General features: G+C 37.8%; 1 protein-coding gene across 4 annotated transcripts; it reads right to left on the minus strand.

Annotated features, from left to right (window-relative positions):
* Positions 1–23,287: 23,287 nt before the first annotated feature.
* LOC122038509 (pre-mRNA-processing factor 19-like) lies at positions 23,288–48,528 on the minus strand. Of its 4 annotated transcripts, XM_042598289.1 has the most exons (18): positions 48,368–48,528; positions 48,173–48,258; positions 47,924–47,995; positions 45,530–45,592; positions 41,675–41,761; positions 32,826–32,949; positions 32,628–32,746; positions 32,294–32,410; positions 31,741–31,836; positions 31,593–31,652; positions 26,335–26,409; positions 25,266–25,370; positions 25,007–25,123; positions 24,844–24,921; positions 24,663–24,759; positions 24,245–24,296; positions 23,983–24,053; positions 23,288–23,895 (listed from the first exon to the last, which is right to left on the minus strand). In XM_042598289.1, exons 1-18 carry the CDS (start codon positions 48,378–48,380, stop codon positions 23,771–23,773), a joined length of 1,557 nt encoding a protein of 518 aa, XP_042454223.1. In that variant the 5' UTR covers positions 48,381–48,528; the 3' UTR covers positions 23,288–23,770. The 4 variants fall into 4 exon arrangements, with proteins under 4 accessions (XP_042454223.1, XP_042454224.1, XP_042454227.1 ...); XM_042598290.1 differs by lacking the exons at positions 41,675–41,761; positions 45,530–45,592; positions 47,924–47,995; positions 48,173–48,258; positions 48,368–48,528 and adding exons at positions 36,582–36,688; positions 38,905–39,412; positions 39,552–39,950; XM_042598293.1 differs by lacking the exons at positions 41,675–41,761; positions 45,530–45,592; positions 47,924–47,995; positions 48,173–48,258; positions 48,368–48,528 and adding an exon at positions 39,552–39,950.
* Positions 48,529–72,089: the final 23,561 nt, after the last annotated feature.

Consider the following 72,089-nt stretch of genomic DNA (forward strand, 5'->3'; position numbering starts at 1 on the left):
GTAACAATCGCCCGATTAAGGATATTATTGGTGCAATTCTCCTCTGGTTAAGGTTTGACTAATTTGATGTGAAGAAGAGTCAAGTAGGTCAAAGTTGACCATATACTTGATTGAGAAAGTCCTAACTGGAGGTTAGGCAAGGGAAAATCCTGGTGAGTGAAGCCAGATGAAAGACCTAGTGAGTGAAGCTAGGCAGTTGGGAAATCCTAGTGAGTGAAGTTAGGTGAAAGTCCTGATGAGTGAAGCCAGACAGTGGAAAAATCCTAGTGAGTGAAACTAGGTGAAAGTCTTGGTGAGTGAAGTCCGCCTGATGGAAAGTCCTGGTGAGTGAAGTCAGACAGATGGAAATCCTAGTGAGTGAAGCTAGGTATATGGAAAGTCCTGGTGAGTGAAGTCAGACAGGTGAAAGTCCTGGTGAGTGAAGCCAAGCAGATGAAAAGTCCTAGTGAGTGAAGCTAGATATATGGAAAGTCCTGGTGAGTGAAGCCAGACAGGTGAACATCCTGGTGAGTGAAGCCAAGCAGATGAAAAGTTCTAGTGAGTGAAGCTAGGTAGATGGAAAGACCTGGTGAGTAAAGCCAGGCATGTGGAAATCCAGGCGAGTCAAGGTTGACCAGACACATGGTGTTGGTAAGTCTAAGTAGGTCAAAAGAGTAACCAGATACTTGGTACAAGGAAATCCAGATGGGTCAAGGGTGACCGAACATCTGGTGGAAGGAAGTCCAAGTGGGTCATGGAGGACCGGACACTTGGCACGAGATGGTAAGTCCAAGTGGGTCAAGGTTGACCGGTCACTTGACACGAGGAGAAAAGTTCAAGTGGGTCAAAGGAGTGACCGGACACTTGGTGAAGAAGTCCTAACAGGTCAAGATTGACCAGATGCTAGGCATGAGGAGTTCCAACAGGTCACGGTTGACTGGATGTTGGATTTGAGAACCATTGAGCTTGAGTTAAGCAAGTCAGGGGTGGTCAATCGATCAGCCGATCGATTGAACGAAGGCCAATCGATTAGCCGATCGATTAGGAGAGTGATGTGATTGACAACAACCCAATCGATCGGCCGATCGATTGGGAGCCTGAATCGCGAGCATAGAAGCATCCCCAATCGATCGATCAAATTTTCACGCAACACGAGGAAAACTGAATCGATCGGGCGATCGATTCAAGCCTTTTCCAGCAAAACACAGAGGCGCTCTGAATCGATCATCTGATCGATTCAAGCCTCCCCAATCGATTGGTCAATCGATTGGGATATGATCGTTACGAAAGAAGTGCACAGTTAAAGCCGTGGTAAGCCTCCTTCGTTCGAATCTCTCCACTTCTTCTCTCACAATTCTCTCAGGTGATCTCGCAGTTCTTGAAGCTTCTTGGAGCAAAGTGTTGATGCACTTCCAAGGTCAAGAGGCATTCCACACAAGAAGAAGAAGCTAGCTAGGGTTTTATTAGTGTAAATCTTGTAAGATTTTCTTTGTATTCGCTTTTTCTTTTCTTCTCGTTGTATTAAGAGTTTGTACAAGGCTTCTCCACCTTCAATAGTTATCGAGAAGGAGTGTTTTTCTTAGTGGAGAGCGTGTCGTATATGGATCTTTGGATTAGTCACCTCTTCTTAAGATGGATACCAAGTAAATCCTTGTGTTAGGTTTGTGAGTCTTGTTTCAAGTTTATTTCGTTGTAAATCAACAACACCGAAGAAAGCAAATGAAGCGCGATGAGTTATTCACCCCCTCTAGCTACAAATCGACCCTAACAAGTAGTATCAGAGTAAGGTCGCTCTTCATCGGAATTGTCACCGGAAAGGGCAACGAGCTAGAGGGAGAAGAAGTTGAAGCAAGTTCAACAAAATCAAAAAATTTTCAAAAGAGATCAACTTCAAATGGAATTTCGAGATGGACTTGGATTCGACACGAGGGTGTTGTTAGGACCCTTGGCTGCCGGTTAGAGGAGAGGTGAATAACCCCTGCACAAATTAAACAAATACCTTTCTCAGGCTTATAACTTAAAATAAAACACTTGCATAGATAAAATAAGAAATAAGTTGAAAAGACAAAGACACAGAGAATTTTACTTGATTACAATGGGGGGGGTTGTTAATCCAAGGAATAAAGTCGTGTTAATTTCTCCTTCAGATGGAGAAGCCTCTTTACAACAATAAAGCACAGAAAGACGAAGCTAAAACAGACAAAGAAGCGTGTACAAATGTTGCTTGAATAATTCTTCTTATTTTTAGTTTCTGGGAGCAGGGCTACTTATATAACCTTGCTCGAGGCGCCTGGAAGGGTTCCAGATGTCTGGAGTGTGATAGAACTCTATCCCCAATGTAACGGTCAAAGGCCACGTCGAAACTGATAAAACTTGGGTTCCGGGCACCCCGGACTGCTTCGGGCGCCCGGAATGGTTCCAAGTGCCCGGAATGGTTCCGGGCGCCCTGAAGGGGAAAGTCAACATTTTGTTGACTTTCTCTCTAGGCCTCCAGCTTCGGCTCTGCTTGCTTCGGTCCGGGTCTTCAGCTCCGGCTTTGTTTGCTTGGGTGATTTCAACTATCCGAAATATGGCTCACTCGAACCCAACTTCCGGCCTTATCGGAAACGCCGTGCGCCTCCTTCTCATCCGTCCACATACTCTTCTGCAGCACCTCATCCCTCAGACGCACCGAGCTCGTCGGCTCTCTCTCATGCCATCCTTCTCGCTAGCTACGTCTTTTGCTTGACATCCTGTGCTCCTAAGTTTCTGCACACTTTGACACAGGGTAAACATAACAGGACCTAACTTAACTTGTTTGATTACAATAAAACTACCTTGGGGTACCAATAAGTTCCTCTACCATTCACATCAATGAGTTTCGATTCTTGAAAATCAAGGATCAAAAATTTTCTTATGATGAACATAGAGCAATGGTTTCTCTAATTGAAGGCTTTAAAGCTCCAAGAGATTCAAAAGGCAAAATTCTCAAGAAAAGTAAATGGAGCCAAGAGCAAATCTAAAGATGTGAAGCCAATGATAAAGTGACCAAGCGATTGGTTAATCTATTGTCTAGCAACAACTTGAAGCAAATGGGAGAATTTGAAGATGTCAAGGAGCTATGAAGCAAATTGGCTAAACTTCATGAGGTCCCCTCCACTGCACCAAACTAAGAAGAATCCAAAGAGGGCAAATCATTGGATCAAGAAGATGAGGACTCCGAGGTTGAGAGGTGCTCAACATCGGAAGAAGAAGAAGAAGCTTCATCCTCAACGGAGTGCAACAAGAAGAGCAAAGAGGGTGCATACTCTTTGTTCAATATGCAAGAGGATGAAGATGAAGAGGCCTCCACTTTTAGGATTAAGGGGAAGCACCCTTCATTGACATCAGACCAAGAAGAAGAAGAGGCTTCCACCTCCGGGTCAAATGAAGAAGAAGAAAATGGTGTCACCTCCAAAAGTCAAGAAAATTTAAATGGAGGATCATGTGTCATCCCTACAAGCAAAGAAGGTATAATTATTTCAATTTTAAATAATAAAAAATCACATTATATGCTTTGAGTGTAGGAAAAAAGGGCACTACAAGAATAAGTGTCCTAAATTGGTCAGGAAGAAGGGTCAAGTGGCACTCAAGGCGAAGGAGAAGGCCAAGAAGGTCGGCCTCATAACAAAGAAGAGCAAGGAATACATCGTGTGTTTCTTGTGCAATCAAAGAGGACATTACCAGAGTCAATGTCCTAAGGGGAAGAAACCGGCTAAAGCCAAAGGAGGAAGCTCAACTCAAGGGGGAGCTCTCAAGAGTAAACCCAAGGTATCATTTATTAAGTCTATTCTTTTAAGTGATAAAAAGCATGTTAGGTCTAGTTTATATCATTTTAATGCAATTTATCATGAAAATAAGAAGCATAATAGAATTAAGGAAAATCATGTAGCTTATCATGTTAAGACTACCACACCTAAGATTAGAAAGGTAGATAACAAATTAGGCAATAACTCTAAGGACTTTAGATATAAGTCTAAAAATAAAAATGCTCAAGGGAAAAATAAAAAAATCCAAATCTAAGGATTTAAGGATTGAAAACCAAACCTTGAGGTCAAGGCTTGATAAATTAGAGAGGTCCCTAAAGAAAATGGAAAATATCCTTAGGGGGTTAAACAAGCATTACCTAGGTCTAGGAACACAAAAACCATCAAATGAACGTAGAGGTTTGGGATACAAACCTAAGGCTAAGAAGGATGTGACTTCATATCATAGGGTTCTATATAGTTATGGAACCAATCATAGGTCTAAGGGTCAAGTCAAAAATACAAGGGAAGTTATCCCTAGAAGTATTTTTGCCAAGACCAATGTGATTAAGACTTCTAAGAAGTCAAAGAAAATCACCAAGAAGGTCACAAGGGAAGCTATCCCTAGAGTTGACCTAAGTGAGCCAAGTGTCACTAAGACTTCTAAGCAGCCAAGGAAGGTCACTAAGAAGGTATCTAGGAAAGTCATCCCTAGTAAATACCTAGAGCATCTAAGAAGCACCAATAGGTTTTGGGTTCCTAGGAGCATATTCTCTACACCCTAGATGGGTTTAGAGAGTGTCAACTCTAAATGGGTAAGGGTGGTTAACCCAACCTTGATAAAGTTGATATTTGGAGGCATTTTCAAGGTTTGTGTTAACCTTTGAAAATAAAGGGCAGCCCGGTGGACGAAGCTCCCGCTATGCGGGGTCCCATGGAATGATCAATTGTACACAACCTTAACCTTTGAAAATGAAAAGGATTATTTGATTATTCTTTGGAAGAATAAAATGTGTCAAAATTTGAAGAATTATATTTAATTTAAATTGACACAAATGAGGAAAACTAAAAGAAATGCCAAGTTGGGAGTTTGATATTTTCTTATGAAAATGGGGTAACCTAGGATGATTTCATTTAGTTTAGTTAAGAATTAAGGATACTTAGATAAATTATCTAGGTGTATTTTATTTATGTAAATTTTTCATGATTGTTTGTCCATCATATGTCATGACATCATATTTTACATTCATGCTTATTATGAAAAATAAATAAATATATCATGTCATGTCGTACATACATCATGTATCTATAGTATGTTTTCTTTTGAAAATTACTTATTTTGATGTATGACATAAAATCATCATTCATTAGTTTTAAATTCCTTATAATTAAGGATAATGGTATTTACTAACAAGTGACATCGTAGGTGGATATTCATAAATTAAAATGTCTAGATAGATATACATGATCCCTAGTTTAGGATAAAATCAAAATCTACATCTAACAAAGACTATAAGGTGACTTGTATATATTTTAGTGCACATTAGATACAAGTGAGATGTTAGAATGATGAACAAAAATCAAGATGTTGATTTAGAGCATCTAGTTGAGTTTTAGTTTCATCAAAACACATAGTTATGTGTACTCCAATAATTGGGAAAGCTAATATACAAGTCATGTGCATTGAGCCCAAAGAACATGGTTGGAAATTGGTTTTGAAAATGATTTCAAAATATTTTTGGAAAACCTTGGTGAAAGCTATCTTTTGATAGTAATCACTATTGTATAGTTAGACATAAACTTGGAAGAAACATTGAAGTTTTTATAAGTTTCTAATTTTGTGTAAATCTTTGAAAATAAAATATATTTTCTTAGAAAACTATTTTTCCATAATAGTATATGCCTTAAATAATGTCTACAAGAATTTTTATGAATTTTTTTAAATTTTATAGAATTTTTAGGGAATTTATGAATTTTGGCTGAAAGTTGATTTCAAAAATTCAGAAACTCAATCGATCAGCCGATCGATTGGGAAGCTTCAATCGATTAGACGATCGATTGGGAAGAGTTCCTTCGCAAGAAGAGTCTCGTTGAATCGATCAGCCGTCCTCAAGGCCATGGTGTCGCGGTAGGACATCCAGGTTGTCACCTAGGTACCCGCAGTTCGAACCCCAGCTACGGTATATTTGTAGGAATTTTTCCTTCAAATGGGGGGGGGGGGGCGTAATCAAAGGATGCTGGGCTTCTAGGCTGGCCGCCGCGTGTACTTTCCGATTTACCCTGGTGGTCGGTGGGAAACTTCCGTGGGACCGGGCTAGTCACCCCCAAGGATAGTCAATGAGGCTAACTGGGATTATCATTTTTTTCATTGAATCGATCAACCGATCGATTCATTCATGGCTGGATCGATCAGTGAATTGATTCAAAGGAATTTTCTGTGAACAGAAGCTCGCGGAATCGATCACTGGATCGATTGAAACAGTTTTAATTGATTGAGCCCCAACCCCAATCGATTGAAAAGGCTAATTTTGGTTGGAGAAGTCTGATTTCAGCACTTTAAGTCATTCTTAGTCTCATTAACCATTTCTAACCCCTTGGAATATATTTATATACATTTAAGGGTGATATTCTTGTTGAAACAAGAATGGTTTGGTTAAAAGTAGACTAAGTTGAAGTTGAGGTTGAGGTTTGCATTCAAATATTGATATTTGAACCTCAAAACTTCAAGTTTTGGGCTTCCTAAAGGTTTAGGGATTCCAAGTCATTGTTGGTTGAATGACAGAAGTTTGGAGCATGTCTTTAGGGAGAGTCACTTTTTAAGAACATGAAAATTATTTTTCAAAACCATGGAAGGTGGTTTACCTTCTTTAGAGAAAATGCTCTAGGATGAGCATTGTGAAATGGTTTAATGCTCAAGGGTGAGCATGAGATACAATGAAGGGTATGGTACCTTCATTGTAGTGTTGTGACTAACATGTGAGGTTGTGAATAACGTATGCGTAACTCTTTAGGGGGAGAGTTTTGATGTGTGCCAAAGGGGGAGAATGTAGGGTTTAAGTTAGACCTTCATTATCCAAAAGAGGAGTTTACCCTCTTGGAAAGGGAGAGAATGAAGGAAATCCTCATTCAAGCTTTGGCATGAAGGGAAGTTGAGGATATAAGATTAGTCTAACTTAAAAGTATTGTCAAACATCAAAAAGGAGGAGATTGTTGGTGAAATATCCCCTGGGTTAAGGTTGACCAGGTTGACTAAGCTTGAGTTGGCTCAAACTTGAGTTTTGATGTTTGGTTTTGATGTTTGACAATATATGAAGATTACAGGAACAATCGTCCGATTGGGGATATTGTTGGTGCAATTCCCCTCTGGTCAAGGTTTGACCAGTTTGATGTGAAGAAAAATCAAGTATGTCAAAGTTGACTGAATACTTGACTGGGAAAGTCCTAATTGGAGATTAGAAAAGGGGAAATCCTGGTGAGTGAAGCCAGGTAAAAGACCTAGTGAGTGAAGTTAGGCAGTTGGAAAATCCTAGCGAGTGAAGCCAGGTGAAAGTCCTAGTGAGTGAAGCCAGACAGATGGAAAGTCCTGGTGAGTGAAACTAGGCAGATGAAAAGTCCTAGTGAGTGAAGCTAGGCAAATGGAAAGTCCTAGTGAGTGAAGTCAGGCAGGTGAAAGTCCTGGTGAGTAAAGTCAGCCAGATGGAAAGTCCTAGTCAGTGAAGCTAGGTAGATGGAAAGACCTGATGAGTGAAGCCAGACACGTGAAAATCTAGGTGGGTTAAGGTTGACCGGACACCTAGTGTTAGGAAGTCTAATTAAGTCAAAGGAGTGACCGGATACTTAGCACAAGGAAATCTAGATGGATCAAGGGTGACCAGACATCTGGGGGAAGGAAGTCCAAGTGAGTCATGGAGGATTGGACACTTGGCACGAGACGATAAGTCCAAGTGGGTTAAGATTGACCGGTCACTTGGCACGAGGAGAAAAGTCTAAGTGGGTCAAAGGAGTGACCGGGCACTTGGTGAAGTAGTCCTAGCAGGTCAAGATTGACCAGATGCTAGGCATGATAAGTTCTAACATGTCACGATTGGCCGGATATTGGATTTGAGAACCCTTGAGCTTGAGTTAAGAAAGTCAAGGGTGGTCAATCAATCAGCTGATCGATTGAATCGAAGCCCAATCGATCAGTCGATCGATTGGGAGAGTGCTGCAATAGACAACAACCCAACCGATCAGTCGATCGATTGGGAGCCTGAATCGCGGGCATAGAAGCATCCCCAATCGATCAACCGATAGATTGGGCACCGCCAATCGATCAGTCGATCGATTAGGGATGGAATTCTTGCGCGACGCAAGGAAGACTGAATTGATCGGGTGATCAATTCAGGCCTTTTCCAACAAAGTACAGAGACGCTCTGAATCGATCACCCTATCGATTCAAGTCTCCCCAATCAATTGGGATATGACCGTTGTGAAGGAAGTGCACAATTAAGCCATGGTGAGTCTCCTTCGTTCGGATCTCTCCCCTTCTTCTCTCACGTGATCTCGCCAATTCTTGAAGTTTCTTGGAGCAAAGTGTTGCTGTACTTTCAAGGTCAAGAGGCGTTCCACACAAGAAGAAGAAGCTAGCTAGGGTTTTATTTGTATAAATCTTGTAAGATTTTCTTTGTATTCGCTACTTCTTTTCTTCTTGTTATATTGAGAGTTTGTGCAAGGCTTCTCCGCCTTTGGTAGTTACCGAGAAAGAGTGTTTTTCTTAGTGGAGAGCATGTCATGTGTGGATCCTTGGATTAATCACCTCTTCTTGAGGTGAATACCAAGTAAATCCTTATGTTAACGTTGTGAGTCTTATTTCAAATTTATTCCGCTACAAATCAACATCGAAGCAAGCAAACAAAGTGCGACGAGCTATTCATCCCTCCCCCCTCTAGCTACAAATCGACTCTAACAACGTTGGCAAGGAAAGTCCTAACTATGGTTAGACAAGCAAAATCCAAGTGGATCAAGGAGGATGACATATTGGCAAAGAAAAGCCCTAACTATGGTTAGGCAAAGAAAAGTTTAAGTGGGTCAAGAAGGGCTACACATTGGCAAGGTAAAGTCCTAACTATGGTTAGGCAAGAGAAAAATCCAAGTGGATCAAGGAGGCCCACATTTGGTGATCGAAAGTCCAACGGAAAGTTGACAAAATCCAAGTGGGTCAAAAGGTTGACCGGACACTTGGTGAAGAAGTTCAAATAGGTCACGATTGACTAGAGGTTGGGCAAGGAAACCCTAAACTTAGGTTAAACAAGTTAGGGTTGGGAAATTGATCAAGTGATCGATTGAGTGATGCACCAATCGATTAGTGGATCGATTGAACGCATTTCTCTGTGACGCGCAGAAGTGTTCCCAATCAATTGGGTGATCGAGCTTGAGTGGATTCGAGCTTGAGTTTTGAAGTTTGGACAATATATTGTTGGATAATATGTGAGAAAGATCAAGAAGGACCGATACTTGACTGGTAAAATCATAACTGGAGGTTAGGAAAGACAAGTCCTAACTCGAGGGTTAGGTAAAGGGAAAGTTCAAGTGGCTCAGCGAGGACTGCACGTTGGCAAGGAAAGTTCAAGTGGGTCAAGGAGGATCGCACATTGGCAAGGAAAGTCCTAACTACAGTTAGGCAAAGGAAAGTCCAAGTGGGTCAAGGGGGCCACACATTGGCAAGGTAAATTCTTAACTGTGGTTAGGTAAAGGGAAGTCCAAGTGGGTCAAGGAGGACCGTACATTGGCAAGGAAAGTCCTAACTACGAGGCAAACAAAGTCTATGTGGATCAAGGAAGATTGCACGCTGACAAAGGAAAACCTCAACTGCGGTTAAGCAAAGGGAAGTCCAAGTGGGTCAACGTTGGCAAAGTAAAGTCCTAACTACGATTAGACAAGAGAAAAATCCAAGAGGATCAAGGAGGTCTGCATTTGGTGATCAAAAATCTAATGAAAAGTTGACAAAGTCTAAGTGGGTCAAAAGGTTAACCAGACACTTGGTGGAGAAGTCCAAATAGGTTACGATTGATCAGAGGTTGGGCAAGGGAACCATAGACTTGGGTTAAGAAAGTTAGGGCTAGGAAATTGATCAAGTGATCTATTAAGTGATGCGCCAATTGAACAGTGGATTGATTGAGCGCATGTCTTCGTGATGCACAAAAACGTTTTTAATCGATCGAGTGATTGATTGGGCTAGGCCAATCAATCAGGTGATCAATTAGGTTTATCATCTTCGTGACAAACAAAGAGTGGTTGGATCGATTGGTTGATCGATTTAAGCCCCAAAATCGATTGATTAATCGATTGAGAGCTATTTTTTCAAGAAACATAGTAGCTATACCGCGAAAATGGTGAATAGATTAGGAAGGTGTCCAATCGATTACAAGGATTCTCGTGAGAGAATAGAGGCAATCTGGATCGATTGAGTGATCGATCTAGAAGTGTTTAATCAATCAGGTGATCGATTGTGAGAAAGGAAAAAAGAGCCGTTGCGACGTTTGGACGGCTGGATGCACTCAGATCTGATGTGGCAATTGATTGGGGATAAGATCAATTGATAAGGAGTTCTAATCCGCGGGATATAAAGACGACGACAAAGATTTAAAGCATCTCTCCTCCGCTCATCATCGCCAGTTCTTGGAAGATTTTTGTGTGAAGTGTTGCTGCATTTCTTAGTCTACAAGAGGTACTTCCAAGCAACAAAAGATCAAGTTCAAGGTTCCTCATTGGTGTATTTACTTTCCTTATCTTGTTGTTTCTCGTGTTGAAGTTTGTACGAGGCTTCTCCGCCTCCTAGAAGGATGATTTTATAGTGTATCTATGAGTGAGGAGTGGATCCTTGGATTAGTCGCCTCAAGGAGGTAGATACCAAGTAAAGTCAAGGGTGTTAGCATTGCTTCGAGTGTTTTTCTCTGCAACTCATCATTGAAGAAGTGACTGGAGCTAATCATCCCCCCCCCCCCAAAAAAAAAAAAAAAATCAATATAGCTTTTATCACCATTGTTGAACTGAGGAGAATGTGAGATAGCTTAATATTGAATATTGCTTTTCCTCGAGAAATATTCTTTGAGAAATATCTTGCATTCTCTCTCATCACCATTAATGATCTTGCTTAGTTGATTTTTTTCAACTACATTTCTAGTGTTTTTAAAACACTTCAACGACCTAATCTTTCATAAAAGCAAGTCTCCATAACTCCAATCTTCTAATTTCACCAAGTTTAAAACTGTGGTTGTCTAATCAGAATGATGACCAGATTGCACTTGTTCTTAAAAGTGCTCAATCTAGAAAATATGCATCGCTTGGTCGTCTAATTTCATTGAGCTAAAACTATGATCATCTGATTGGAGTGTTGACCAGGATTACATTTACTCTTCAAGAGACACTCAACTCAAAAAGTATACATTCCTTGGTCTTTCAATTTTATCAAGCCAAACTATGGTTTTCTGATCGAAGTGCTGACTAGGATTGTTTTTACTCTTTGAGAGACACTTGACTCAAGAAGTATGCATCTCTTGGTCTTTCAATCTCGTCGAGCCAAAGTTGCGGTTGTATGATTGGAGTGTTGATCAGGATTATATTACTCTTCATGAGACACTCGACTCAAGAAGTATATGTAAGGGATCGGTGGCCCGCTAGAAGGGGGTTGAATAGCTAGGTCATCCCCAACTTTGGTTTCTTCTCTACAAGGTTAGTTTGCATAGCTGAATATACTAAAACTAAAATAATTAAATCAAACAAGAATACAAACGCTAATATGATTCCTTTACGTGGTTCAGAGATTGTTTGCTCCTACTCCACAGCGTGTCCTTGAGGTGGATGAATCCTTGATCTTTCGGTGGATCAATCCTCGGTAATCTCCAACTAGATCTTACTCTTTCTTGGTGGAGTACAACCTCTCACAAATCTCTCTTCCTCTTACAAGATGAAGACTTAGATTAGGAGGAAGAGAATGGCTTGGAAGCTTTGGACAATGGCAAAGGAGTGATTCAACAATAATCAGTAGTCACCTTCATGCCCCAAAGCTTCCCTTAAATAAGAGGAGAGAGATGATCAACATATCAACTCATCTCGGCACCAGCCGACTGGTACTTCCACCAATCGAATGGTGCTACAGTTGGAGGTAGCCAACGGCTACTTTGCAGCTCCAACGGTCACTTACCAGTCGACTGATAAAACTACCAGTCGACTGGTCGTTGCTGGCTGAGCGAACAGAATGCTTTTGTTCGCTCCCAGTTGACTGCATAGTCGACTGGACCAGTCGATTGCAACTTCCAGCAGTCGACTGGTCCCAGTTACACACTCATCCTCTCCGGAGTAGCCCTTGAAGCCCTCTTCCTCGGCCTTCATCCCTCAGATGTACCCGAGCCCGCAGCTCCTTTCCGTGCCATCCTTCACGTTGGCTTGAAGTCTGCTTCCTTCGGCTTCACTCTGTTGCTCCTCGTCTACAGTCCCTCGGATGTACCATCCTTCACCGATCTTATGGACCTGAGCCATAGGATGAGCTTCCCAAGCTTAGCCACACCAAGCTTCTCATGTGTGTTTCATCAAGTCCTGCATGACTCAAACACATATCAAAATAATATGAAAGTCTAACTTAAACTCTTTAACACACACATCAAAATCATGATCGTATCGATCAAACTTGGGTCAATTGCTCCAACAATCTTCCCCTTTTTGATGTGTGGCAATATGTTTAAGTTAGGCACAAATCATAACTTTGAAAATTACAAGCAATATGTAAACATAAAGCATAAAACTAAGCTCCCCCTTAACATATACTCTCAACCTTAATTTTTAAGTTTTGCACTCAATTAGGTTTCTAACTTAAACATTCTCATTTCTACCCCTTTAACACCATCAAAAATTGTACCAAACAAGTACATATACCAAGGCATCAATGTGGACTTAAAAATACCCAACACCAGCTCTTGACAGTGTTGGAAAACAGCTACCAGTCGACTGCTAACTGTTGTAGTCGACTGGCACAAACCAATCCGATTTTCAGCATTCTGAAGCCAACTTCATAAATACATAAAAAAAATTCTAGAAAATTCAAAAAATCATGAAATTTTGAACACATATTTCTTATAATGTTCTTTAAGAAGGAAAAATATATTTTCATGAAAATTCATCATATTTTTGAAGTTTTGATAAAAATTCAAACACCTTGAAAATCACTCAAATTTGTATCAATTTGAAAACTTGTTTTGAATTCATATGTTTCAAAATAACTATACCACAGTAAGTAAAACATAGAATTATTTTCAAAACTTTAAAATGTCCAACTATGGTCTATGGTCAAGATGCCCATTAATTAAACATTTGTTTTCCCCATAGTTTGCCTATGATCACTAAAAATTGATACATTTCATAACTCATCAAAATGACATAAGCATAAGTGAATTATTTGTATCATCCTACCATCTCACATCTATGTTTAGAAAATAATGCAAGTCTTGTGAGATGAAATAAAGGTAACCTCTACTTAGCCCTCTTTATCATGAATTTCTATCAAGGCGAAGTGCACCCCCTTAAGGTCTCAAGTCAACAAAAAAAAAATGGAATTATGATTTCAATGGTTGACTAATCTAAAATCCTCTAACCCTTGAGGATTGACTTTGACACCCAATAGACATTCTTTCTAATTGGGTTAACTAAATATTTCTTGGGGATCCATTTTCTATCTATGGTCTTAGTTTTTGATTGCCCCCTAGCAAGTAGACAATGATAGGTCTTTTCATTGTTGGGTTCATTGTATCCTAACCCATTTTTCTTAAAACTTTCCCTTTGACTCCCAATTATCATATTTAAAGTTTTGGATCCAATTTCAAATTTTCTAAAGGCATTGGTAAGGTATTCTACCTTTTCCCTTAAAATCTTATTTTCTTCTACTAAACATGAATCATTTGAATTTGTAAAAGAAGCATGCATATTATTGTCCTTAGAACACATGGATTCTAATTTTTCCTTAAGCATGCAAATATCATTTTTCAAAGATTTGTTCTTTCTTTTTTCCTTAAACAAATTATCATTTGTACTTGTAATAATTTTAATTAAAACATGGTGAGGAAGATTATGTACCTCACTTACCGAGAAGTCCGAATCCGAAGTTTGACCTCCCCCTTCACTTGAACTCCTTTCTTCATCTTCACTTGAGCTCCTTCCTTCTTCTTGTTCGAATGAGGTGGAGGCTACATCATCAATTCCCATTAGAGCAAAATAGGGCACATGGTGTTCTTTTTCCTCCGATGAAGATAGATCATCCCATGTTGCTTTTAAGTTTTTGACCTTCTTCCCTTTTTCTTTTGATTTCTTCTTCTCTTCATTCTTCTTTTCTTCTTTTTTTTCAAGAGGGAGCATTCATCCCTCATGTGTCCTTCTCCTTGGCAATTATAGCAAATAACTCTCCTTGTCCTACTCTTGCCTCTTGAACTCCTCCTACCATGAGATTTGTTAGAAGAAAAAGTTGTAAATGTTTTTCTCATCTTCCTTACTATATATGCCTCTTGATCGCTATCCATTGAGGTACTTGACTCTTCAATATCGAAAGATGGAGATTTCTTCTTCTTCCCCTTTCCCTTGTTTGCCACAAGGGCTACTCCTCTTGATCTATGGACTTCTTCATCTAATCCTTCAACTCTTATTTCGTGAAGCTCCATTGTTGAGAAGAATTCATCCAGAGAGGATTTCTCTAGATCCCTTGAGATGTAGAATGAATTTACAATTGAGCTCCAAGTTGTGGTCCTTGGGAAAGCATTGAGGGCTTTTATCATCATGTCTCAGTTTGAAAGTATTTCACCTACACTTGTTAGTCCATTAATAATTTCCTTAATTCTAGAGTGTAAAATTGATATTTTTTCTCCTTTCTCAAGCTTGATGTTGTTGAGTTGACATCGGAGAAGGTCTCTCTTTGCCAATTTTGCTTCCGAAGTCCCTTCATGAAGCTCCACTAGTTTCTCCCACAAGTCTTTGGCGCTTGTGTAGTTTCCAATCCTAATCACTTCTTGTTGGGGAAGAATATTTAGTAGATGACGCATTGCCTTTGAGTTTGCTAAATGCTCTTCCTTTTGCTTCTTGATCCATCTTGTTATGTCGATTGTCTTATTGCGTTCATCCTTAGGTGCTTCAAAATCACTTCTCATGATTAGCATTATATCAAAGTCGGTATTGAAAAATACCTCCATTCTTTTCTTCCACCAAGAGAAATCTCCTTCGAATTTGGGTGGATGGATGCTTGAACCGGCCATTTTGATGAAGTGCTCTTCTCAGTGATTAGTCTGTTGAAGGGCGTCCTCGCTCTGATACCACTTGTAAGGGATCGGTGGCCAGCTAGAAAGGAGGTTGAATAGCTAGGTCACCCCAACTTCAGTTTCTTCTCTACAAGATCAGTTTGTGTAGCGGAATATACTAAAATTAAAATAATGAAAACAAACAAGAATACAAATGCTAACACGATTCCTTTACGTGGTTCGTAGATTGCTTGTTCCTACTCCACGGCGTGTCCTTGAGGTGGACGAACCCTTGATCTTTCGGTGGATCAATCCCCAGCAATCTCCGGCTAGATCTTACTCATTCTCAGTGGAGTACAACCTCTCACAAATCTCTCTTCCTCTTACAAGATGAAGACTTAGATTAGGAGGAAGAGAATGGCTTGGAAGCTTTGGACAATGGCAAAAGAGTGATTCAACAATAATCAGTAGTCACCTTTATGCCCCAAAGCTTCCCTTAAATAAGAGGAGAGAGTTGATCAACATATCAACTCATCTCGGCACCAACCGACTGGTACTTCCACTAGTCGACTGGTGCTACCGTTGGAGGTAGCCAACGACTACTTTGCAGCTCCAACGGTTTACCAACGGTCACTTACCAGTCGACTGATAAAACTACCAGTCAACTAGTCACTGCTGGCTGAGCGAACAGAATACTTTTGTACGCTCCCAGTTGACTGCATAGTCGACTGGACCAGTCGACTGCAACTTCCAGCAGTCGACTGGTCCCAGTTACACACTCACACTCATCCTCTCAGGAGTAGCTAGCCCTTGAAGCCCTCTTCCTCGGCCTTCATCCCTCAGATGTACCCGAGCCCGCGGCTCCTTTCCGTGCCATCCTTCATGTTGCCTTGAAGTTCGTTTCCTTCGGCTTCACTCCGTTGCTCCTCGTCTATGGTCCCTCGGATGCACCATCCTTCACCGATCTCATGGACCCGATCCATAGGATGAGCTTCCCAAGTTTAGCTGCACCAAGCTCCTCATGTGTGTTTCACCAAGTCCTACATGACTCAAACACATATCAAAATAATATGAAAGTCTAACTTAAACTCTTTGACACATACATCAAAACCATGATCATACCGATCAAACTTGGGTTGATTGCTCCAACAGTATACATTCCTTGGTCTTCCAATCTCATCAAGCCAAAACTGTGGTCGTTTGATCGGAGTGCTGACTAGGATAATATTTACTCTTTGAGAGACACTCGACTCAAGAAGTATACATCCCCTGGTCTCTATTCTCATCGAGCCAAAGCTATAGTCATCTGATTGGAGTGCTGACTAGGATTGTATTACTTTTCAAGAGACACTCGACACAAGAAGTTTGTACCCCTTAGTCTTCCAATCTTATAGAGCTATATCTGTAGTCGTCTAATTGGAGTGCTGATCATGATTGTATTTTTCTTCTATAAACACGTGACTCAATTTCTTAGTCAATTGCAACACATATGATGCAATCCTTCTAACACATTTATTTTGACCTCCAATATAGCTTTTGGCCAAGTAGGCTTGATCTTCTATCTTAAGTCTTTCATTAGACTTCTTTTTGGATAATTTAAACTCACTATCCTTAACTTTGTGATTTTAGTCAGATAACTTCCACAAAGCTTTGACCATCATTGTTACATTATACCCATGGTATAATTTTATCGTCCAACCTTTTAAGGTATGGTTATCACATAGGAAAATTCTATTCTTCCTTGCAAATAACTCTCCCATCGCTTAACATTCACTTTTAGATGTGCTAGGATATCTTTTGATGGTAACCTTAAAAGGTACATTTTCTTCAAGTAATACAGTGTCTTTTACTATCATCGCTTGAAGATAATTACGGAGAATTTCTCCTATTTCTCTCCAATAGAAGTGGGACCCACGATCGCCATAACCACAAATATTGTCTTAAGATTGTTGGAAATTTTTATATGTATATAGATCTTCAATGTTGATTCAACAATTGGGTCTGGTTAGTTATCTCGACGATAAGTCGATGACTTGAACCGGTGGAGTTTAGTATGGCGACATGGACCTTGTCCCATTTTAACTCTCGACACACCCTTTCAGTTATAGAGGCACCCCTTTGGGTAATAGACATATCCCTTTTAGTATCATCATTGTCAACTAACTCTCGTCGATCATCGAGTTATCCCTTCGGATATCAAAACACTCCCTTCGGATAACCTTATCCCTATGGATAAGAGTATTAAGGTTGAGGTGACGACTAGACCTTCTTTCCTTAAGACAATATTATCCCGCCTAGGTGCTTATGGTTTATCGACAATCATCTCCCAAGATACAACAACTTGTGTCTTGAAATAAGAGTACTCTAAATTTCTGAGCCCTGTCAAACTTTCGAAGTCTTGAAACTCTTAAGAGAGGAGGGAGAGAATAGAACTTAAGAAGAGAATTCACAACTTGAGAATTGAGTGAAATGAGTGATTGAGTGGAAGGAATGATGTTTCTTTAATACGGATGAAGGGTTACTCCTAAGAGGTAAAATGTTTTTTCTAAGAGGTGAAAAGACATGGGGTGTCTTTTCACTTAAATTTTATCAATTATCATTAATTCAAATGATTAATCTGATTAATTATTTACTTAATCTATTATAAATATTAATTAATTAATTAATATTTATGATCAATTTTTTAATCAATCAATTTGATTCAATCAATGAAATTAATTATAACTTCACATCCCTCAATGGTTCCGCATATTCGAATTAGTGTTCATGTCATCCATGAGTCCAACTCATGTGTGTTGGTGCGGGAAACATCTAACGATCGAACCTGAGTTTTGATAATGGCAAAGGATTCAAAGTTAAGGAGTGTTGTGATCTAACATGTTGAATGAGTATTTCAGGAAAAGTCCTAACTGCGGTTAAGCAGGTGAAAAACCCTAGGGGGTGGTAACCCTAGGTCCTAGGGGGTGGTAACCCTAGGTGGAGAAAAGTCCTAGCTGCGGTTAGGCAAAGGGAAAAATCCTAGGGGGTGGTAACCCTAGGTCATAGGGGGTGGTAACCCTATGCGGAAAGTCTTGGCAGGTCGATGGCTTCAGGCAAAAGTCCTAGGGGGTGGTAACCCTAGGTGGAAAGTCCTGGTGTCGCGAACCAGGTGAAAGACTGGACTAGCCGGGAAGCGGATGTCCAGCAGAAAGTCCGGAAGCGTCGAGTGTTGAGCAAAAGTCCATCGATCTGGAGGATCGCAGCAAGTAAATCTTCCGAGTGGAGTAGGTGAGGACGTGTTCCCGTAGAGGGAATTGGCGTCGGGTCGACCTAGGGTTTCGGGATGGGAACCCGGACAGTTCGAATCTTGTCAAAACTTTCATTATTATCATTCATTATGTTTCTGTGCTAACTTTGTTTTGCACGGTATGTGTTTGGGACTAACACATTTTGCGGAACAAAGGAGCAAGTTACAACTCGGATGAGCAGTTCCCGAGGCGCCTCCATGGAGCTTGAGGCGCCTCGGGTCCAAGGCTGAAGCAGGTTGGGCGCCTTAGATGAAGTTCAAGGCGCCTTGGGTCGAAGGTTGAAGGCGCCTTGGGTAGGCTGAAGGCGCCTTGAACTGGATGAAGTTCGACCAAGTCTGTGCTGATCTCCGCGGGTGACTCGGCCTGTTTAAGGCGCCTTGAAGGGCTTCAAGGCGCCCTGAACACCCTTTATAAGGGGTCTTGAGCAGCAGAACCAGAATAACGAACTCCAAGCAATCCTTACGCTACAAGCTGCTCTAGAAACACCCAGAAGTGCTGTTACAAGTCCCCGACAACCCGAAGCTTCAGATTCTGCTACTTTATTGTTGTCGGTATAATTTGTTTTAGTTCTTTCAATTGTAATATCTTATTGTACATTTTACGAGCTTATAGTTGTTGCCCACGGAAAACGATCAAGTATCGCGGGCCTTCGAGTAGGAGTCGCCTTAGGCTCCGAACGAAGTAAAACTTCTTGTGTCCCTCTGTGATTGCATTCGTTATTTCCGCTGCGTATATTTACTTTGATAGTTTTACGATTCCGATACGATCAAAATAGCCACGAGCGCTATTCACCCCCCCTCTAGCGCGTCTCGATCCAACAATGTGCGAGTCAAACTTCTATACGATCATATCGGATTAATCCTTTATTAAGTATTAATTTCTTCACTCAAGAAATTAGTTTATAACGATCTACTCACAAAATAACTGTCTTATCTCTATTTAATTTATAGGTCAACAACACTAATTTTCCAACCGAATTGACGGTCAATCTTGATCTGACCACATTTCTTATTTGATAGGATTAACAATACAAGGAAACAATTAAAGAGCATAAAAAAAGGGTAGTTGATAACTTCAATTCCTTCCCTAACTTTTTCGGTAGGGGTCTTTGAGAATACCGATTTGTCTTGAAGCATTATTAATTTGCGTTGGCTCGGGACATTGAATAGACTTTGGCCTTATACTGTGAAGATTGATTTTGAAATCAAGGAGAACACTTTAATAAAGTGATCAAACAACTGATTAGAATAAACTTGCTAAAGCAACAATTCAGTTGTTTGCTTTACTACAAACTCCATGGCATATGTCCTTGTGTTCATTTTACGACTAATGGCAGCCTACTGCAGGACATCACAAGTTATACATCATTAAGAAATAGTAGTCATATCAGTATCACTTATGAGGATAATGGACCTTATTTACAACTTAAGAAGCATCATTATTTGGAATAATTTTCAAGGATTATTTATTTATTATTTATGCTCATCTCACCCTAGAAGCATTCCTTGTTGCTTGTGAGCACTGCTCACGAGCTACAGAGACCTCGAGCTATCTTGGCACTACTATTGGGTTTGTCGTTGGAACTAGTGTGAGGGAGGCATCCTCCGCAATGTGTCCATCAGTGGTAGCCACAATTTGCCTACACTGAACCAATATTCTACCTCTACCACGGAATGTTGCTTTGTTGATAAATAAATGGGTTTGTAAATGTTGAATGTATTATGGTTTGTGAATGTTGAATGCATCATGGATGGTTTGTGAATGTACATAGTAATTTTGAATGTTAGATTGAAATTTGGATGTAAACAAAATTTTAATTTCGCAATTAGGGAGTTCTATGAAAATTTTAGCTAAATTTAGTGATAGAATTTTATTTCCGTCGCTATATTAGTCACTCTACTACTGTTTTGGATTTGCCACTCTATTGTTGTCTTGGCTTGATCTTCCATCAATTGCTCTAATGTTATGACCCGATCTCTCAATTCTTGATTTTTCTTGTCTTACCATTTACATTTCAGTAGATAAAGAACTGGGGCGACCCTTGAGTGTAGGAATCATCATATGATTATATATAACTTTTGTCTAAGAGCTAAGACCATAGAGGAAATTTTTTTCCTTCTACTAATAACCTTATAATATATATCATTTATAGCAAGTGTGATAGAGTCTGTAACTTTTCTCCCTCTATAACAAGCTGAGACACTTGTACAACTCGATCATTTATATTGTCATGTGTAAAAAAATATTATTATTATCTAATATACAATTAATAAAGTTATTCATTACTAAATATGAGTGGTAATAAAATTTATATTCTTACATCTATGGTTTTTAATCAAACATCGACAAAAGTGTCATCCTTTTTTGGTGCATATTGCGAAATATCTCCCAACAAGTAGGAGATCTCTGTAAAGTATCTGCATCATACACACATTTTTTATAAATTAAAATAAGTTCATAATAATTAAAAATTCTTATATAATTTTATTGTAAATTCGCCAAGTTTATTACATGTTCTACAACAGATTATGATCCAGCCGTATGTTTTATGGATCCCGTGCTTGGCCAACGAGCTTAATATTTCTATTGTTTCGAGTCATCGATGAATTTTGCTATCATTTTTCTACAGCCCAATTGTTCCTTCATGCAACCCAAATCTCAATGGTACCTAGAATGATCTTGCTCCCTTCGTTCTCCACTTGTATAAAAAGTCATTGTATAATTTTTGACAATAATTGTTTTGTTTTTTAAAATTATGACTTAATATATTTTTTTCTATAGAAATATCAAGAAAATTAGTATAAAAAGATATTATATTATACAGTATCAATAATATTTAAATTATTTACTAAACATTCCTGATAATGAAAATCTTTAAGATCTTGGTCTACATATCTCCATGTAGAACCAGAAGTGCATTGATGCTCTTTAAATATTTTGATTATGTAAGTAGATTCACTATGACAATTGGGAGTAAAATTGCATAAAAGACTTTTATTTTTCAAAATAATAAATAAAAGATTAGATGAATTTAAAGTATTAATAACATCTTATCAGTCCCCAATAATACTCAACATATATCTAACATGATTATATCTACAAAATAATATTATAATACATACACATTCCAAATAATAATAAAATCAGATAATAATATCTTATATGGTAAAACTAGTGAGATTTGCATATAAAAAACAAGCATATCTATAGCTGAATCATTAGCATTAATCCTAAAATTTAATAATATCACTTTTACTTTACCATAGTTTTCAATCCTAAAATTTATCATTACAATTTGAATCATTAATATTACAGTTTCTACAACAATATAACTAAAGTATGTGCACAAAGGATATTGTCTCTAGGGGTGTAAATGAGCCAAGCCGCTCGTGAACTATTCGAAGCTCGATTCGATAAAAGCTCGTTTGAGCTCGTTTAATGAGGCTCGTTAAGATAAACAAACCAAGCACAAGCTTCACAATATTCGGCTCGTTAGCTCGTGAACATGTTCGTTAAGCTCATAAATCAACTTTTAAATAAAAAAATAATAATTTTGATATTGAATTTATAGAATTTACACTCTACTTATGAAAAATATAGACAAATATATTAAATTTATTTATTAGAATAAAATTATAAATTTTAACAAGAATATTATAATTTTTTTAAAATATATAATTTAGTTTTTAATGAATATTTAAATTTATAATTTATATTTATTAAGTTCGTTTAGGCTCGATAAAAGCTCAAATAAGCTCGTGAGCCATGAATATATTTGTTAAATAAAGCTCGATCTGAGCTCGATTATAAATGAGCCAAACTCAAACATCCAAGAGTTCGGCTCGGCTCGACTCGATTACACCCCTAATTGTCTCCAAAGAAAACACTAAAGTCTACACAAGCAACACCAAATAGAGAAGATTGCTCAAACACTATTATGAAGTCAAAAATCAAATAGAAGGGTACACAAACAATAATCAAATACCAGAGTTGTACGCTCACCCCCCCCCCCCCCCCCCCCCCAAGGGATGCATGCGCGATATTATGAAGTCAACAATCAAACAAAAGGGGGCACAAACAATAATCAAATACTAGAGTTCCACGCTCACCCGACCCCCCAACCAGGGATGCACGCACTCCTAGTTAGGGTTGCACGATCCTCCGACTAGGGTTACACGACCACCCAGCCAAGGCTGCACAACAGCCCAACCAGGGCTACATGGCCACTCGGCCAAGAATGAGGTTGCAGTCGGACTGGCGACCTGGCTTCTAGCCTAGCGTTGAGCTCGCAACCAGGGCTAAGGTCGCAACCAAGCTCGCCCTAGCCTAGGTTGGGCCTGACCTCGCAACCTCGGCATGAGGTCATAGCCAAGGCATGATCAAATTGAGGGTGACAGGATGAGAGGAGAGGGAAGGGGAGATGAGCATATCAACGGGATGTGCACCAAAGATTGAAGAGGAGAGTAGGTGTGTGCCAGAGAATGAAAAGGAGACATATCGGAGAGGAAGAGTGGCCGAGAAGGAAAATCAAGAATCAAAACCCTAATTTTCTTCACTAAATTAACGAAAGGTTCTGTCACTATTTTAGCAATAAACTTAATTCCATCGCTAGACAGATACCGAAACATAATTTCATCGCTAATTAGAAAAGTTAAATATGAATAACAATGGAATTTAAATTCTATTGCTACTCAACGACCAAAGATTAGTGATGAAATTTAATTTCCATTCCATTACTAAATAGCGACGGAATTTAATTTCCATCACTATTTGAGAGTATTATTGCAGTGGATAACATTCAAGTTTATCTTAAAATGGCTCATAATACACTAATCAATCCAATGCCTACAACATCTAAATCTTATTTTAGTATGGAATAAGATATTAGGCAAGAAAAGTAGCTTAAAGGGTGATGTGTTATAAATGTACATATATGAAGGATTCAGATACAAACAAAATCTCAAAATCGGATTTAAACCCCAACAAAATTTATTTAAGCCATACCTCCGACAAAATCAAGTCCAGCTTGCCATTCCACTATCAACATTCTATACGCTTAATCATTGTGCGACAAATCATTGTTTGCACATGTACGGCTGACAAAGTGCCAGTTACATTTGAACAATAAAATACTACAAAAAATACCTCATCTTGACAGAAGCGTTAACACCAAAATCCGTATGATTTGACTCGCCGTAAGAGGCAGCTCTCCTTACTGACACATCGTTCAACTTATAGTGCTCCAAGAATAATTGATATGAATCGAGGCGCTGTGAGTGGTGATTCATGGATCTACATAAAATCCACGAGTTACTCTTCATTCTTTTACATTTGAAATGAGAATCGTGAATTCGCAGAAAAATATATGCTGGAACCAGGAATTTCCAAGCCGAGCAGACAATGTTGTTTCCATTTTTCAACTGCTCGAACTCACTAACACGTGCCACCTGAAGGTGAAGAAACACTCTGGCTAAACCAGGCTGGTTCATCAATGATCCGGGGATATTTGCTGCGATCCATCCCATGGGAGTCCAAATATTCGAAGATTTCGGTCCATAGAACCAACTGCCATGTATTTTGCATCAGCTCCAAACTTTAAGGATGTAACTTTCCCTGGGGTAAAAGTTAAAAAGCGAATGATCAATGTAAACCAGGAATGATAAGTAGACCCACGTTGTGCATAGAAACAAAAAATTGCACCTGTTCCAGATAAATCAGGCCATGTCTTGATGTTGTTCCATTCCAGCTTCACATTGGCAACTTGGTAGACTCTGCAAATTGCATTTACAAAGTGAAGAATGCAAAAACAGAGTATGTTAAATTGTAAGATCAGCAACCGCCAATATTTAAACATGAGGTTGCACCATATAATCGATTCTAAAATGGTACTTGTATGATGGGTAATTTCTTTTCCGTTTATTGGATAATATCAAATCCTTAATGGCAGAAATGTTATACAAACCTTATATCAGGGCCGGCAATGGCAAGATAACTCCCACTGAAGTCAAATTCAACTGCAATAACCATGTAATTTCAGGTTACCAACAAGATTGTGTCGTCAAGAAATAAAACAAAATACTTTCAAATATCTGCCTTAGACAACTAGATATCAGGTTCCATGATATTTCTTTAACAAAATTTATCTAAGACATGTACCCCCAAAATGATTGAAACGTATCTATATCCCATGACAGAAACTAGAACTCTGGTGGAATTGCCAGTGCATGCATCAATGTGGAATAGACCACAAAACGCAGACAGTTGACACCATGAACACATGAACTATAAATTCTTCTTCCAGACAGTTGTTAGTACAACTGAATATACAAAAAAAAAAAAAAAACTAAAAATCTTTCACAACAACACGTATTAAAACACACCAGAGTTTGTTGGAGTGCTTGAATCATATGGAGAAAAGGATCTGAAGTTCTTTAGCTTCCTAAGATCCCAAAGCTTCACACCATCTGTAGCTGCCGTCTGAACAAAATCAAGAAAACATACATCAGTGCAAGGCATTGAGAACATATGGCTGTTTAAACCATCTTTAAAAAGAAATTGTACCGCAAGGAAATAACCATTCTCAGAAAATGACACAGCAGTCACTGAACCAATATGCCCATCAAAATTTGCAACATTTGACTGAAAAAAGATAAATTTGCAGTAAGCAGGGGAACCCATGTTTATTTAATGTCGTCTAATAAACTATCAATCATCAAAATTCTACCTGAGACTTGACATCCCAAATTTTAACCTTGGCTCCGGCAGTGCCAGTACCTAGAATAAGACCATCAGGATGAAATGAAGCTGAAGTGTAGCCCTCCTCTGGCAAAGCTTCGCCAACCTGCATATGGATCTAGTTATATCTATATTAAGAGGACCAATTAGAGTACACATGAATGAGAACTTGAGATAAGACAATAGAATAAAAGAAAGCAGAGAGCAAAAGAAAGAACACAAGAAAAAATAGCATGAGAAAGAAATACCTGAGTAAGGCAGGATCCTGTAGAGAGGTCATAGAAACACCAAGTATTATCCATAGAAACAGTCACAAGGTATTTATTCGTAGCATGGACTGTGACAGCTTGTACCTATTGCAACATTGAAACATCCAACTACAGAGCTAAGATGAAGTATGAAAATAGCAACAAAGTATAAAGAGATCAAGGAATTAATCAAAAAATCAAATAACTCCAAATTATTTAATTAATGACAAAGAATTAGCATCATTAATAATTAAATCTGGAAATCACACATTCATTTGTATGTTAAATCACAAGAAAGCACTCAAGAAAATATAAATATGTAAGGATGCGGAATTTGCAGAGGCCACTGAAGCTAGGAAGAACTGCCACATCATTACTTTTCATAAACGACCTAACTAGGCATATTAGTACAGAAGTACATGGTCCGTCATTTGCAGCTATTGTACTACTTGATAAAACTTTAGCAGGAATAGAATGAAAACGAAGCTTCTGTTATGGGGACTTCAAAGAAGACAAATTTCAGAAACTAAAGGATTAATTGGATAGAGTTATGACAATGAGTAAGGTGTTAACTTTAGCATTAATTAAATATTAAATTTAATCACTAAACAAGGAGTACCTGATGAAATTATTGCCCAAAAGATAATTGTTGGGTGGTTATCACATACTTCAAGAAACTTATAGAGGTGAACTGCAGTGTTTGCTATTTTTAAAAAAATGGCAAAATGCTATCTCACTTAATGCCACAGATGACTTCCCCCTTTGGATTCATGGTACATGGAGTGTATTTATTATCGAAGCTAAGCTATGTGACCTGAGTCTTTCATAATATTATGAGTTAATCTTATTACTATTTCCATCAGATAGGTATTAGTTATATGCATGTATAGGTTAGTCTTGGTTTAGTGGCTAATTGCATTGCATGCTAGTATATGGCTATGATTTTCCTTCTCAAAAACCATTGCTAAATGTTTGAAATATATTATTTTTTATCTGGTTGAACTCATTTTTTTTGCTAGTACATAAAAATTTACAGACATTGAAGGCAGAGCATCTGAATATGAGCTACCTCAGCAGTGTGGTCCCTCAGGACATGACGACAATCATAGTTTCCATCTTCAGACCCTCTCCAAATGCGAACTGTCTAACAGAACATAAATAAATTCAATGAGAACAAATACAAATAATTACAGAACTTCAGGCAGTTTCCATTATTCAGCCAGCTGCAAATATTCTGCAACTGTAATCTAATTTATGGAAGACAATTAAACAATGAATGCACGAAAGCCATCATTGTTTGATGCAATTTTAAGGCAACAAAGCAAATCATTTAATTCTAAATACTAGAAACTTCTTAAGATTTACATAATGTGTCATAAAGTTCTCGACAAATCTGAGTGTGGATGATGGTATTAGGGCCTAGTCTTTTATGTAGCAGCATTCTTCCTAATAAAAAACATGCACTTCATGGGCAGGCAACTCTAGAACAAATATTATTAATATAATATGGCAAACTTTTACAAAGCCAGTATAATTTTCAATAACATATTTCACTTGAATAAAAAAATCAATATTTTAAAACTAAGAAATAAACAATACAAGCATATTCTTAAAATAAAAAAGATTTTTTTTTCTGTAAGGTTTAATTTAGAATTGTGCGGGAATTTCAACGTCCAACCGTAAGGATATGGTTTCTGTATGATAGAGTTCACTACTTATTCAATTGAATTATTAATGATAATATAATTAATTTTATTTAGTATAAGCTGTTTTTACTTTTAATTAAAAAATTTATAGTTGGTAATTTACTTAATAATTAATTAGATTGCCATGTGTATATTTATTGATGAATTTAAGCATTTCAGTTCAAAGTTAAGAATATTTACAACCAATTAAATTATTATTTTTTTTTCGTTAGCCACTAAGAAGCTTTATATTTCTTTCATTCCATAATGATTTACACTTGTAATCGTCATAACTTTTGCAGCTAAAATGCTGAAATAAACAATGATATAATAGGAGACTCCTTGGTCCTCTCATTATAATAGGAGAGGTACATTTTGTTTTCAGATTTTGATTCCTAATTTGACTGAGGATGAAAAATATTATAATGAGAATTCAAGCATTTTCAAATTGTGGAGATGAAAAATATTATATTTTTAACTAAATTATAACTCCTCCCATGGCAAATAAACTCCATCATGGTCGGTTCTAAGCTCGTATAAAGGAAACTAATGTCTTAGTAACGACCACTACATATCTATGAGAATTTGAGTATAATATTAAATATGAAAGAGTTGGACAAGAATAGGCATTATAAGAATACCGACAGTCTTATATTTGAAACATAGAACGTGTGAACCCTCATTGACAAAGCAATAAAGGTAATTGATATGATGATCAAGAGAAAAATTAATATTTTATATTTACAAGAGACAAAAATGAGCAAGGGAGGCAAAGACATAGAAAATTGTTCAAATTATTGTACACATGAAAGAGTAAAAAGATAAATGAAATAGATATTTTTGTAAATAATTTGTTAAGAGATGTAATAAGAATAGTTAAAAAGGGAGAATTATAACTCTTAAGATAGTTATAGCAAAAGAAACTATTAATATAATTAACATATACGCACCACAAGTAGGATTAAATAAAAACACTAAACCTCGATTTTGAGATGATCTAGATGAGGTAATACAAAAAAATTCTGACAAACAAGATGATTTTAATAGGAGGGGAATGAAATAGGCATGTAAGAGTTTGAAATGAGAAATATTATAGGCTGCATGGGGCTATAACTTTGGAACCGCAAAATGAAGAATGAAAAGCTATATTGGATTTCACGACAGCATATGAACTTATAATAACTAATATATTTCTCAAAAAGAATACTTGATTATGTTCAAAAATGATAACAATAAATCATAAAATTGACTTTCTTATAGACAGGAAGAGGGGGAGAAAAATTTATAAAATATTGCTGGATCATCCCTCAAAAAAACTTAACTACCTAATATAGGTTAGCAGTGTTAGATATGCGCTCAAGCATAATAAAAACGCACATAGCTCCTAGGATCAAGTGGTGAAATTTAAAGAGCAAGAAGTAAAATATCTTTAAAGAGGGTAGAGCACAAGTATTAAGAGAAATATATAGCGACTTTAATACAATATGTGATAAGATGACATCAAATTCGAAAATGGTGGTTAAGAGCCTACTCGGTGAATTAAGAGGACGGACACAACCAAACAAAGAACTTTGATGGTGGAATAAGGAAGTACAACTAAAAGTGATGAAAAAATGAGCCTATAAGTTAGTGTGTACTTGTAAGAACAAAGAAATTTTTACAAAATATCCAATAACTAAAAAAGAGACCAAGAAAGCAATAAGTGAAGCTAAAAATGAAGCTTTCAAATGCTTGTACCGACAACTTGATACAAAAAAGGAAACGGGGCATTATAGAATAGTTAAAATGAGATAGAGCAAAGCATCTTACCCAAATAAAATGCATTAGAGATGAATCCATAAAGTATTGGTGAAGGATGAGGAAACAAAGGAGCGACGGAAGTAAAATTTTCATCAATTTAGATAGCAATTTAACTTAGAAAATTTAAGTAGGAAAGAGAAGTATATATTTTCAGAAATAGAATAGACGTTAAATGAAAAATAAAATTGAAAAATGATTGGACTAGATAATATTCCAATACACGTATGAAAGTGTTTAGGGAAGTAGGTCAACCAGACATTGAAACAAAGAAAATGTCTGATGGGTAGAAGGTTAGACCGTAAGTACTTTAGTTCTTCTATGAAAGTAAAGGAGACCTACAAAATTATGAAAACTATAAGGGCATTAAGCTAATGAGTCATATCATAAAACTTTGTGAAAGAGTAAAATAAGGAAGAAGACCAAGGTAACTAAAAATCAATGGACTCCAACTTGAAAGGTCGACGATAGATTAATTGACCTTATGACAGAGTTCCAAAGGAAATAATGTAGAGAAATCTAAAAATACAAGGTGTTAGCGTAGTGTATATTGAAATGATTAAAGATATGTATGAGGATGTAATAACAAGAGTGAAGATTTCAAACAAATTAATCAAAATATTTTATAGAGTTACATCATGAATCAACTCTAAATCCTTATCATTTTATACTAGTAATGGATGAACTCACTAGACACATCCAAGACATAGTGCATATTATTTGCAAATGTTACCATTTTAGTCGATGTGGCATGTGAATGAATAAATGTTAAGCTCGAATCTTGAGGGAAAACCTTGGAAGTAAGAGGTTTTAAGTCCCATAAAGACAATTTATGAAATTTAAGTTTAGCAGTGGTAGGCGTAACAAGACAATTGTCAAGATAGACAAGTTACTTGTAAGTGAGCTTAAAATATCTAGAATTATTTTTGTAAAAGGATAAAGGGGTTGATAGAAATGTTTTACATAAGATACAAACAGAATAGTTGAAATGGAGTAAGGCGTCAATAGTTCTTTGTGATTATAAGATACCTCTAAAGCTAAAAGGAAAATTTTACGAAATGGTAGTTAGACATAGGGAATTGAATGTTAGAAGATGAGAGTATATGACAATATTAAGGTACATATACGGACATATGAGGATAGACAAAATAAGATACGAGATTAAAGAAATATTAGGGTTGCACTCATGAAGGGAAAATTTTAAGAGATGCTTTGATGATATGAATACGTACTTAGGTGGCCAACAAATGTCAGTTAGGCGATGTGAGACCATGAAAAATATGCACATTAATTAAGAAAGAGGGAAACAAAAAAGGACTTAATTAGCAATGATAAAAGAGGATAAATTTTATTTAAATATAGATGAAGATATAGTAAAGGATCGAGCCCAATGGTCTAAGCAGATCTATATAGCCGATCTCACTTAGTGGACTAAAAATTTGATTGTTGTTTTTCCCTAAACCCTAAATTTTATTTAATTTAATATTTATAAAAAATATGAAAAACATAAACCTTAAATCTAACTGACCGAATCAAATTTAAAAAATTGGAATTCAAAATTTTTCAATAAAAATAAATTTGAATTTGGAAAAAATATAAAAGTGAATATAGCTTTTCCTAACCATCAATGGACACCTATGACAAGGAGTGCACACCTATTGCAATCATTGTATATCTTTAATAAAATTCTCATATAATTAATTAAAAAATAGTGAGAAAAAATAAATTGTTTTCTCAACTTAATCAAATAGATTTTTTAATTGAACCCTAGCTGCTTGAACCAAAACCAAGAGGAGGAGCTCCACAATTTTGTCAAGCCCTAGCTCTCTCATTGTTTGCTCACACATCTCTTTCATCATAGAAGTTGAAACTTTAAATAGAATCCTCGTTGTGATATCACAAAAGTTGAAACATGAAATAGAATCCTTGTTGATATTATTTACCAAATTTTATTGTATTTAAATTTTTACATCTTAAATTATTTTTAAAAGTTTAGACTAATTAAGTTTAAATGAACTAATATGTTTGGTTGGGTGGATTCCATCGAGCAAACATTATGATTCAAATTTGGCTCAATTGGACTTATTTTGGTGAGTTTAAACAAGAACTAAGTTTATATATAACATAGTTTAGTCGTTCAATTAGATTAGTGGAGTTTTAGGGAGATTAGAACTCATTACCTCTCTCATGTACTCTCCTCATCTCCCTCAATTTCTCTACCTTGCTCACCCATCACAGTTGCATTGCCTACTGCTAGCCTTTGATCCCCTTCTCCCTTTCTCTCTCTTATCCTCTTGTCTCTCTCAAGTGTTGATGTGACTCATCGTGTTGGTATTGTCTCGCATGTTAAGTGGCAAAACAATAAATTCCACTCATATTGACTGCGCACGGCTCAGTACTTCAACCTCATATTTGTCATTCCATTTTGCACGATGTAATTGAAGCATCTATTCTTGTAATGGCACGATTAATTAAAAACATCCTTGTTGTCCAGTAAATGTGAATGTCAAATGTTACAAGTATCTAAATTCTTTGTAAAATATTTTTTTATTATTTTAATTTCAGGAAACCAGAGCTAAGCATCATTTGTAGATTAATGTACAAAATAACCAAGAGAAATGTTTGAATATCTAATTTGAACCAAGTTAAAACCCAATAAACATAAAAAAAAATCATCTTATTAAATGGTTAAAGTGGTTGTTGTACTACAGCAAATGTTAAAGAAAAAACATATCCATCTAGCCCTGCAGGAAAGGGAACTAATATTTACATCCAGCAATAAACAAGAATCATTAATAATGAATCATGTTATAAATGAAAACAAACGTACGTCGAACCCACTAACCTTATCACCTGATCCAGTTATAACCAGTTCATCACCGAGCACAAATTTGATAGTGGTAACCTAAATTATGAAAAGAAGTATAGACTCATAAAAGAATCAAAAAAAGAAGATAATTATTAACAGAAAAGTTATGGGTAGAGGCAAATACCTTCTTTGAGTGACCAGTGAGTGTTGATGAGATTTGACCTGATGTCCTATTGAAAAGAACTCCAGTTGAATCTATACCTCCAGTAGCAATTACATCCTGTTAGTTATAAATAGCTGGTGTTAGTATAACAATAAACATGTAGATAGTTTCATGAACATGCATTGCTATGTAGGTAGATGGTCAGTCAAGTACTTTAACCATTTAATGAATCAACAATTGTTAAAGTTGATTGGTTAACCATTTATTCAAAAAAATTGGGCAATTAGGAAAGATTCCAATTTATATTTATATACATAAACTGCTGCACATATATATAACTCATATTTTTAAAGGTTATAGGGGCGCAATATCACAAACATGTCAACTGAAAAATAAAGAAGCATAAAATTAACCATTTAGTGCCCTACCCTTTGAAACGGCTGTATTGAATTCTTGAGTTTAAATAAATATAAAGGAGTTTGGCTCAAATTACAATTAAAAGAATCTTCAGATTAATGTAGATGGCCATCCTCAAAGAGAAACATGATCACAGATAACAATTAGAACATCCTACCTTGGAAGCATCGATATCTAGAGCAAGAATGCCTGGCTTGTTAGACTTGTGAAGGGGATGACTAGCGACCTGAGTGTATCTGTCCAGCGTATCAACATGAACCAGTGTTGTTGGAATCTAACATATTATAAAGCAAGAATAAGATGCAAGTTCGAGATTCCAGAATGACTGATCACTACAAAATATGATTATAGAAATGTTTTCCATACTCTAAACAAATATATATACATATAACAGGGTTGATAACTTATTGGGTATATTGTTGGTTCTTTTCAACAACAAATAGTGCACAAAAGACAATAAGCAGATCTATCATAAAAAAGAGGGAAATTACCTGGCGCTTTTTCCGTTGTCCAGAAAGCAAAGTATTACATTCAGTAAGTTCTGCAATGATAATAGGATTAATACCAGGACGAATTCTCTTCTGGTCAGGACCTAACTCATCCACTGCAGCTGCATGGTCATACAAAATGGAAATAAGTTTTAGTTATAAATGTGTAGTTTAACATGTAGAATTTAGCAGGCTCTGGACCTCTTTTGCGATCACTGATAGCAATTGCATTATTGGCTTCTATCCTCTCTGCCTGAGCCAAAAGCATTCTTGCATCATCTCTTTCCTTCTTCAGTCTTGCTATAACACGGCATGCAGCATCATGCTGGAGCATGATGCAGTTAGTACAGAACAAGTTGTCTATCCTAAGAGTGATTAAATAATATAAACCACAAAAAAAGAAATAGCCAAGATTAAAAACAGTCAATGTCTAATTTTACACAGGTCTCATGGGTAGATATGTGGTTGCAGGGAAGACAAAGGAACATTTTTGAATAGAGTGGACAACATTACCATTTAGAGCTTCAGAATCCAAACAAAAACAATGGAAATTAACTTCAGATTGGGTTTATTCACAGAGAAGATAAATAATTGAGAAACAAAAACAATAAAGAAAAGAAAGATGGATGCAATCCATAAGTTGATCTTTAGAGAGGTATCCTGGTATGGCTACATAACAGAAATTAGGCACTTGCGCAGAACTTAGACATTTATGTTCACCATAAAATTACCACCACTAAAGATAATTAAATTTAGCGGTGAAAGACTGATTTAGCCAAACTAGAACGCATAGCATTTGACAGTAATACTTCACAAGAAAAAAGCCCCCAATCTCAACTCCTTCGAATTGGCCAAATTTGAGCTTCTATGGTCTCTTTTCTTCCCTCTTTTTTTTTCCTTCTCCAATATTTTATAGCACAGTGCATTGGATTAACTTGTAACACGATCTTGTCAAGTAATTGAATAGGGATCACAAATAAATCTTGTAACAACATTAATTAGAAGTCATTAACATCAGAAAATTAGCTAGCACAAAATAACAACTCATAATATAACCGAAATTGTAGTGTCAAAAAAAAGCCCCCAATCCACGTAATTTGCATGAAATAAATTATTTAAAATAATAATGCGAGTAATGTAATTGAGATTTCTTTTTAAAGCATTTGCCTTTAAAGTTTTGAACATTTCATGTTTAAAGTCTCAATTTCATTAAATATGTATTGTTTATTATCAAGCCTGAATAATTAATATTTTAACTATTGAATTAACGGGTCTAAACTAAACTTTAATAAACAAATAATCCTAGTCTAGTTTCATGAGGAGTTTTTGGAAAATTTCATCTCCTATCCTAGGGTTCTTAGCCACCATCCCTCTGCTATTTCATCTCCAAAATTGTGTAAGATTGAGGGATTTTGGAAGAAAAGCTTTCTCGATTGTCTCCCGTCGCTTTCTTACGCTTTGCTTGGGTTTTTGCACGTTAAAACGCTAAGGCAAGATTTCAAACTTTATTTTCTGCACTATATGGATCATATTATGCATGTTTTGATGTTATGAATATGAATTATTGATGTCGCTTACATTTTTCAATTTTTGCGATGTTTTGATGAAGTTTTAACGACCCTTTTTGTTGCTATTGATTGAAAATTTGTGATGCTGGATTTTCGAGAGAATTCTGCTGCCTTATGGATGTTCGTGGGGTGTCAAAAGGGCTGTTGAGATGTTGAGGTGTCGAGGAAGAGGGTTGGGGTTGTGTTGGGTTGAAGGCTGCGTCAGGTTGAGGGTCATGTGAAGGGAGGTGGCCGCGGGTTGGGCTGTGCAAGGAATGATCAGCCGCAGTTGGGGCTGAGAGGTTGTGGTCTGATGTGAGGGCTCGTTCCAGGGGTCTAGCCGTGAGTCCAAGGGGTCAAGTAGGGCCTGGTTGGGTAGTGGTTCGAGTCAGGAAGGGTGTTGAACGCTGGTTGAGTCGAGAGGTTGCAAGCCGAAGGTTAGGTGAATGATTGCGCGATGAATTACCTTCGTTCAAGCTTTGTGCATTTTGCTTGGGTTGAGAGGATGCGTGCAGGGCTGGGACAGCATCAAGAAGTGTCAAAAGGGAGTCTTGAGTCGAGGTTTAAGGTCCTAGGTTGAGGAATTTAGAGTTAGGGTCTTGACGGGTACGTCTAGAGGTGAATGGAAGTGATTTGATGGCTTTGTGGGATCGAGGGTGATGAGGCAACGTCTCTGAAACTTCGGCAGCTTTTAATTTTCTTATGGAAAAGGTAATAAAATTATTTTTTTAAAGAATGTTTGATGCACAAAAGGTAAAAGTTTTGAGCAATGTGAATTGTCTGTGGCAAATTAAGGATAAGGAGTCCGGCTTAGAGGATACCGGAATTCTTACCAAACCAGAGGTGAAAAGGGGTTGTCGAATCCGGCTTAGAGAATACCGGTGAACACTACCAAACCTAGTACTACGGTAAAAGTTTGGCCAAATGATCAGAAGTTGAGGTAAAGTGTCACATTCAAAGATCTAAACTTGCCTAAAATGTCTTGAGAGTGATGTGATGTTGAAGTTTATGTTCATTAGTTTAAAGTTAAATGTTTAAGGTAAATTTTCTTAAAAGTATATTGCAATGCACGTGGAGAACTTACTGGATCTTTAGATCCATATGGTACAGGTAATGAGGAGATGGAGGAACTTGATGGATGAGCAAACTCGTACCAGGCAGTGCACACCCGATGGCCTTTCAGTTTATGTTTATTCTGCAAAATAAAGTTTCATGAAATATTGAAAGAAAGGATTTGATTTGAGTTCTTTGCTAGCCAGATTTTTCCTGAGATTAGTTCAGTTAGGCTTTTAAGTAAAGTTTGATGTTTGACATTATTTCAGAATTCTTAGAAAGTTTTTCCTGAATATTTCTGGTTGCTAGGAAAGTTGAAATTATGACATTTCCTTGTGAATTGAATTGCTGGATTCTTTTTAGTACGTTGCAAGGTTTTAATGTTTTTTTTAGAACTTTAATTAAATTCTTATTCTGTTCTTTTAAATGCTTACTTGCTACTTGAATGTTCAGAGATTGTTTCACTTTGGATTTTTATGGTACTAGATCGAAATGCTTGATTTTTTATCGTGAGAAATTTATTCCGGAAATTTTCGATGAATTGTGCTGTGCGAATAGTAGCCAAAAAAAAATTCCTCTAGTATTTCTTTTAAAGGTTAGAAGTTGAGGTTGTTTCAAAAATGATTCAGAAGATATGTATATTCACCTTAAATAGGATTCAGTGGCAGGATCAAATCTATGTAGCTGACCCCAAATAGTTGGGACTCAAGCCTTCTTGTAAACATTGTAGCAAACTGGTAACAAAAATGTAATCACTCTTGCTGATAAAATCAAATTTGTTTCAATTCAATCTCCGGAAGTTTTAGCCATAACTCTGATGAGCATCTTGGCCAGATCTTTAAACAAATATTAGAAGTTGTTAGACAAAGTTGCAAGTCAATATGATCTTCTTAAGAATTGCACTGGTATCTTGTTCCTAAACTTGGTAATCAGTAACATCTGGGAATAACGCTGTTTACTAAGATGGTCCTCTTAATAGTGGAACCATGGCATCCAATTATATATTAATATATGGCTAATTGGTGACTGAAAACAAGAAAATACAACAGGTAGATTAAATAGCATCTAAGAAGAAAAGAAGATATGCTGTCTCAAATATTATAGAACTTTGGGATAAGAAAACATTGTAATGCTTCATTATGTCAAGATAACCATTATAGGTTATATATAGACTCATGTTAAACCTTAAATCTGCAACTATTAAAATGGGATCCACGAGACCAATTACCCTATTAATTTAACTCCTCTAACACTCACCTTCAATCTGAAGTATAGATATTATCTATGGCCAGCTTCTTATATAACTCAAAGTAAACTACACAGAAATAGTGAGACAAGAAACAAACTATTTGCATACAGGCGAAAGAGAGCTAATGGAGCACCCAATCAATTGTCTCTTTGACCTCATTCAGCAAAGTTCTAGAGATAGTTGAACACAGGAGTTGTTCCCTTCAACCTCACCATCTAGCACATCAATGAGAGAGAGTGTAAAGAGAGGATGAAAAAGAGATATCAGAAACTAATCTCCGAAGTAGGTTCCTTCCTTAGTGTTGATCAAATTTACATGCAATACTACAGGAAAGAAAAGCACTCCAATAAATGGATAGATAGTCACATGTATTAGAACCCTTCGAATCAAAACAAAAAGAACCTTCCTCGGACTTATAACTTAAAATAACACTTGCATAAGAATAATAAAGAAACTAAAAAGACAAGGCTTAGCAGATTTACTTGGTTACAACCGGGGAGGTTGTTAATCCAAGAAAATTGAATCGTACTAAGAATCTCCTTCATGCGGAGAAGCCTCTTACAGCAAGAAATGCATAGAAAAGAAGCTAAACAAGAACTAAAGCGCACAAGTGTTGTTTCTTTGTATTTCTCGTTGTTGTTTAGCTTTGAGAGCAAGGCTGCTTATATAGCCTTAATCGGGACGCCTGGAAGGATTCCAGGCGCCTGGAGGGGATAAAATTTTATCCCCTTCGCAATAGATCGCAGTCAAACGCGATCCGGATAAAATTCGATTCCGGACGCCCGGATCAAATTCGATTCCGGACGCCCGGATCAAATTTTTCAGTCCTGGCCTTCCGCTCCAGTTTCACTCGCCTCGGTCTGAGTCTTCCGCTCCCATTCCTCTTGCTTGGGTGATCTCGGCCATCCGGAATAGGGCTCACCCGAACCCAACTTCCGGCCTTCTCGAGCAAGCTTCCACCCCTGGCTTCTTGTCCCTCGGAAACGTCGAGTACCTCCTTCTCGCCCACCTGCATACTCTTCCACAGCACCTCATCCCTCAGACGCACCGAACCCATCGGCTATCTCCCCGTGTCGTCCTTCTCGCTAGCTGCGTCTTTTGCTTGATATTCTGTGCTCCTAAGTTCTTGCACACTTAGACATAGGATTAAACACAAGAGAACCTAACCTAAGTTGTTTGACCACATCAAACAACTCTGGGTACTAACAATCTCGTCCTTTTTGATGTGAACCCAAGTTAAATTAGGATAAACTAACATAAAGTAAAAGCAATAAATTTGCAATTAAAGTGCAAAATTTAAGAAAATTAAAACTACCTCCCCCTACATTTAATCTTCCCTTCTCTCCCTTTGATCACATAAAAAATAGAGTACCAAAAGAAATCTAATGGTAAATTTTTTTAAAAATAGGAAATTTTTAGTTAAAAAAATGATTTTCAACATTTTGAAAATTTTATCAAGTTTTTGAAAATTTTAAAAAATAATTTTGATAGCACTTAAAAAAAATTGCAAGAATTTTAGAAAAAAATTTCGAAGTAAAAAATATTTTTGATATCACTAAAAAAAAAATCAATAATTTCCTAAGTTTGCAAAAACTAATTTTGTAGAAATAATTTTGGTAAAGTAAAGCTGATACTTCCAAAACAAACTTTAAGTAAAAGAAAAAAAGGGCAGCCCGATGCACGAAGCTCCCGCCATGCGGGGCCCCGAGGAAGGATTCATTGTACACAGTCTTACCCTGTTTTTTGCAAGAGGTTGTTTCCAGGATTCAAACCTGTGACCTTTTGGTCATATAGCAACAACTTTACCGTTGCGCCAAAATAAACTTTAAGTCTTTTAAAAAAAATTCTAAGTTAAAAACACCAAAAAAAAAAATTTGAGTAACTATTTAAAACATTATTTAATTACAATTAAATGTTTTATCAGTTAGTCAATTAAACATTTTATTTCATTAATTGGCTTCCAGGCTATGGCGAGGCACTAGGCCTTCTTGATTTTGGAGCAACAACCACTGTCTAGACAAAACCTCTTAAGGAAATTCAAACATTTAATTTTCTCGCTGAAAATCCTAAGTCCAATTAAACTTTTTAATTTATATAAATTTTTGGAACCCAATATTGGTTCATTCCTAATCAGAAATTTTAGGGGCACATAACTTTTGAAAATTTTTCTAATTTGACCCCTGTGAAATCTAAGATACCAACTTAATCTTTTAAAATTTTGAGTTTGAACAGTAAACATCTATGGTGTTTCAAGTTTTCTACTTGTGTCTTCAGTTTATCATTTTTCCAATTTTAATTTTTCAAAATCTTCTAATGGGCAGGATTTGGCTAGAATTAATTTTAATTCTTTGTTTTCTTTTTCTAATTTGCAACGATCTTTATATAATAACTTAACAAATTTAAACAACTTATCAAGAGGAAGAGATCGTACCTGACTTATCTTGTCGATCTCGTTATCCGTAGCTTCCCCTGAACTGTTGCTTCTTTCGCTCCCCCTTCATCAATGCTCTCGATGCTCATTTCGGGCAAGCTTGCTTCGTTTTCGTTGTCTTGATGACTTGCCATTAACGCAAGTCTGGCAACAGCTTCAACTTCTAATTCGGACGACGTTTTATCCCACGTCGCTTTTAGCATCTTGTACTTGTTGAATTGGGCAGGCTTCTTGTTCTTCCCTTTGTCCTTATCCTTGATCTTTAACGTAGGGCAGTTGTCTTTAACGTGTCCTTCTTCATTGCAGTGGTAGCATCTGATTATTCTTTTCTTTCTACCCTGCAGCTGGTTAGTTTTTCTAGATTTAAATAAATTTTTAAATTATCTTACTATCATTACAATTTCGTCGTCGTCTAGAGAGGATTCTGAATCTCGTTCATCCATCCTTGCCTTAAAGGCAACGTTGTGCTTCGGCTCCTTCTTTGGATATGCACATCCCGTTTCATGGACTTCAAATGTTGAAAACATTTCTTTTAAAGTAATAGAATCTAAATCTTTAGAAATATAGTAAACATCTACTAATGATGTCCACTCAATAGATCTAGGAAATACATTAAGCGCGTACCTTAGCGAATCTCGGTTGCTTACCTTTTCTCCGAGATTCATGAGTCTGATGATTAGTTCCTTCATTCTCGAGTGAAGATGTGCAACGGTTTCTTCTTCTTCCAATTTTATGTTGCGTAACTGATTCTTTAGCAGATCTCGTCTCGCGAGCTTGGCTTCGGACGTCCCTTCGTGTAACTCAAGAAACTTCTCTCAAAGTTCCTTTGCTGAGTCGTAGGTACCGATCCGGTTGACTTCTTGTGGCGGTAAGACGCTCAGATGGAACTCTTTTTTACCATTTGCCACGAAATCGGCCTGCTCCTTCGTCCATTGGTATTCTTCCTTTCCTTCGGATGCTACAAAACTGAATTTCATTATTAAAAGTAATTCAAAGTCGGTTTTAAAGAATACCTTCATTTTCTTTTTCCAGCTCACGAACTCCCTCTCGAACTACGGTGGATATATGCTCGGTCCGACCATTGATTCGATGCTTCGATCGACGATTAGTCCTCCTGAAACGTCCTTGCTCTGATACCATTTGTTAGGACCCTGCACAAATCAAAACAAAAAGAACCTTCCTCAGACTTATAATTTAAAATAACACTTGCATAAGAATAATAAAGAAACTAAAAAGACGAAGCTCAGCAAATTTACTTGATTACAAACGGGGAGGTTGTTAATCCAAGGAAGTTGAATCGCACTAAGAATCTCCTTCAGGCGGAGAAGTCTCTTACAACAATGAACGCACAGAAAAGAAGCTAAACAAAAACTAAAGCGCACAAGTGTTGTTTCTTTGTATTTCTCGTTGTTTAACTTTGGGAGCAAGACTGCTTATATAGTCTTGCTCGGGGCGCCTGGAAGGGTTCCAGGCGCCTAGAGGGAGATAAAATTTTATCCCCTTCGCAACGGATCGTGGTCAAACGCGATCCGGATAAAATTCAATTCCGAGCCCGGACCAGGAAAGTCAACCAAGTTGGCTTTTTCAATCCGAGCATTCTGCTCCGATTTCGCTCGCCTCAGTCTGAATCTTCCACTCCGATTCCTCTTGCTTAGGTGATCTCGGCCATCCGGAATAGAATTCACCCGAACCCAACTTCCGACCTTCTCGAGCAAGCTTCCGCTCCTAGCTTCTCGTCCCTCGGAAACGCCGCGCGCCTCCTTCTCGTCCGCCCGCATACTCTTCAGTAGCACCTCGTCCCTCAGACGCACCGAGCCCGTCGGCTCTCTCCTCGTGCCGTCCTTCTAGCTAGCTGCGTCTTTTGCTCGATATCCTGTGCTCCTAAGTTCCTACACACTTAGACACAGGATTAATCACAACGGGACCTAAGCTAACTTGTTTGCTCACATCAAAACAACCTTGGGGTACCAACAACATAAACTAATTTCTTGAGTGGGCTCATCCTCGTCCCCTCGGGGCGGTGCGATGGTTAAGATATGGGATGTTGCCACATGAGGTCTTGGGGTCGAAACTCGGCGTGACCGAGCATAACCTCCCCCATGTCTTGGCCATTTGAACTAATGGCTAGTAGCCACCCGTGATTTATCTCCTCCGTGTTGGCCTAGGGACGGGTTGGCGGGGGCGCTGGGGGCGAGCAAATCGCCTTTTTTGCCACACTTGAGTGGGCTCATCCTCAAAGCGGTGATTGTGTCAGCACACAATAATAATTGCTTGAAAAGGAAAGCATTTAATGGCCCTAGAGGAAAATAAGAAAGAATGATAGAGTGGGGCGTCACCCTGAAGCGCTGATTACATCAGCATGCAATAACTAAGAGAGAAAGAAAGCACTCAAGGGTCCTAGAAGAAAGATGGATCCATAAATAACCCAGCTTGACACCTTGCCAAACTAAACAACAAAAGCATAAACACTTTCTATGTTCATCACTGGCTTCTAGACTGTGCATATGCATCACACAAATAGGATAGCAAGAAATTTGAGGAAACAAATTAAAAATATAGTTTCAATGAGAAAACAAATCAAGTTTAATGTTCTTTCAACCTTATGCACAATAAGCTCTAATGAAAAAAAAGTAAATAATTTAATTGAAGATCATCATCAGTAGGGATCGTGCAAATGCACCAAAAGGTAAAAACAAGGAAGAAAATTTTCAGACATAAAAAGTGGCCAATTAACAACCAAAAAATATTCCTTCTTGGGAATTTTTCATACCTGATACAAGGCATGACTCAGCTCTTGCCTGGCTGTGTACAACTGTTGCTCCAGTGCAAAATTGGATAGCATCAAAGCATCCCATTCCTATTCAGAAGAAAAAAAACAAAAACTCTGTTCATTGAGGACGAATAGGTATCTGATGTAGTGAATGATTAAAGAAGAAAATGGATTACACACACCAACTGAATGAATAGAGCAAAGACAGACTACACAAATTCAACAGTTGAAGCAAGTGGTATGCCCGTGTGTTGAATGATTGTTATACAAATCCAACAAAGTTAAAGTATTAAAATACTAAAGTACATCAAAAATAAATAATACTAAATTGTAGATAGTTATACATAATCATAAAGTGTAAATAGAATCAAGTAGAAATGCCAACTCTTATTATAGTTTTCTTTTCAAATTTAATTTATATCTGAGTATGAAAAAATAAATGAAAATAAATTTTAGATGAAATTAATGAGACATAAATTTCTAGACGTAGTATGAAGTCAATATACAAGAATATATTTCAGTGTGGAATAATTAAATAATTTAGATGAAATTAGTGGGATTTAAATTGAGAATAATAATTCAGATCAACTAGTGGGATTTAAATTGAGAAAGAGACAAAGAAAAAGTGAATTTGGAATCATCATGTATATGCTTGCATGCAATAATAATTAATGCCATTGATAATTAACAAACTTGATGTTACTGTCCAAATCAAATGTTGCAATTAAAACTAAAATTAAAGCCATATTTGAAATGTTTAGTATCACAAATGGAAACCTAAACTTTATTAAAAAATATTGAAAAAAATGTGACATAGGGAACATTGCTTTTCATATAGTATAGACAACTTCAGATGATTATTTTTTATGTTTTTTACATAACCAAGTAATAATGATGTGGTTTAAACTAGTAAAAATTAAATTTGAAAATTTTAATTCAGCAAGTCTAATTTTTTTATAGGTTGTAAGATATTTTTTACTGTCATGGAAAATTAGTTAATTTTCATTATTATTTTCAGGAATAAGTCATTCAGAGAATGTATTAAATCTACTAAGTTATTTCAGAAATTGATTATTAGTTTATGAAATTTGTAGAGATAGGTGTAATTCTAAGATTAAATCATAGTTAGGCCTATAAATGGGACCACCAACACCCTCTTCTTCCATTATCTTCTAATCAATGGCAATTTGAATTTTGAGTTGTGAGATTTTTTTCTATGGGAGATTATAGGTTCTTTGGCATCAAAGCCGTATTCCTTATTCGATGCTAAGACCTCGCCTTCCTCTACAACACTCCATTTTAATTCCCCCTCACATGTTCAACCCTATTGTCTCCTTTTGTTGTCCACCAATTTGCTAGCCAAGTGCCCATCATGCAGCTGTTGGTTGCCTACTGCAACTCTCACCACCTCACGTAGAACCCAACGATAGGAGAGTGTTAGGTTTTTCTTCAACCGTACAGCCATCTTTCTCCTAAACTCCTTATGCTTTCCGCTGCAATCCACAATCCTTTAGCTCTTCATGTTATTCATTCCTATCTACCTCACCACTACCATACCCAATGCTCACATCCGATCTGCTTACAACCCCTTCTCTCAGCACTCTCACTACATCCATCAACCGACAAAAGCCACATACAACCCAACATTGACCAACCGTATCACCTCTACACGTCCTCCATCTCAGCTCAATGACACCTCCACCAAAAAGCTGCAACTAACAAAACTTCCGATGCCATCTCTTCTCCGGATGCAGCTCTCGCGGGTTTGTTTCAAACTTGTCATTTCTTCAATTCAATCTTCTGCCTCTTCCCATTTGCAAACATGAAATCCTCTACCTCCTTCATTCCACCACCACATCTCAGCAACCCCTATGACTTCCACTGCATTGCCAACTGCTTGTAACAAACCACCATCCATTGTGTCTACCTCATTTCCATAGTGTTTTCCTCATTCAACATCTCCCTATGATCGAAGATTTCTCAAGCTTACCAAGACATTGTCCATAAAACCACCTTCTCCTATCTCTTTGAGGTATACACCGACATCCAAATGCAACATAACAATTCACCATGGCTCCCCACGGATTAGCACAATTGGTAACTACATGGTGATTGCTCCAATAGATCTTTGGGTCAATTCCCAGCAGGTACAAAAATGTTCCGTTGGGTGTCTAACCTGCCCTATGTGAAGGGCCATTGTACGCAAAATGCCCTCCGTGATTTATCTGCCTGTATGTAGCCGAAGGGCCGGCGATACTGGGTTGCTTGGGATGAGCGTTATCACCTTTTGCTCCAATAATTTGCCATCACAAAATCTCAATCCCTAATTCCACTAATAAACTATGCACCTGATAACCATCAATAACCAATCCCCTTGATCTACAAAAATCATCCACAACGCAAGAAGAAGTTCAGTGCAATGGAACATGTGCCCTCCTGTGTGTGGTTCTCTGCCAAAGGTCGTTGCCTCTGCTCATGACCGCCTCCTCCACATGTGATGCCAATGCACTCTGCCTTCATCTCTCTGTAAATTTCCTTAATTCCACTAAGCCCAGGCTCACTACAACCCTCTATCCACCATCAAATCCTCCATCTCATGAACTCCTTCTGATCTTCTTAGTTCCAGAATCCCCAACTCAAGCATCTGCCTTCACCTGATCACCTGCTAGCATCCATGAACCAGTGGCAGCTTCTCTCTGTTGACATTGACACCATCAAAAACGGGAGCAAACCTCTTCCTCCTTTCTTTCACGTGTTTCAATTCAACATCTAATATTCATCTCCACTTTCAAGCAACAAATCCACAGCCCAGCAGGGAAAAGCCAGCCAAAGTCATGCCCCTTACCTACAGCAAGCCTGTTGCGGAATGAACACTGAACCACAACCTTCTCTCAGACCAGCAGCAATTAAAAAATGTTGTTGAGTTGCAATCCCCACCATTTGATTTGGTGCAAGACTATGAATCCAGTCCAGCATTTATTGCAGAATATAATGTACAAGGCAAATTTAGAATCCAATGTAGAGCTGATCAATCTAGTACAAGACTAGGTTCACATATGTTAGTCATGCTTCTTTAGTCTTGATGCCAGGATTCTCCTCCTTAACATTATCACTTCCACACCCATGGCTACTATAATCTATAGAGATGTAAACAACATTTTCACCTTGTGATTAGTTATAATTTTTTTTATTCATTGAATGGGGAGACCTAATAGAAAGACAAAAACAATAAGTCAAAGTTCAATTTCTCAACAAATATAAGAATAATGAAGATGTATTTATTTCTCACTCATTAGAAGGAACATCCAAAACATATATTGACGAACGAAGCAGATAATAAAGAGATTATGCTCCATGAAGCTCAAGTCTCATTGATGTCATATTAATATTCTTTATTTATTGGAAATGATGCCCCTAATCAACAACTCATTCATGTTGTATTAATATTCCTACTCAATGGGAATAATAGTGAACCTTAAATTAGAAAATTTGAAATTTGTAAGTTTTAATTTTTAAGGTTGTAAGATTATTTTGTTTATAGTAATTTAAATTATAATTTTGTTTGAAATTTAGAAAATAGGTACAAGTTTGATTAAGTTATTTCCGAAATTGATTGTCTGTTTATCAATTGTTCAGGAATAGATTTATTTCCAACGTTGAGTCATAGCTGAGCCTTTAAAAGGAACCCTAAACTCTCTTGTTCTTGTTACATTATCTTGCAATAAGGATTTGTGTTCTCACTATGCAACTAGATCGAACTCAAGAAAATTATCAGTAATCACAATCAGATAGTTAAAACATGATTAATCAAAATAGCATAATCCCCATGGGCACCAAAGGATTCAGGATACACACGCTATGAAACATTCCTAGAAGTCCAGGGATGCTAGCAGCCTGCAGAGTTCTTGGTTTCACCACCTACCACAGAAATAGTTTGAGAAGAGTAAAAAAAAATATGTAACAAAATAAAAGAAAGAAACAAAAATGTCTAAACATGTCTACTTAATAAACTAATTCTACTCAAACCATTCTAAAACAAAAGTGCTTATGCATATAGTTTGTTCTGTACGATGTTTAGTGGAAATGCACATTTAAATACCGAAAACTGATTTTAGAAAACATCACAAAAGATTGCCTCTTTGACTTTGTACTTCAAATCACACAACTTTTATCCTAAATAATCTCACGCTAAATTAGCAATTGAACTTCCAGCAAATCTAATGGTCCTAGAAATGGATATCTCTGCAAAGTAATCTTACGATTTGCACAGCACAACAACAACAACAACAATAACAACCAAGCTTTATCCCACTAAGTGGGGTCGGCCATATGGATCATTTTACGCCATTGAGCTTTATCTCCTACTATATCATCATCTATACTTAAATAAATTTTATCTTATTTTATTGTTACTAACCAAGTCTTTTTTTGTCTTCCTCTTCCTCGTTTGATATGTGTGTTTGTTATAGTTTCACATCGTCTAACTGGAGCATTTATTGGTTGACTAAGTACATGCCCGTACCATGTTAAATGTGTCTCTTGGAGTTTTCCCTCAATAGATGCAACTCCAACTTTCTCTCTAATGCTCTCATTTCTTATTATGTCCATCCTCATATGTCCACACATCCACTTTAACATTCTCATCTCTGCAACTCGCATCTTCTGCCCAGCTACTTTAGATTTTCAAAAATAAAAGAAAATTTTAACACTCCATAATTAGTTATTTCCTAGGTGGTTCTTGAGGACAAAAATCAGAATAGTTGTACTTCACCAACAATAACCCTCCCGCAGCTAAGTTTAAGTACAATAATTAGTAGAGAAGCTAGGATGTATTCAGCAGCATTAATATGTTAGTTTGCAAAAAATTAAAAAATGAACTCTGTTTGATCAGGCTAATGACTGATGTCTCAGATAGGCTACCTCAAGTATTTTTGAAGAAATTGCATAGATAGTAGAAATTCCAATTCCTAGAATATATGTAAGAACTTCTAAACCGGGAAAGACAAGAGTGTACCATAATATCATGTCAAAACTATTTTAGCTTGTCATTGAGTACAAGAAATAATAAATTTGGTATAACAACAGGAAAACTAGTTGGCATGATTAACTGCAGTAACAAAAAAGACTAAAAGAGCATGAGCTAGTGCGAGGAACAAATGATGAATGGTGGTCCCAGGATCTCAGCGAGTTAATTAATCAACATAACAGTAGGTTTACCTCTAGTAGCAATGGCTTAATGCCACAATTAGTTTATACAAAAATTATTTTTGTCATGAATAGCAAGAAAACAACATAACTATGAGAACAAAAATTGCAGTTTTAATGAAGATCAACTGTCAGCATAGACAAAGAATCAATATTGCATGGTGGGTTGTGAAACTCCTTGACTAAACAAAACAGACCTAAATGTATTTTTATATACATCAAATCCTTTGAAAAATGGGTGAACACAAGACCGATCATTATTAGAAAAAAACTAATCAAAGAAGAATTATCAGGCAAGATATGGAAGAACACTAGCAATGTCTCAATATCAACATTGTATCCTTTCTAAGATATATCAAGAAGGCTAGGAACAGTGCATTTCAGACAAAGGGGTTGTCTTGAAACAATTTGACAAGGAAATTGCAGTATTCCATATTGTATTTGACAATTAACTTAACCTTTCTTGAAGTTATAGCTGCATTAGGTAGGTATTTGACTCATCAAACTGATGTTGAACAATTGAATTAGTGTTTAATTGTTGTTTGATGCTACCCAATAAAAGACTCATTCATTGTCTTGTTATATTGGATAGATAGTCAAGTATCTATATGACACACAGTGAGTACTAGGGATAAACCATAGGGAAGGAAACCATGGGAGAAGACTGTGGGAATTGAATAGAAAAATGAGCTAGAAAACAGAAATTAGAGAAAATGGGATGATAAACTTTCCTTCCCACTTCTTTTATTTAGCATCTCCAGAAAAAGGAAAGTTAAATTCCCCTTGCACGGTCAATTCAGACAAGTAAATCTAGATGTCTAATAAATCACATTGTGAAATGATGTTTCTGGAGTACCATGCACTAAATGTACCCAAATGAACCCACAAGCTAGCTAAAGAGTGGTCAATTTTTTTTTCAGTCAGACTGCTTAAAAGTCTTGGTTTTCTCTATCTGGCTTTCCTAGTGAGTATTGTGCTCCAGGTGTCACATAACAACAATAAACAACAAAAAACAGTGAGAGAAATGAGAATAGAACGACGCACTTTATTTATCTTCACAACAACGAGATCGTCCATGGTGAGCTCCTCCTTGGTGACGGGGCATTTCCCATGACTCTAAAGATCGTACAGATGAAGCAAAAAAGCCAAATTTTTTTTAAAAAAAACAAACTTTAAGTCATGTAACAGCAAGATAAGAGACGAAGTAGGATATAATTTACAGAGCGTCGAATCTTAAGCGATTCCACCTCAGTGAAAGAAAGTTAAAACAATAAAGATTTAGAGATCGGTTACCGCAATGTGGTGTTCGATCAATCGCCTTTCAAAGAGATGTCCCGATTTATTGGAAACTACCGGTTCCACCGGCACTTCGCCGGAGACTACAAAGAAAGGAGGGAGGAGGTATGATTAGAATCCAGATTGAAGAGGAGTAGAAAGAACAGAACCCGTGGGACTTTGAAGTGGAGAGAGGATCAGCGGGAAGCTTACTGGCGCAGATCATGGCAGATTCAAGCTAGATTTTAACCGGTGAATACGCCAGCGGAGGTGCGGGTTGGCAGTAGGGTTTTGCAGAGACCTCTCTGGGAGCCTCTCCTTCTCCACGGACTCTATACTCATGCGCGGACCAAAAGTCCGGACCTGTGCTGCGGACCAGTGCATTTAAGATTTATTTTTAGTTTACGGCTGTGTTATTTGGGATTTTGTCATTAGGTTTAGATGTTAAGCATACAGAAAATTCAAACTAAAAAGAAATTTATGTGTGCAAAGGAGGTACGGCATAAGATATATATATAGAGGAGGGTATCCTATTAAGAGCATCCATATCAGGTATCCTATTTAAAGATTTTATTTTAAATTTTGGATAAGGCAGCTAAAAAATCTTTGTATCAGCTACCCTATCAATTCCCTAAATTATGCATTTATAAACAGTACTTCTCTAAATTTAGGGAATGGATTCCATTCCCTAAACATTATAGAGGAGAGAGAAGAAATAAGGAAGTTGATATATGATGTATTAAAAAGTGGATATCCAAATTTAATAAAGTAACTTTTTTACCCTAAATTATGCATTTTAGATAGGAAAACTGATATGAATGGTCTTATACCATATATCTCGTGGATATATAAAAAAAAATATTGTAAAAAAAATTTTATACATAATACTATAATCTAACTTTTAAAATCTAAAAACAAAACTCTAAAAACGTATTTAGCTCCAGTATAATTTGATTATGTAATTACTTAATAATTATATAATCAAGTGATAGAAAATAAAATATAATGAAAAGTTGTTCAATTTAAGTAATATAATAAAATTTTATTTATTTAGAAGTTTTAGTACATAATTTATTAGAGCATTCATAATGCTATGATATTATAACACTCATCATATTATCAAAAAGTATGGGGCTCACTACCATATACTCATTATAACAACATCCTTCTTTCACTCACATCCCTTTTAACATTAATACTCATTATTCATGGGTCCCACCGTCCACTCACTCATTTTTAACATTATATCATATTAAATAAATATGTTTTAAAATATTTAAATTATTATTATTTTTTTAAATAATAATTTTACGTTTAAAAATAAAATTTTATTATTTTTCAAAAATAATATTAATTTTTAAATATATTTATTAAATAAAAAAGTCGTGTAAAAATTAACCTTTTCAAAAATGGTTACATTTAAAAAAAACATAAAAAAACATTATCCCTGTCTTAAAAAAAAATTAAAAAAATTATAAAAAAAAAGAAAGTTTACACATGGGGTGGGCCCGCCCTGGCCCACCCCATGAACATTTGAACGGTTCAAAAGTTTTAACGCCACGTCTTCTTCTACAACGCGGCGTTAATGTACAGTTGCGTTATAACGTGGCATTGCAGATGCTCTTAGAGCATTCATAATAATATTAAATATTTCTTCCAAATATTTATGTTATCCTATATTCACATCATTAATCAAATATCTCACTTCTCAAATATTCCAAATCTCATAATCAAATATTCCTTCAATTAAATACTTATGAGTCTCACCTATCAAATATCTTACTCTCAAATATCTCAAATTATATAATAAAAATCTCGTATTCATTGTCCCTTATGGGCCTACTTACATGCCACCTAAAATGAAATCACTGGGCATAAAATTATACTCACCTCTCAAATATCTCCCATAATGAGAGATATTTGAGAAGGAAGATATTTAAAGAAATATCTTCTCCAAATATCTGTATTGAGATGCCCTTATGATATTTTATCATATTATTTTTAGTTTAATAATGATAATAATATTATTAATAGTGATATATATAAAAAAAAAATTAAATAAGTTTTTTTATTATTTTAAATTTTTTTTAGATAATTTCACCTGTGCGATGAAATAACTAAATTTCTATGTTTTTTCCTATAGTTTGGCAATTTAATCCTGAAAAAATCAATTCGACGCTTTGGTTCGAGCCTACGATGACTGGAGGGGCATTTTTGGAAACGTATGCACCCTTTGGTAAAGTTGGAGTGCTTATTTTGGATATTTATTAAAGTTGAGTGCATGATTTCGTAACTTGTCAGTAAAAAAAACCAACAAATTGTATCCCTAAATTTGAGAATACACAAATAGCAGCACTAAACGCTTCACAAATTTTAGTACTTTGCCGCGTTTTAAAGTTGACTTATAGAAAATTAAAACAAAAGTTGTGGGACAAAGAGTTATGTAAAATCTACATTGCTCGAACGATCACATGCTTACTTTCTCCAAATGGATTTCTTACATCTTTGTTGCATCTTCTCTAACAGAGTCATGTATATGGTTTCAGTCCACTGACTCTCTTACTCAGTTTTTATCCTATGAAGTTAGTTTTCATAACTATTGTTCTAGTCTAATATTATGGACGTTCAAGTCATAAGTCAACAAATGTGCTAACACGCGCATTTTCCATGGATCGTTTGTGAAGGAGATGAAGGATCCTGAAATGTATTCCAATAAAGGATTAGACTAGAGATGGAGGATCCCGACAGGTCACTCCGACATTCAAGTTATGATTTGCTTGAGGTATTATGTGAGAAGAAGGAGAGAACTTGGTAGGTCGTAGATAGTTCAGATCCTTTGTATTTACCCTCTATAGGGTTTATCTAACTGTCAGAAGAGCATCTTTACGTCATAGATGCTCCAAACGTCGCACGCCCTTCCATCATCATTATATACATTCGCAAGGGAAACAAATCCAACAATCGTTATCTACCTCGTGACAACCTCGTAACCAAGTAATTCTTGACCTTTTACTTATTTCCTTTAAGTTGTTATTTCTATTTTAATTGCATTACTAATTTGAGTCGAAAAACGAGAAAGGAGTTTATTTTAGTGTTTCAGACAACACAACATTCTCCAGTCAGCCGACCCGGTCCAGCAATTATAGGACTTTACTTTCATCCAAATGATCGTAAACACCTAATATATGTTTGGTTTCCTATCCTTAATAGGTATTTATGTAGCTAGACCATCCTATAATATCCGATGTAAACTTTTGGTATTACAACGGCGTACCAACCCTAATCATTGTCTATTTTTGGAAGGATTGTAATTAGTGATTGAAACTTAGAGACCTTGTCACTAGATCCTTTGACATCTAATTAACCACATTTCTTACTGTATGACAACAAATTAGGTTTGATCCATTAAGTTCTATGATGGCTTAGGGTTCCTCACAACATACCGGGTTGCACTTGCATATTCGACTCTTCGTGTCTCAATTTTCTACGAGTCAGAGGGTTGGATTCTCCTTTTGATTCATCCCTAAACCCTCATAGGATATGAATCTCATACTTTTGGCATCAATATCATGCTAATACGATATATCTGGACCATAAACACACATTTATCGAACAAGAAACATACAAACTCAATAGATTAAAAAAAAAGTGTTTACATATCGAAAGGGCTACTTCCTACATTCTAGAATAAAGAGAACTACTATATTGTAAGGAAATTACAAACCAATGATACTAAAAGAATCATTCATACAATCCAAAATAGAGAATAGAGAATATAAATGCTTGGGGAGAAGATTTCCTATGTCTTTGGAGTGGTTACTTGTGTCGAAGGTTGATGGATTATCAGAGTATATAAAGATAATGGATCTAGAGTTTCCCCTAAAGGGGGAAAGCCTCTCCTAAGGAGGAGGATGAAGTCCTTTAGTGCCCAATCCCTGATCCAAATGAGTAGAGCTCTTTTTATAATCTAGAAAATTAGATGCTCGACACGAGTCGTGCCTCTGGGCACGGGCGCCTGTGCGGGGCGTGGGAGCATTGGATCTGAAGGGGCACGACCCATACCACTGGGCACGGGCAATCATGGCAAATTGTGCCGCTGGGCATGGGCGGTCGTGGCAAACTAGCAGAGCGGGGCACGACCCATGCTACTAGGCATGGGTGGCCATAGCAAGTTAACCAAGTCGGGCATGGCTTGGGCCACTAGGCATGGGCACATATAGCGAGCTGGCCATGACCCGTGCCGCTTTGCATGAGCACCCGTGCCTCACTATAGAGTCTCCAAACTTGATCTCCTCCCTTCGATTTTGCTCTGATTCACTTTCTGTTAATAAAAATAAGTAAAGAGAAGATCTCTGAACAAAAGGAGTAGAAGTATGACATAATAATAAAATAGGATGTAATAAATATAGATTATGTTCCTAAAATGCAAATAGATGTGCATAAAATAATGCCTAAAAATATATATAATCTACGCACATCATTGACCATCATAACGTCCCATAGATGACTCTAATTTATTCTATCCAAATACTGTGGATGGTCAAGCCACCATGTAGGGATCTAGCGTACTAAACATGCAGAAAGCGCAACTAAAAAATTAACTAGATCCTCTCCCAGAAGATCTATGCGAAGGATAAAACTACATATACTAAGTTTGACATGAGAAGTATAACTGTGTTGCGTGCCCTTCGCGATCCCAACAGCAACTTTTCTTTGGATGCAGATCTTAGTGCGATCAAGTGGTCGCGTCTCTATGATATCCACACGAACATGTTTCGTTTATCTCACGAACTCTCGATCTGGAGAAGAACCAACTTTATGGTGCTGGCCACACAAGGTGATTCGACCATGAGGAAGGATCGGCCAAGAGGAAGGAGAAGAAGACCAATTCTCTTAATGAAAATGAATGAGACAAACCTTTTGTACTCATCCAAGGAATACCAAAGGTCATTTGGCTTTTGGTCTTCCTTTGATTAATGATCCATTAAACTTTATTAATGGACATTAACTCTTTTGTGTCTTTTGATCTTCCTTCATGAATTGATCTTAATCATCTTTCATGAAGAGGCTTTTCATCTTCCATGAAGGGCCTTTTAGTCTTCTTCTTTTTCATGATCAAATCATGTAAAAGACCTTTCCTCTTCCTTGGTGAATTCAAGTTCACCCAATGAGTTTTACTCATTGAAGCTTATCAATCCCAATTGACTCCATGAATCTTATTCGAATTAGACTGAATCCACTAATTGAATCTAATTGAGTCTAATTCAGATTAAATGTCTCTTTGTTTTCCTCTTAATGGGTTGGATTATTATATTAGATTAACCATTACCCCAATAACCTAATAAGCTTAAATCATCTCATAATTGATTCTTATGGCTAATACTAACAATCTCCCACAAGGACTAGGTGTCAATCGTTACAAAGATGACACCAACATTTTTTATTAACCCATTAATCTTAAGGTCCTCATTATTTTAGTCAAACTAAAATACCTATCTCCAAACCAACATGTTCTTTGTATGTGACCCATTAGGCTCTCGTAATATTGGCAATGTATCTAAATCAATATTTTAGATACATAAGCAATAGTGACATCTAGCAATACATCATTACTACCCAAGTGACGAGAAAGTCGAGATCTGACCTAACTTATCTGTAAAATACCGAAAAATGATGAATAATAATAAGGAATTTTTTTGGAATTTTTGGTAAAATTTCGAGAATTTTTCGGAGCTCGTATGGACGAGTTAACGGGGATAAAAACGAGGGCCAGGAAAGCCTGTTTAGACTACCCATTTAAGCGAGGAAATGTTTGAATATTTCCTCTTCTTTTATTTTGTTTATTTCTTCGTTTTCTCTCCGATCCTTGCCGAACCCATTCCCGCGCCTCCTTTTCTCCCGATCTCCTGCCCTAACCGCACCTCTCCGTGAAACCGCCGTTCCTTCTCCTCTTTTCCTCCTCACTGCTGCCCTTCTTCTCCTCATCTGAAGCGCTCTTTTGTGATTTGCACTCTCGCACCGCTGCCTCCTTCTCAACACTAGCGACGTCGACCCCTGACTGCGCCGATCTCTTCCTCCCAGATCCCAAAACTCTCTTCCTCTCTCTCGCCGAGCGCCGACCACCAGGACCTGTACTAGTCGCCTATTCCCTAGCGCCGGCCTTCTGCCCGCGACGCCGACCTCACCTTCACCTCCTTCCCGAGCCGCCCCGTGCCCTAGATCTTCCGTCGACGCCTTCTTTTCGGTGACACCCGATCACTGCCGCCGACCTTGTGCCCTAGCGTTGCTGTCGTGCCACTGCCAGCACCCGTGCACTGGTACTGTCGCCGGATTCTTGATCGCCTCTGACCAGTAGAGAGGAAGGTCGAGCCCTAACATCGGTCAATTTCCCCTCTGCCCTAGCGTCGGCAACCAAGCCATGCTTCCTCAGTTCTTCTTATTGTTATCGCCAGTGTAGCCCTAGCCAGTATTCAACAGTCACTGGAACCAGTAGCCGAAGAAGGAACTGCTGATTCGAGGGTAAGCCAACCTTAATCACCTTTCTCTTTTGATTTGCCATCATGTCCTAGTTCCTGGTGCTTGCTGTTCTGATGCTTGGAAAGTTTCTTTGTGTTGCTGCCACAGAAGCCACAGGGTTCCCGGTAGCAATTTCGCTGTAACTTAGGCAACAAATTTCCAGCATCAATAGGGGCTGTGAGAATTGAGGTAAGGTGAAGTGCAATTGTTTCTTTTGTTGTAGTGTGTACTGATTTGAAGGAAAGGTGTATAAATTTGTTTTGGTATTAGGTTCGTATTTGGAACAGTTCAAGTTGATTTAGGTTTATACCTAAACCAAATTGTATAGTGAAACGAATTTGGGTTTTGGTAAATAAGAAATTTCTTTAGCTATGTGATATATATGTAGCTAAATTAAATGTGGCTATTACAGGACTTTGATTTGAGACGGTATCTCGACGAGTATCTCGATTATCGGATTGGACCTTTTCGATTGGAGGCGGGTACTTTGACTTATGTCTTTTGATATGCATAATAATGTTTTTAACATATAGCAATGATTGTGTTTTTCATTTGTTTCGGTTGGTCACTACATGATCTGATTCATGCTTGCTTGTTTACTTATTACGCACTGCATGTTAGTACTTACCTGATCATACCTGCTTTTAGAGGTAGTGACACAACCATATTATACATTATGTTCAGGACCTAGGGTTTATTTGATACCCTATTTGATCTTTGTACCTTTCATTTGATACATTGTCCTATGGTACACATTTTTATATATATATGGATCTTGCTATGTTATTCATGAAATTGCCATGTTTAGTGTCATGCATCGTTTTGCATTATTGTATGCTGTGCGATAGTCTGCTCCATTATTGTCGAGCACATCGCCAGTTACATGTATCCGTACACACCACCACTCATGGGTTAGTGGTAGATCATACAGGTGTGTGACAGTTCTGTTGTTTGGCTTCGTTGGTCTGGTGACTCAGCGTGGTAGCCGGCAAACAGTTCTGCTCTGTTTGGCTCCGCTGGTTTAGTGTAGCAGCGTGGTAGCCAGCAGGTGGTTGGACTCTGTTTGGCTCCGTTGGTCTGCTCATGGGTAGTGTGACGCAGCGTGGTAGCCGGTAGAGATTTCCTCCCCATCATTGTGTACCGGGAGATAAGAGCATTGCGCTCCCCCATTTATGATTTGGGGTAGAAATATGTGTGTACTCCGACAGCATCCCGTCCACTCGGTCACTCATCAGGTAAAGTGATGTCAGAGTGCGCGGTTGTCACAGCCCTACCCGCTAGGACTCATCATTGTGTGTGAAATAGCTGACTGCGTCAGGGGTGACCATGTCATTGGCATCATATGCATGATGCATTTATTGTTTGTGTTTGCTGCATTTATTTGCTGCACTTATATGGATGTATATGATTGACATGCATAAATGTTATGACACTCTCAGTCTGACGACCTGTTATCCTTATACCTTGGTCCAGGTTAGTACAACTTTTCTCCTGTATTCCTCAATTGCATTTTACCTTTCTTGTATGAGGAGACTGTACGCATGATTATTGCTAGTTGTTATATTCTTTATTATGTATATCAGTTGATACCCGCTGAGTGTTGGACTCACACCCTCCTCCGTTGCTATTTCAGGTTAATGCTGTCAGGAGAGAGTTCCAGTCGCTAGTCCCCTGCAGCCACGAGGGCATTATTGATCTTTTGGTTTGTCTTCTTTATTGGACCATGTTTAGACTTATTTTGTTTTGATACTTGGAGCTTGTATGGATTGTACTTGTTGATGGATTTTTATTCGATATGTTTTACTATATACCTGCCTAGACGGCAAAAGAGGTAAGTTGATCTTATCGTCGGATTTGAGTTTTATGAGTGTAGTGGAGTAGGAATTGGTTTTGAGCTTTATGGGTGTAGTTGGGTAGGGTTGTTTTCGAGTCTGCTTATCACTGTTCAATTTGTTTACTATTAAACTGCGTGGTTGTGTCATCCAGAGGTTGAAATTGATATAAACTGTGTGGTTGTCTGTGTTATTGTTTGTTTATTATTGTTATTATTCCAGCCGCATGTGGCTGAGGTATATGGTGATGTAGTAAAGTTTCAGATTGTCCGCCGTACAGGGGAGATGCTGCCGAAATTTCTTCAGACAGGGACTCCTCCGGGGCGTGACAATTTAGTGGTATCAGAGCTTAAGTTTTACGATCTTTGTTTTCGTATTTTGGATATTTGGGAAAACCTGATACCAATTTATTTGGTATCAGAGCGCCAAGATTTGGCGATACTTGTTTTGATTTTCGTGTTACGGATCTTGAGATTTTATCTGATACCAATTTATTGGAATTGGTATCAGAGCAGGGTGTGATACCTGCTTTTGGTATTCTGGATATTTTGTATTAGCCTAGGTTTGCGAGTCAAACTGGGTATTTGTTTCGGATTTATATGGATTTCCGATGATTTTCATGTTCGAAATTTTGAGGTTAGAAGTTGGGGACTGGACAGCGATGGAACATCTCCAAACGACATATAGGTATGATGTTTAATTTTATAGTTTATGACATGTATTAACATTCTTTATTTAGTACCTGTCTGGTTGTTGTAACACATATTACATGTGATGGGCTAGCCATTGAGCATGGTTGATCTTAATAGAGATCAAGGATTATAGTCTCTGGTGATTTTTCATATCATACCATCAGTAGTTTTAGCTTCTGTTACTACTAGTAGGAGATGGAGGCACGTACCAGCCTCTTCTATTGTTAGCTGGGTAATGGATGATACCTACATATTCCTGTTGACTAAGCCAGTAGAGTTTTTATACTCATATCTTTTGGATATTAGGGTACCCGATACGATGAAAATTGGTCATTGGGGAGTTATCATGTTTGATCATTGTTGAGAATGGTTTGAGGTTGAGAGATATTGTGAGATCAGATATTGTGATGTGTTGATTTCTAATAATTTATGAGAGTAAATGTTATGTGGTTGTCTGATGATCTATTACTAGATATTTGTTTTGATGATCTATTAGTGGATAACTATTTTGATGATCTATTATTTGAGTTGTCGTTGATGGTGACATAGTGAGCGTCATGTATGATATTCACAGGTTTGATGATTATAGTTGGTGATCAGATTATAAATCGGGTGCTAGAGAGTTTACGGTGAGTGTGCCTATGAGATTTTAATAAATCTGGTTAGTTGTGGTTAGTTAACAGGATGATAAAATTGATATTTGCTTCCTCTGATATTGGACTATGTGGATAAATAATGATTTGATGTTTTGAATGCTAACTTGCTCTCATGGGGAGTAGAGACTTATTCATCTGATATTATGTGGGCTGATATTTTTTAGGATAAAAATGAGAGTGTCTTGATGTTCTTGAATTCTGACTTTTTCTTTTGGGTCGTACACATTTATACATATGATATTATGTGGGTTGGCATTTTCTAGTTTGAGTTGATGTAATTAGTGTTGAATTGACCCATGAACTGATTTAGTTATTTGACAATTTATTTGGGGGTCAAGTTGTTACTTGCTCTGGTGTCTATAAAGATGGATCCCTTCGAATAGTTCTGTATGGATTATGGAAGAATGAACTGGTAGGATTTTTGTTGTGCTGCCTTTGGTTGTCATAGTTGAAAATTTTTCTGGGTCTGCTGAGTGGATGCGTTGACCGTTGTGTTTGTTTATACAAGAAATTCATTTCTCTTCTCAAATATATATAATCTTATTAAAATTTCCACGAAGCAAAATGTCTCTAAACAGTGTATGAGTCGGGAAAACTGAGCAGCATTCTAAAGATGTACTAAACCTATGTTTAGTATAAGATGGTTTCGAATTTGCATGGATTTCTTTCAAGTATTACAATTATAATGGATACATGTATGGAATATGATATCCGGTTGATTATGATTGGATTGGTTTGTGAATCTTGGCAAAATTTTTGATCATATAACTCCATATGAATGATTAGTAATGGTTTCAGATATTGAGGATATAAATTTTATTGAAGTGTTAAATGTAACCAATTTTTCATCAATGTCAAGGATGGATGAAAATGGTTGAGTATTGTGTCGGATTGGGATAACATAGAAGGTAAAATAGGGAGTGTCAGGTTAATTGGATTAAGTATGTTGATTTTTGCATATCTATGAGGTGTGTACATATGATTATTATGTGTTGTAGGAGTTCTTGATAAACGGTTTAAATTGCACGTAGTGGGTGTATACTTGTTCAGTTATGATTATTGTGAGTTTCTAGTAGATTATACCCGAGTGGTTAGACATACATGTCTGATTGTTTATTGGAGGTATTTCGTCGATTAAATCTATGTTGTGAAATGTGCACATGTGTTTGAGTGTTTTATTGGAGGTATCTTATCGATTTAATCTGAGTTGTGATATGTACAGATGTGTTCGGTGTAATATTCGAGGTATCTTGTTGATTATGTTTGATCTGTGTGTACACTCGTGTCTATTATGATTTGTTGGAAGTATCACACTGATTTATACATGTGTTATGAGTGTGTTGGGTGTGTACTAATTAGAGGATCATGTTGATCATACCCTAGTTGTGTGTGCACTTGTGTCAGGTGCATTATTGGTAGTCTCATGATGATTCTACCTATGTTGAGTGTTTATCATTATGTCTTTGGTTGTACACCTTGTCAACTACTTCTTCTACTAGTGAGTGACCCACTATGACGTGGAGAGAGTTGACAAGGGATTTGATATTCTTACTAGGTTGTTATACTCTTGGCTGCCCACAATAATATGGGGTAGAGTGATCTCGTGCAGTCTCTAGTTGGATAGTCAGGTGTCTTGGACACTTGAGGGATATTTATGGTGGAGCGTTTCTCCCACCTATTGTGGATTGCTTGTAGCGGAGTATTGCCCCTATGTATATATTGTAGATACATATTACAGATTTGGTTGTGGTGGAGCGTTGCTCCCACATATTGAGGATTTCTTGTGGTAGAGCGTTGCTCCCACATATGTGGTATTTTCTGTGATGGAGCGTTGCTCTCACATTGGTGGAGTTATTCTTTGGTGATTTATATTATTGGTGATTGGATTTCAGATTTATTGTCAGAAGTCTTATGGTTAGGAATGTTTTTAGTACGGACATTGTGAGTTCTTGATTTTACCATTAGAGCTTGCGAAGCTTTAGATGTTTTCATGGACTCGATGATTTCTGGTATTTCTAGGAGGTTTGGATCGGTTTCCATTGTCTTTGTTGATGATGTTGTGGTCTATTTCGGATCTGGGGTGAATCACGTACACATCTTTGCATAGTTCTAGAGATATTTCGACGAGAACATCTATACGTGAAGATCAGTAGTACGTATTTGGATTGTCTTATGTGAGATGTTTGGGAAATACGGTCACCAGTAGGAGTATACCGTGGTTCCACAGGAGATAGAGGTTGTTACCGTTGGGAGCAGCCGAAATCAGTGCAGGAGATCTGCAGTCCTTGAGACTGGCAGGATATTACAGACCTTTCGTCGAGGGTTTCTCCCGCATAGTTATGTCACTGACACGCCTGACCAGGAAAGGCGTGAAGTTCACGTGGTCCAAGGATTGCGAGACCAACTTTTAGGAGCTGAAGCAGAGATTTGTGTTGACTCTGATTTTGGTTTTACCTTCTGGAGAGGATTGGAGCAGTAGCTTACCGACTGACACTACCACCGTCCTTGCCAGGCGTGCACTATGTATTCCACGTATCTATACTGAGAAGATACGTACCCGACCCGACGCATGTACTGACAGATATCTTAGTTCCAGTTCAGCCTGACGTCACTTATGAGGAGATTTCGGTACGGATTCTGGACCGAAAAGAGCGTCAGTTGCGGAACAAGACTATCCGGCTGGTTAAAGTCGGATGGCAGCATCATTCGGACGAGTAGGCTACTTGGGAGCTCGAGGATACTATCCGAGCTCGATATCCCCATCTTTTCATTTGAGGTATGTGATTTAATTTACCGTTCAACATTTATACTCTTTACCTGTTGTTAGTATTTGCTGATGGTAGATAACGAAATTTGGGGACCAAATTTTTATTAGTGGGGGTGAATGTAAAATATCGAAAAATGACGAATAATAATAAGGGAATTTTTTGAAATTATTGGAAAATTTTCAGGAATTTTTCGGAGCTCGTATGGACGAGTTAACGGGGATAAAAACGGGGGCTGGGAAAGCCTGTTTAGGCTACCCATTTAAGTGAGGAAATGTTTGAATATTTCCTCTTCTTTTATTTTGTTTATTTCTTCGTTTTCTCTCCGATCCTTCCCGAACCCATTCCCGTGCCTCCTTTTCTCCCGATCTCCTGCCCTAACCGCACCTCTCCGTGAAACTGTCGTTCCTTCTCCTCTTTTCCTCCTCACTGCTGCCCTTCTTCTCCTCATCTGAAGCGCTCTTCTGTGATTTGCACTCTCGCACCGCTGCCTCCTTCTCCACACTAGCGACGCCGACCCCTGACTACGCCGATCTCTTCCTCCCAAATCCCGAAACTCTCTTCCTCTCTCTCGCCGAGCGCCGACCACCAGGACCGGTACTAGTCACCTGTTCTCTAGCGCCGGCCTTCTGCCCGCGACGCCGACCTCACCTTCACCTCCTTCCCGAGCCGCCCCGTGCCCTAGATCTTCTGTCGATGCCTTCTTTTCGGTGACACCCGATCACTGCCGCCGACCTTGTGCCCTAGCGTTGCTGTCGTGCCACTGCCGGTCCACTGCCAGCACCCGTGCACTGGTACTGTCGCCGGATTCTTGATCGCCTGACCAATAGAGAGGAAGGTCGAGCCCTAACGCCGGTCAATTTCCCCTCTGCCCTAGCGTCGGCAACCAAGCCCTTCTTCCTCAGTTCTTCTTATTGTTATCGCCAGTGTAGCTCTAGCCAGTATTCAACAGCCGCTGGAACCAGCCGTCGAAGAAGGAACTGCTGATTCGAGGGTAAGCCAACCTCAATCACCTTTCTCTTTTGATTTGCCATCATGTCCTAATTCCTGGTGCTTGCTGTTCTGATGCTTGGAAAGTTTCTTTGTGTTGCTGCCACAGAAGCCACAGGGTTCCCGGTAGTAATTTCGCTGTGACTTAGGCAACAAATTTCCAGCATCAATAGGGGGCTGTGAGAATTGAGGTAAGGTGAAGTGCAATTGTTTCTTTTGTTGTAGTGTGTACTGATTTGAAGGAAAGGTGTATAAATTTGTTTTGGTATTAGGTTCGTATTTGGAACAGTTCAAGTTGATTTAGGTTTAGACCTAAACCAAATTGTATAGTGAAACGAATTTGGGTTTTGGTAAATAAGGAATTTCTTTAGCTATGTGATATATATGTAGCTAAATTAAATGTGGCTATTACAGGACTTTGATTTGAGACGGTATCTCGACGAGTATCTCGATTACCGGATTGGACCTTTTCGATTGGAGACGGGTACTTTGACTTATGTCTTTTGATATGCATAATAATGTTTTTAACATATAGCAATGATTGTGTTTTTCATTTGTTTCGGTTGGTCACTACATGATCTGATTCATGCTTGCTTGTTTACTTATTACGCATTGCATGTTAGTACTTACCTGATCATACCTGCTTTTAGAGGTAGTGACACAACCATATTATACATTATGTTCAGGACCTAGGGTTTATTTGATACCCTATTTGATCTTTGTACCTTTCATTTGATACATTGTCCTATGGTACACATTTTTATATATATATGGATCTTGCTATGTTATTCATGAAATTGCCATGTTTAGTGTCATGCATCGTTTTGCATGATTGTATGCTGTGCGATAGTCTGCTCCATTATTGTCGAGCACATCGCCAGTTACATGTATCCGTACACACCACCACTCATGGGTTAGTGGTAGATCATACAGGTGTGTGACAGTTCTGTTGTTTGGCTTCGTTGGTCTGGTGACTCAGCGTGGTAGCCGGCAAACAGTTCTGCTCTGTTTGGCTCCGCTGGTTTAGTGTAGCAGCGTGGTAGCCAGCAGGTGGTTGGACTCTGTTTGGCTCCGTTGGTCTGCTCATGGGTAGTGTGACGCAGCGTGGTAGCCGGTAGAGATTTCCTCCCCATCATTGTGTACCGGGAGATAAGAGCATTGCGCTCCCCCATTTATGATTTGGGGTAGAAATATGTGTGTACTCCGACAGCATCCCGTCCACTCGGTCACTCATCAGGTAAAGTGATGTCAGAGTGCGCGGTTGTCACAGCCCTACCCACTAGGACTCATCATTGTGTGTGAAATAGCTGACTGCGTCAGGGGTGACCATGTCATTGGCATCATATGCATGATGCATTTATTGTTTGTGTTTGCTGCATTTATTTGCTGCACTTATATGGATGTATATGATTGACATGCATACAAGATTATGACACTCTCAGTCTGACGACCTGTTATCCTTATACCTTGGTCCGGGTTAGTGCAACTTTTCTCCTGCATTCCTCAGTTGCATTTTACCTTTCTTGTATGAGGAGGCTGTACGCATGATTATTGCTAGTTATTATATTCTTTATTATGTATATCAGTTGATACCCGCTGAGTGTTGGACTCACACCCTCCTCCGTTGTTATTTCAGGTTGATGCTGTCAGGAGAGAGTTCCAGTCGCTAGTCCCCTGTAGACCACGAGGGCATTATTGATCTTTTGGTTTGTCTTCTTTATTGGACCATGTTTAGACTTATTTTGTTTTGATACTTGGAGCTTGTATGGATTGTACTTGTTGATGGATTTTTATTCGATATGTTTTACTATATACCTGCCTAGACGACAGAAGAGGTAAGTTGATCTTATCGTCGGATTTGAGCTTTATGAGTGTAGTAGAGTAGGAATTAGTTTTGAGCTTTATGGGTGTAGTTGAGTAGGGTTGTTTTCGAGTCTGCTTATCACTGTTCAATTTGTTTACTATTAAACTGCGTGGTTGTGTCAGTCAGAGGCTGAAATTGATATAAACTGCGTGGATGTCTGTGTTATTGTTTGTTTATTATTGTTATTATTCCAGTCGCATGTGGCTGAGGTATATGGTGATGTAGTAAAGTTTTAGATTTTCCGCAGTACAGGGGAGATGCTGCCAAAATTTCTTCGGATAGGGACTCCTCCGGGGCGTGACATTATCCGTGACTATTATCTTATATGACTCAATCCTTCTATCCTTGATATCTAAATTGATCAATGAGGCATAGAACATATCATCCTCTTATCAATCTTTGTATTTCTTGATCTCTAAGTAGACACACTCAAACAAATGAACTCAATATCTCATATTGACTCATCTGAGTATGACCATACATTCTTGTGTCCTACTAATCAAGGGGCCCACAAATATCGCTTCCGTCATATAGAAGAGATAGATCTCATCTACATCACTCACATCCCTCCGTATAATTTATTGCATACACAGTGATCGACTTTATAGTCCACCTTGTTACAAGTGACGTTACCCGATACCAAATTACACAACTCCTTATGTAGGGAACTGTAGTGACTTTAGGTCTAATGACTATTCATACCAATAATCACATGAGAATATTTATGATACTCATATAATGATCCATGAAACATCTCATGGTGAGTCAATTCAGTACATATTCTTTAATATATACATATGTGTCAACCTGATATCTCATATCTATGACTTGTGAGATTAAGTCATTCGTTAACCTACATGCTAGTCTCAATGCATTAATATTGTCCTTGTATATTAATGCTTGACTAGGAATAGTTTAGAGTAGCGTGCTTTACAATATCTCACTATCAATTCATCCAATTGATATATTGTAGATTAGAACCTTCTACTCTAAGACATTATTATACTTATTCATTCGACATTGAACTGAAGTAAATATAATAACCATAACCTTTGTCTTATAATGAAATGATATAATATGTCTTAAGTTAATCAACTCTTGATTGCCTCCTAAGGCTTATACTAACAATCTCCCTATGTCATTAGTGTCAATCACTGAAATATCTAATATCCATTAACCTAGTGTGACCATCATGCTTCCTTGGTGCCAAAGTCTTGGTCAAAGGATCTGTAATGTTAGCATCGTTCGATTCTCTGCATATCCTCACATCTCATATATCGATGATCCCTTGAATGAGATGAAATCGTTGTAGTATCTAATACCCAGGGCCACCGTTTAAGTAAAATACATGCCCTAACTGCGATCTTGAATTGTCCTTATCAATTTGGAAGCTTATAACCATTGCAACCCTTTACAGCAATCATTGTAACCCTTTACAACAACCGCTATAACCCTTTACAGTAACTGTTGTAACCCTTTACAGCAAGCTCTTCATCACCTCCAAAGATCAAAAAATAATCTTGAGTTCTTCTAAAGTACTTAAGAATATTCTTGACTGTTGTCCAGTGACCTTCATCTGAATTTGACTGGTATCTTCTCGTCATGCTTAATGCATACGAGGCATCTAGATGAGTATAAAACATGGCGTACATGATAGATCCTATAGGAGATGCATAAGGAATCATACCCATGTCATCCCTTTCTTTCTTAGAACAAGGGCATTGAGTCTTCGAAAGACTCACACCATGTGACATCGGTAGGAATCCCTTCTTAGAATTCTGCATGGTAAAATGTTTAAGCATCTCGTCAATATATGTACTCTGGTTTATGTAAGGAATAGGGTGCTAAACATGTGGAAGTGCAGCGGAAAGCATCTAGTTCCTCCAAGAGATCCATGCGAAAGGGAAAGAAAATAACTTATACTAAGTTGCATGATAGTGGTTATACCTTTGATGCGTGCTCATGGACTCCAGACAGCTTGGATCTCAGCACGATCTCATGTTCGCGCCTCTACGGTATCCACACGAATAAACCTTGCCTTCGTTTGTCTCACAAACTCACAAGATAGAGAAGGAACCCACCTAAGATTGTGCTAGCAACCACAAGAAGAGGTTTTTGCCAAGAGAGGGAAGGAGGAAGAAAAAGAAGACTAAAAGTTTTTCTCTTAATGAAAATATCATCCAAAATGATATATATATTCATCTCATGAATACCAAAGGATTTTACCCTTTCATCTTCCAATCCAATGGCTCAAAATTGACCATTCAATTCAATGGTTCAATTTTAACCATTACTCTTCCTTGGTGAACTCAAGTTCACCCAATGAGTTTAACTTATTGATTCTCATGCAATTTAGAATTCAATGAATCACCATTCCAATTATTCGAATTGATTCAATGAGTCTAGTTTGAATTGGACTTAATCCAATAATTAGATCCAATTGAGTCTTACTTAATAAGTTCAATTCGGATTAGACTTAATCCAATGATTCATTATATGAACCATCTCCATATCTACTTATTCTTTGTGTGTGTGACCCAATAGGTTCTCGTAACGTTGGTAATGTATCCAAATTAACATTTAGATACATAAGCAATGAGTGACATCTAGCAAGGCATCATTGCTATCCAAGTGACGAGAAAGTTAAGATCCGACCTAACCTGTCCGTGGCTATTATCTTGTATGACTTGGTCCCTCTATCCTTGATATCTAGATTGATCAATGAGGCATAAACTGTGTCATCCTCTTATCAACATTTGTGTTTCTTGATCTCTAAGTAGACACACTCAATCAAATAAACTAAATATCTCATATTGACTCATTTGCGCATAGTCATGCTTTCTTGTGTTCTACTAATCAAGGGGCCCATAGATATCGCTTTCGTCATATGGAAGTGATAGATCCCATCTACATCACTCACATCTCTTCACATAATTCATTGCATATCCAGTGATCGACTTTATTGTCCACCTTGTTATAGGTGACGTTTGTCGATACCAAAGTACACAACTCCTTATGTAGGGACCGTAGTGACTTCGGGTCTAAGGACTATTCATACCAATAGTCACATGAGAATATTTATGACACTCATATAACGATCCATGAAACATTCTCATGGCGGGTCATTTAGTGTATATTCTCTAATATATACTCATGTGTCAACCTGATATCTCATATCCATGACTTATGAGATTAAGTCATCCATTGACATACATACTAGTTTCAACGCATTAATATTGTCCTTGTATATTAATGTTTGACTAGGAACAGTTAAGAGTAGTGTTGCATGTATATCTACAATATTTCACTATCAATTCAACCAATTGATATGTTGTAGATAAGAACCTACTACCCAAAGACATTATTATACTTATTCAATCAACACTGTACTGAAATAAATATAATAACCAACTTTACCTTTTATTAATAATGAAATACGATACAAAATGAGTCCTTTACAATCATCTCATAATTGATACTAGGGCTAATACTAACAGTTTAGACCAAGCCATCTCCTGGATCTATCTCTATAGATCTTGATGCCTAAAATATAGGCTGCTTCATCTAAGTCCTTCATTAAGAAATAATTCCTAAGCTAAGTCTTCACTGACTGAAGAGTAGGGATATTATTTCCAATGAGAAGTATGTCATTTACATACAATATGAGAAAGATGACTGTGCTCCCACTAACTCACTTATAGACACAAGATTCATCTTCATTTTTAATGAAACTAAATGCTTTGATTGCATCATTGAATCAAAGATTCTAGCTTCTAGAAGCTTGTTTTAATCAATAAATAGATTATTGCAACTTACATACCTTTCCAGCATACTCTGGATCGACAAAATCCTCAGGTTGTGTCTGTTAGGATTGATGGACACGGCTAGAGAGGGGGGTGTGAATAGCCGCCCCAAATTCTCGCGTTTCTTTCTACAAACTAGTGTTAGCGCAGCGGAAATAACTAAATAGAAACGCAAAAGAAGAAGCAAACCTCAACACGAAGATGTAACGAGGTTCGGAGATGATACTCCTACTCCTCGGCGTGTCCGTAAGGTGGACGAAGCCTATCAATCCGTCGGTGGATGAGTCCCCGGATAACCAGCTAATAAATACTCCTTGTGGGTGGAGAAACCTCGCCACAAACTTTGCAACAGCAATACAGGAGTAGAAAGCAGCAAGAAGCAAAGTACAATACAAATGTATGAAACACCTTCGCTTACTTGCCTTCTCTTCGACTGGATGAAGCAACAGCTTCAAGCGACGCCTACAACAGCAGGAACCCAGCCGAAAGGAAGCTCACGCGAAGCTTCAAGCAGAATCGAGCTTAGCAAACTCAAATCACAGCAGTAGAACTTGCAGCAGCAAGAAGAAGAGCATTAAGAAAAACTCTTCACAGTAGAAGCCCTCAGCCTCTTATACCTGCATCCACCTGCGAAGAAGAGAAGACAGAAGAACTAGCCATTGCGTCGCAACGGCTAGATTCCTGATCGGTCCATGGACCGATCAGGGAACCTCCTGATCGGTCCACAGACCGATCAGGCCATGTCCACGACATCGGCCTGATCGGTCTGTGGACCGATCGGGAACCTCCCGATCGGTCCATAGATCGATCAGCGCTTTCTCCTGACCTCTGCTAGCTACTGATCGCCGACCGATCGACATGTATGGATCGGTCAACAGACCGATCCACGGCTTTCTTCGCGAGGTTGCGTTGCCTCGATCGGTCTCGCATCGATCAGATCGATGAGCCATCGATTCGATTACGATCGGTCACTGACCGATCAGCAACCGCAGATATCCGGATCGGTCACTAGCCGATCCAAACTTCGACCCTAAACCTAAGGCTTCCACACCAATATCCGGTCAACCTTGACTGTTGGTACATCATCCCTAGCATCCGGTCACTCCCTTGACTGCTAGCACTTCCCGCTAAGTGTCCGGTCAATCCTTTTGACCCACTTAGACTTTTCCTGCCCGCTTCACTCACCGGGACTTTACCTAGCTTCACTTACTAGGATTTTCACCCAGGACTTTCCTTCTTCCGCCTAACATCCCAATTAGGACTTTCTCACTGCCTGGCTTCACTCACCAGGACTTTCCAACTGCCTAACATCCCAGTTAGGACTTTCTCACTGCCTGGCTTCACTCACCAAGACTTTCCAACTGCCTAACATCCCAGTTAGGACTTTCCCACTGCCTGGCTTCACTCACCAGGACTTTCCACGTGCCAAGCTACCTGCTTGGACTTTTCCCCGTGCCAAGTCTCCGTACTTGGACTTTTCCAGTGCCAAGTCTCCATACTTGGACTTTTCGCGTGCCAAGCTCCCTGCTTGGACTTTTCCCGAATCAGGTCAACCAGGTTGCACCTACAATCTCCCAAACACCTATTCTTGTCAAACATCAAGAATACAACTCTCTTCTCGTCAAACATCGTCAAACATCAAAACACAACTCGAGTCAGGTCAACTCGAGTCAGGTCAACCAGGTCAACCTTGACCTAAGGTTGCACCAACAATCTCCCCCTTTTTGATGTTTGACAAAATCCAAAATCAAGTTAGGTTAACCCGATAACCTAACTTAGGTTTTCCAATGTTCTTCCTTGAACATTCTTCCAAAACCTACACTCTCCCCCTTGGGACATCTCTCCCCCTTTTTGACACACATCAAAAAGAAGGAATCAAGGTCAAGAGTTTCTTCCCAATGAAAGTCCCATACCTTTCATTGAAACCCTTAATTTCCCCCTTGATACTAAACTCAACACTCAACTTAGTGACAATTCCTTATCATTAATCCTCAAAGGTCTTAAGGAGTAAAAACTCCTCCTAAAAGTCAACTCCCCCTTGACAATTAGGTAAGACTCCCCCTACAGGCCAACTCCCCCTTGACCATTGCACCAACAATGTCTTGGAGAGTTTCAATCCTTTAGAGATCCGAAACTCAACTCCCAAAAATTGAAATTTCAGACATCCAGTCGAATTTTCAGCACATTGGCACGCTATCAGACCTCACTGGATCGGTCACTAGACCGATCCACAACACTCTGGGTCGGTCCTGTGACCGATCCAGCCCTCCCTGGATCGGTCCAGTGACCGATCCAGACTCTGATCACAGGGATTTCTGATTTTTCTTCTCCCGAAATTCAGAAACCCCTAATAAATTCCATAAAATTCCAAAAATTGTGAAATTTTGAGGATACATTCCTCATACCATATACTATCATGGAAAAATAGTTTTAGATGAAAATAACTTTCATTTTTCAATCTTGATACAAAGTTCAAAAACTTTGAAATAGTTCAAGTTTAACTCAACTTTGTATCACAATGTTCAATGATGAATGCAATCACTAAGATGGCTTCATCAAGGTTTTCCAAATCAATTTCAAAATGATTTTAAACCTTTTAATTTAGGACCATAATCTTAGGGCTAAATGTATATGACTTGTATACAAGCTTTCCCTATGATCCTCCATTTCTTGAATTAGGCTCATCTAGGTACAAGAACTATGCACCTTGATCCTAATTCATGATCCTAATATCTCACACACATCTAAAGTGTATCAAACACATCCATGGCAATTTTGATGTGAGATATGGGTTTAGGTATCTTAGACTAAGGTCTCATGCATTTTCTAAACACAAATTTGATCTCAATATCAAAATGTGTTTTTCATCCTTAAATCAATTCAATTGATTATTAATGCAAGAGATGATGACATGACATAAAATGGTATCATAAATGAAAACATGTGCCAATGTCATGATGTCATGGCATAAAGTATGAAACTTAAATAAACATGACATAAAAACTAGCCTAAGCATTATCATGACATTTCAAATGACCATAAAATAAATATGATGTCATGACATGACATATGGCAAACAATATATGGTAAATAGCACATAAAGGTATAGAAAATACCTAATTCTAGCTTTAGTTGCCATTTTTGATAATTTTGATCATTTTGCCATAAATTCTATATTCCTAAGTGTGATAGACCTCAAATCATATACCAAAGATGTTTAGATCACTATGTGCCAACTAGATTGATTCTAGAAAACTCCTCAAATTTGATTGACACATTCTAATCACCTTAGGAATAATTGTTAATTTCATTTTCAAGGCTTGATTACCCCTTGAAAATTCCTCAAATGCCACCTTTTGCTATGAATAGATTAACTATCTATCCAAATAAGGTTGGCACACTCTAATCCATCTAGCGTGATTGAATCACACTCCTAGGAACCCAATACCTATTGGAGCTCATTGGGTTCACTAAATATTCACTAGGGATGACTTCCCTAGCAACCCTCCTAATGACCCTCCTAGACTTTAAAGCCTTGGTCATTTGGGACTCATCAAGATCAACTCTAGGGGTGACTCCCCTTGTGACCTTGGTGATGGTCTTCCTAGCCCTAGATTTTGTTCCATAATCGAATGGAACATTGTGATAAGTGGGCTTGACTATTTGGGACTTAGGTTTGTGACCCAAACCTTTCTTGTCCTTGGACTTTGGTTTTTGACCCTTAAACCCTAGAGATGACTTCTCCAAGTTCTTAAGAGCCTTTTCCAAAGTATCAAGTCTTGACCTCAAGACTTGATTTTCCTTCTCTAATACCTCAAGTTTTAACTTGTCATTTGTCTTTGAGGTATTCCTAGGCATATGTCTAGATGATTTGGGATTTCTACCTAGGTTATCCTTAACCTTAGATGAGTTGATCCTAGGGTTGGCTTTCCTAGTGTTATCCTTATCTAGGCTCGCATGTTTGGCACCTAAGCATGTGTATCGATTTCTATAATTATCATGCTTATCATTATTGTTAACAATTGTAATCAAACTACTAGCATGTGTTCTATTTGAATTGCAAAAATGAGCCTTAGAGATTACCTTAGGGTTTACCTTAGCTCCCCCTATAGACGTGCTCGGTCTCTTGTCCTTGTGAGATTGTCTCCCCCTCGGACATTGACTCCTATAGTGTCCCCTTTGATTGCATTGAAAGCACACCACGTGCTCTTTGCCTTTGCGTATCGGGACTCCGGCTTTCTTGACCTTTGGCGCCGGTGGAGTCTTTCTAATCCTCTTTGGACACTTACTCTTGTAGTGCCCAAATTCCCTACACTCAAAGCACATTATGTGTAATTTGCTAGAAACTAAATGGCTTGAGTTACCTAGAGGTGAGGATGGATGAACGCTCTCTCCTTCATCCCTTCCGGAGGTAGAAGCTTCTTCTTGCTCCGAACTTGAAGAAGAACTCTCCTCCTCTTCTTCTTTAGATGTTGAGTGTCCCTCAACTTCTAAATCCACATCTCCATGAAGTGAGCTACTTGGCTCACTTGACTCCTCTTCATGGCTTGAAGTGGAGTTCCCCTCATGGAACTTAGCCAAGTTGTTCCACAACTCCTTGGCATTGTTGTATCCACCTATCCTACACAAAACATCATTAGGTAAAGAAAATTCAAAAATCTTCAATACCTCATCGTTGACTAGGGATTTGTGGACTTGTTCCTTGGTCCACTCCTTCTTCTCTAGGGTTTCTCCTTTCTTGTCCGTCGGAGGCTTGAAACCTAATTGGACACAACTCCAATTCTCAAGATTAGTCATAAGAAAATATTTCATTCTTA

Source organism: Zingiber officinale, chromosome 1A (genome assembly GCF_018446385.1).
Source record: "Zingiber officinale cultivar Zhangliang chromosome 1A, Zo_v1.1, whole genome shotgun sequence".
Classification (NCBI taxonomy): domain Eukaryota; kingdom Viridiplantae; phylum Streptophyta; class Magnoliopsida; order Zingiberales; family Zingiberaceae; genus Zingiber; species Zingiber officinale.

What these genes read in the sequence shown, in the direction of transcription:
- LOC122038509 (XM_042598289.1), bottom strand. An exon ending in TTGTTGTGAAGATAAATAAA is followed by an intron (nt 45,593 to 47,923) that starts GTGCGTCGTTCT and finishes TTTCTGTGGTAG; the next exon opens with GTGGTGAAACCAAGAACTCT. An exon ending in TGAGGGACCACACTGCTGAG is followed by an intron (nt 25,371 to 26,334) that starts GTAGCTCATATT and finishes ATGTTGCAATAG; the next exon opens with GTACAAGCTGTCACAGTCCA.